The following is a 72,089-nucleotide window of genomic DNA, read 5'->3' on the forward strand; positions in this document are numbered from 1 at the left end:
TTGGTTAGAAATACCAGGCTACCAAGCTCCTGTGCATTTTTGCATCCAGAGAACAAACAGATTAAATCATACAGGCCCTACGTGTCAGAATGCTGTAGTTTTAGGCACAAGTTTGTTAAGCAATAACCTCCGTGCAGAGAAAAACAACAATCCCCAAACACTGTGAAACATAATATTAAGTCCCTGACTGAAAACCCCTCCCCAAAGCCTTCTGACAAACAGAATTTTTATGGGAGGTGATTATATGCGAGTGTCTCTAGGTAATGCCACGATAGAACAAGCCAAGGCGGTTGGTCTGGTAGTCCTGGCATGACCGTCCTATTACCCACAAACCAGAGCTGTAGCAGTGCAGGGATGTTACCCCCAAATGCAATTTGACTGGCCAGATGCAGTCAGATTGCCAAAATGTGTATCTGACTGGCCATATGCATGTTTCCCTTCTGGTATCTGTTTTAACAACAACAGAATCATCACTGACAACTTGCTATGGATTATGGGAAACTACCCAGAACCTGAACTAAGGGAGTTGGCCTGGTTCCAGCCTTAAAGGGGAAAAGGGTAAGGTAGTCAAATGTAGTAATTATGATCTTATAGTCCTGCCTTTAAGTAAGTTTCTCTTGCATGATGACATTCCATGTTGGCCAACTCCAGAGATGATTGTAGTTTTGTTGTTAGGCCAAGGACAAATACTCTATCGTATACTATAGTCAGAAAATGTCTCTTATTGTGACAGTGGCCACTCAATGAAAGGGAGCACAGTCTTTGTAGCTTTTCAGCAATTGGCTCAAAAAAATAATCCAACATCGAACACCCTGCTATACATTGGATTGTCATTTGTACACCGCATTTTAAATGTCTTCCTATAGAAAAAACAAAAAAGGGTTGGTTGCTAGACTCCGTAAGCCAAAGCATAAGCTTCCATATTAGATCTCATTAGAACAACACACACACACAATGAAGTGGTTCACTGGAGACAGAGCCAAAATGGCTGCAGCTGCTTACCATCCATACTGCCAATCATTACATCCAAAGTACATAGGACAAAGGGAAGCTCTCGGTGGAAAATTTAAATGAAAAAAACATATCCATACTAATGCTGTGCATTATCTACACAGAAAATTCTTTTATTTATTTATTTTTTGGCAGAAATCAGATGAATCACGTCTTTAACCAAGACTGCATTATTTTCACCATGTAACAGCTGGCAGCAATTAAACTGCCTTGATAATAATGGGATCTATTGTAAATGTAAAGGTATCATGGCAGGTTAATGAATAGAAGCTGCATGCAATTACAAGAGGCGTGACATCAAAGCGCCAGATGTCACATAGCCCATTCGTGAATGATAAGGACTGAATCACGAAGGAAGCACAAAGACATTCATTTCAGAAATTGTTTCATTTTATTTTTTATTTTTTGTTTTTCAAGCATTTTTTGTTATTTTCAGCATTAAGAATGTATCCCACATTATCTACAACAAGGCCAGTTTCATGCTGAAGCAACATCACCATCTATGCTCTAAGTAGGTAGCTTAAGTATGTAGGTGGACAGTTTGAAATAATATATAAAAGTGTAATGTGTTGTGGAATGAGAAGCTATGGCTAGAAATTCTCTATAACATAACATTGGCAGTACTTATCATCTGCTTTAGTTTCATCATGCACTCCCCATAGGTTGTGTTATATTAAATTTGTATTTTTTAAATGGGTTGTATGCTCACATGTGCTGGTGGTTGCTATAAGTAATGTTATGCAAAGCAAAATTGTATCAAATCAACTGGAAAACAATGCGATGACTTGTTAAATGAGACTATCTGACATGGCACCACTGTGACTTCATTTGCATATTAGTTGTCGGCATTTCAGTTGAATTACATTTACATCACTTTTCTTTGATGCACTAACTGAATCATAAGTTTGCAGAGTACAGTAGTCCAGTAAATACTATATCTAGTTGCGTAATATGGCTTCTTGATCTTTTTCAATTTCAATTTACAATACTGGTATGACAAAAACAAACAAATTATTGAAACTGACACAGACATGTGCTTATGCATGCATGCATGCATGCATACACACACACACACACACACAGTACATTATATATAATATACACCGTATATTATATCAGATAATAATGGGTATTTAGTTTAGTTGTGCCCTGCATGCATTACATTTAATCATTCAAAACCATAATTAGTTGGATACTGGTATTTCAGCTGCAGAATTATTTTACCCAATTTTTCTCAGTTCAGTTTAATTCAGTTCTATTGGCTTTACTGGCTTGTCAAAGATGCAATTGCATTGCAAAAGGCCTAAAGCACATGCTAACAAATAAACACATAAAATAAAATAAGCAGTAACAAACTGAACTACTGTTATTTGTGCCAAAAAAGAAGGTAATAAATAAGGAAAGGACATCCCACACCTTCTAGCGTCCTTAGGATTTAGCAACACGTTGTGCTGGCCTGTCGTCTCATCTGTAAATGTGACCTAAGGCTGATGCTTTTGAAACAGAAGATAAACGGTATCAGTGTGGAAGGCATTATCTGTGGGCTGGAGCTTTTCTCTTTTGAAACAATACACAGTGGCCTCTTTTGTTTGTATGGTCAAATCTGTTTCATCACTGATGCTACCCAAATGCTAACCATCTTACATCTTTTTTGCTCTATCCATGACAGACTGTTATCTCTAAATATCAGCCTATTTACATTTTGGTTGTGCCAATTCTGACAAAAAGTCATTATTGGCAACTTAGAAATATAATTTTCAGCCTATCATTTATGCTACAGGAGGCTTAAATTCACAGAAGGATTTGTTCTAATTCAAATTGCACACTGATTTCAAGTGATTTATCCGGAGAGATCAGCAGTGAATATTCTGTTCAGCAGTAGCACAAATGCAAAGCATAGTACAATATATAAGCCATCACAGCAATAAATAAAGTATGTTTATTCACATAAGCACAAATGATGTGCCACTGTGCTAATTTCTACTTGGGCAACCTACTGGCTCCAGGACAAGAGTAAAAAGCTATGACATACATCAGATTAATAACATGCATTTAAACTATAATTTAAAAAAAACATGAACAAAAAAATAACTTTAATCAATTAGATGTGTCATTAATGAGAACAGGATAAGGCTGAAGTTCACCGACATAGGCGTCTTTTTTCTATAGACCTTTTTGCTAACACCGTCATTTTAAATTCCTGATTTTGTACCACTACAGGGTTATTCCCCTCCACAATTTCCTTGGGAGACGCATGAAAACTCTGTTCGCAATTTGTGAGGCAACTATGCAAGGGACTTTGAACAGTCACAGATTAACAGAGGCTATTGTGTGAGACAATGTTCAAAGCTGCAGAGGAGTTAGTCATGCTGAGTTGCATAAAAACGTGGCAGCAGCGACTGCAGAATTGAGACACGTAAACACATTTACTTCATCAAGCGAGGGGGCAGCTTGGGCAGCCGATAGCAGGTAATTATCAAAGTTGGAATTACAAATTGCGCACTGAAAAGCTGTGATTAGGATCTGGGCTGTCGGGAGTCAACTGCAGCCCATTTCGTATACGTGAAAGCAACCACCTACATTTCGCCTTTCATTTCCACGCCTAAAATTAAAGGACATTAACTCGCGCTGGATTTGGTCACTTGTGTTGATTTCTGCTGCTTTCCCCCCTATTGTAAATCCTATTTTTATTTTCTTATCATGCCCTACTAAACACTTAGGTGGAATAAATCAGAATGGGATTTTGAGTCATTTTCAAATCAGAACATTCATAATTGTGTCGGTACCTAATCGAACAAAATCATTTCGACTGAACATGATATGACACAGCAAAAACTACACCCTTTCAAAATCCTGAGGGGCAGTAATCGTCCTGTGTGACTTTCTTGCATGCATGCACTCATTACCACCGTAGAACCACCTTCTGACCGTGACATTTCATGTAGTATTTTGCATTTCACCGATGCTTTGGAATAGGATATAGCACCTTCAAGTCTGTGGCTATTTCTAGCCTTTCAGTTAAGTAAATGGTTAAGTTTCTATCCGCAGAGCAGTCAATTCAACTAGCCCCCTGCAGTGACGTCAGCAGTGTGTGAGGCACTGTCCAGGGCCTTTTAGGGCTGAAGTGAGGAGCAACACGGACACCCAACAGCTCTGGAAAAATACCACAGACGAATAAACATCACAAAATGGGAAACGTTCAAGTGCGTATCGACATCCCTTTATTTTCTTTCTTCTTTTCGCGTACTAATTGTGTGATAAAAAGAAAGGATTGATGTTGCATCCAATTCTAAGAGCTAACTGCAAACACTGTAGCCAGTGTCCAAGGAAAGTACTAACCCACTCAGAAAATAATCACGAAGTAGAAAAGATCGCGAACTTTTATTTATCTTGTTGCTCTTATTTAGCAATTTGTGGACGAGTATGGTAAATTCATGGGATATCGTGCTAAATATCTAAAAATGCAGGCTAATTAAATTTAACACGCATCTGGCGCATATATTTTGCTACTCCATCTCCCCGTCCATTTAAACTGATGATTTGCAAAGAGGATGCGATTCAATCTAGTACTGTCTTGATATACAATTTGTGAGTATTGCGTGACGTTTTATTGGTGTATTGCTTTAAGTTCCAGCACAGTTACATGTAAATTCAGCGTCTGGGGGAGGTGGGAAGAAACAGTCGCTCCTCTATGGAATTCGTCAGAACCCCGTTAGCTGAATGGCCAATGTAAACAACGTGTATCCGACACCCCATCGGCCTGTGTAGCCATCCATCTTACGTTATCATTCAGCAACAGACTTTCTCCCCCACCCCGAATCATTACACTCCTTTTTCAGCACCCGGGTTTTTAAAATTGTGTTGCCGCGTGCATATGTTATAGTATAGTATATGATATTTTGGAATAAAAAAATAACGATGAGCTCCTTCACTTTTTCCACAGCCAACAATTGTGCCTTACCCAGACTTTGATGTGGTGGCGGACATTAAAGCAATCCGCAAAGCGTGTAAAGGGTGGGGTAAGTTGGATGTTCCGCGCACAGTATATACTGTGTATACACTGCCATGCTCAAACAAGAAGAATAAAATAAAATAAAAATAAAAACTATTCTAACGTTTAAAATGTCACTTACTTAGTCTTCGTTCCCTTCGCTCCTTTAAATTGTCAACAGTCACAATTTCACCACGGTCAGTTTACTACACAAAGATCCTATGCAATCCTATATATATATATATATATATATATATATATATATGTATATGTATGTATATAATTTACATTTCACAATTGGGAGCAGGTAAATGTAGCCACGGTTAGTTGTTGTTTTAGTAATTTTGTTTTGGCAAACATGAAGATCTCAATATAATTTGTGCAGCAAACATGCAGAGCAGGAAGATTACTCTTCAAGAGAAAAAGGACATAGCTATTTTAATTTCAGCAAGCACAAAGCTATTTCAGCACTAAGCTATTTCAACCTGTACAGACAAATACCAAATAAAGGCTAATGTTAACTGAAGATGGCAAGGCATGTTTGAATCTGACCACATCAAGACATCAAGCGTTGGTTTAATGACAGGATGTCAGACAGCTGTGTAAATGTGACCTATTTTCTCTAATCAAGGGTGTAATTTATAGGTGGCTTAGGAGGTTACCCTCCCCCAATATTATAAAGAGGCTAAATGCCCAAATAATATAGCATGATGATAAAACATTTGTTTTCATATAATATAATATTATAATGTTTTGCAGTTTTGCTTTGCATAACATTACATAATATATAATATAATAAAGATGGGGATTTAATGTTGTGATTGAGATATACTGATCAGTGGTCTGAAGTATTTTCCCCTTAGAATTTGCCAGAAATTATCATTTCGCCAATGTTCTTTTAAAGAGGTTCTTCAGACACCCCTAGAAGGTTGCAGTTCTTGGGGTGTATGCAATTCAACCTGCCCAATATTCAAACTAAATGTATGCCCTTGTCTCTAATGCAGCCAATTATGGATGGTCATATTTCAGCTTTCTTCTGTGGTTCTATAACTAAAGGTATAATAACTGTTTTTGTCTTGAAATATTATCTTATAATTTAGAAAAATGAACATGTCAGTATCATAAATGACCTTCCTCTCTTCTCAGATGGTGTGGTTTCCCTGGTCATGTGGTTTACTCAGCTCATTAAGTAGGCTATATTCTTTTGTCTGTTTGTCCAGGGACCGATGAACAAGCCATTATCGACATTTTAGCAAATCGCTCAGCAGCCCAACGCTTGGAAATAAAACAAGCCTATTTCGAAAAGTACGATGATGTGAGTATGGTGCGTGTGTTTTTTGGTTCTGCGGTTTCATTGGTTGTACTAGCTTTTACAGTCAATACTTGCTTTTTTAAATCATATTATCACTCAGGACAGCACGATGGTGCAGTGGGTAGCTGAAACCTGACTGGAGCCATTCTATATGGAGTTTGTATGTTCTCCCCATGTCCATGTGGGTTTCCTCCGGGTACTCTAGTTTCTTCCCACAAACCACAGACATGCATGTTAGGTTAGGTTGGTGTGTGTGTGCCCTGACTTGTGCAGTGACATGTGACCTGTGTATTCCTGCCTCTCACCCAATGCATGCTGGGATAGGATCCAACATTGCCCGTGACCATGAACAAGAATAAGCAGGTAAGATAATGGATGGTTAGATATTGTCACTTATAATACCTGTAAAGCACTTTATGCACCAGTGAGACACTACAGCTGCTGGAGCCCCTTTTCGTATTATTATTATCCATCCATTATCCAACCCGGTTACCTAACAGTTCTACCCACTGCACCGATTATTATTATTATTATTATTATTATTATTAGGTAAATTCCATAAGTTGGGTCAGTTCTACCTGGTGACATCAGTGACTCTGTACTGCTTTGCCAAAACATCAGAATGTCCACTATTTTTGGGTGGATTTTTGTCTGCACTCAGTCAGAATGTAGGAAAAACACTGGTCAGTCCCTGAACTCTGTGTGTCGTTCTCCTTTTTGTTCAAGTTACAGTCCCTGCTAGTGTTCTAACAAAGAACACTCTCAATGACTAAACTCATGAATATTTATGACCGTGGTGGGCCTGGAACACATTTGATTCATTGTGATCTGGTGGCTATTATCATGACTGTCCGCATGCTGACAGTGATTAGAATCAGATGATGAACAGCTGATGATTTTCCTGCTCATGAATACTCATTTGGCATCTACCCTCTGAACTTCATAGCTTTGAGAACACAGTGAAGGAACTGTCCAGAGTGACTTGGGAGAAAAATGTCTTGCTGAGTTGCCGTTGAAAGAAAGGTAGTTTTTTACAGCAGTGTTTATCTGTGTCCCACTGAAGGAGCTGGAGGAGGTTCTGAAGAAAGAGCTGTCAGGGAACTTTGAGAAAGCCATCATCGCCATGCTGGATGCTCCACATGTCTACGCTGTGAAGGAACTGAGAAAGGCCATGAAGGGGGCCGGCACTGACGAGGATGTGCTGGTGGAGATACTGTGCACAGCCAGCAACGCGGTTGGTCCTTCTGTCATTTATAGATGGAAAGGAACAGAAAAGGCATAAGTTAGAATGACCAACATGAAGCAGTTACTGTTGTAATCGACTGACAGAACATTTTGCTCTAGAATAAAAGAAGCACAATGACAGATGAAAATTATTCTAAAGCATAAGTACAGTACTGTAGGAATCCACAAAGATACATGTTTATTTGCTGCAGAGTATTTTGGAGGGAGAAATAGTAAACGTTCTTCTACAGATTGTATTTTAGGCATACATATCAAGCCCTGCAGGTTCAATTGTCAATTCTTTTTCTCATAACATTTTGACAGGAGATTCTGACTTATAAAGATACCTACTTCGAAGGTAAGTATCATTGAGCAAGTATTATTAACACTTGTTTATGCATTATTTTCAAGTCACTCCAGTTGTATCAATCCTTTTCCTCATAGCAAACCATTATTGTTATTTACATATAAACCTGTTAGATATAGGGAGAATACTACAATGGAAGCTTAAAATACCCAGGGTTTCTATGCGTTCGCTGGCTTCACAAAAAAGTGGCGGGTTCTGCAAATATGAGCCAATAGCAGTATAGCATGGATCGTACTCGAGCAACGCGTTTCTCACCTGAGGCTGCACCTCTCCCCACCCCTCCCTAGCCTATAGTTTAGCTCAATGTACCTAGTTAGGCTAATTACGTTAGTTTTTATTTGGCAGGATTGTTTTTGTCTGATTAGGCAAATGTGATTCCAGTGCTAGTTTGTACTTGGTAGGATTGTTGTTTGCTGAACAGGTTACTCTACAGGGTTGGAGTCCTGATCTATGTGGTCACTTCTGGCACTACGATCTTTACTTCACTCTAGTGTGTTTCTTTTGCACCTCTGCACCTTGAACTAATGCACTTGTTGTACGTCGCTCTGGATAAGAGCGTCTGCTAAATGCCTGTAATGTAATGTAATGTAATGTAATGAGGAAAAAAGACTGATATGGGCAGATATAATGGATGATACGAAGAACATAAAACAATAATAATGTCAAAAAGTAACACTGTTGCCACCAGCAAAGCCAGGGGCAAAATTACTAATAGTGTAAATTTGTAAGTTAATATACCATATTTACCTGACCACTGATAACAAATAAATCTACACTCTCACTAATTGTCGTACGGTTTATTTCTAATGCGACAACGACTCCTTCCAGAGCTCCTAAACCTTACACTTGATACAGGATATTTAAAATATTGCCTGAAGCAATCACAAAAAAATGTTTTCTTCTTCATGAACTCAAGAATTATGCTGATATACCCCAATTAAAAGTCAGTCAGCATTGTGATAGGGAAAATCTAGGGATAAAGCTTAAGTTAGCTTGCTAACCCCGTAATTTCGCTCCGTAATTCACTCCTATGATCTTGTATTTTCTTTGAATTATTATGTTTGGAAAATATCTGCTGCCTCTTGATTAGGCTTATCTGCTTCCATCTTGGAGTGTTACGTCACTTTGGAGAACTCAAGGGGAAATGCCCTTAGCCTGTCCCTGCCCAAGACCCTGTTCCTGTTGAACATCCTTTATTCTTTTCTTGGCGGACTAATTTATCTTTAAAGTGACAACTGTATTTCAGTTATTATCCGTGGAGCGACTGCATTTTGGTGCCTAATCTTGAAATAGGGGGGTGACCATGACAAGGAAACAATATGACTGTAAAGATTTAATGTGGTTGTACAGTGTGCAGTCTTCTCTTAATGTTGCTATTGAAGACAGCTGTACCAATAATTTTGTGCTTTTGTGTATGATTATGCATGATTATGTATGATTATGACTGGGACCATCTTTTGTACAGTATTTAGCGACTTTCTGCAGCCCTCTCTGTTTCGCTTTCATTTACACGCACAGTGCATGAGCGAGATCTGGAGGCGGACATCGAGGGGGACACCAGCGGCGATGTGAAGAACCTGCTGATGTCCCTCCTGCAGGTAAAAACATTTTCCGCTTTTGCAAGTAGCATCACCATCTCACACCTGTTCCCAAACGGCCATTTACTGACGGGTCCAACCACATATGTCTTAAAGTGCCTTCTCTTATACATTAAATTCAACAGGAAACCACAATAATCTCTCTGCTCTGTGGGCCAAAATTAAGTTCCCTATGAAAAGCAGACCCACCCAGTTTTGTTTTCTGGGCTTTTGTGTTATTGTGGATGACAGAAGGGGAGGCTTATTGGCAGGAGAGGCCACAGTGTTAGCCTCGATCGATTGGCAAAAGAGCAGATCACTTTACAGGAACTCTTTTCTCTGCCAGGGTGTGAGAGATGAGACCTACGATGTAGATGAAGCCCAGGCAGAACAAGATGCCGCCGCTTTATTTGAGGTACAGTACCGCCATGTTCTTGGCTTTTCAATGTTTCCCTTTTCCCTGAAATTCTTAATTTTCTAAGTTCTCTTGTATATCCAAAGAATACAAAAGGTTACTTTGTCCTTCGTCAATGCTGAGCAGAAGCAGTTGTGCTGAAATGTTTCATTAGCTATCGAGATGTACTGTCTAGTCTGTAGTGCATCTGTGCACTACAGAAAAAAAACAACAAATTTGAATTCCCTTTACTATGTATTCTCATGCCCCTTTTAAGGTGATTAGTTATGGGAAGTTCATCAATGATGCGCTCTTTCCAGACAAATCATTTATGCAAAAGCTCAGAATAAATTTCCCTGCCTAGTTGGATTGAGTTGATTCGTTTTGTTCCACATCAGCCACCCAACAGCTTCCGCTGGCCAGTATAACTCACTGCCAATGTGCCAGTGCAGCAGTATCTTGCCAACCACAGGTTAATCTTCCAACGTGATTATGCAACTTTTGATGTGCCTTAATCTGACCGTGTGTTGGTTTTTCCACCATCTGCTCCCATGTAGAGTACTGGTGGGGCTGCAGCTCTCAGTCAGACTTTCAGGAGAAAGCAGACATGGAAGATTGTCATATGACACTAACAATAACGCTAGTTAAAGTTGCCAAGTATTATATGTTTTCAGGGCTCATTTCATTTCTGTTGATTAACAGAAATGTGAAATTTGTGAAAGCATATTTATGAGGTTATGAGGTCTGTTTTGCTGGTGCATGCTGGACAAATTTTTACTTTTGTTTCATGTTTTTTAACTTCTATGGGTTAAACAAAAGTGACAGACAAATCACTACATGAAGTGAATCAAGTGGATGCATTCAGTAAATTAACAGCTGTAAAGCTCTTAATGGCAGCTGAAGTGTCTTGTAAGGCCAGCTAACTTGTTTTGTAATTATGTTGACTACTTTCCCTGTGACTCATTTTCAAATTACGATTTTCAACGATGCTTTGGATTGATGTTTTGAGGGGCAGTATATGTTGAGTCATAATTACACGGTAAACCACTATCCATTTTAAAATGGCCATGAGTGTACTTTAACTTGCGTCACAAACACGTATTGCAGACAATATTAGAGCACCTGTCTATTATCTGGATATGACTGTATTTTCATCTTGACCCATTCCTCCTCCTTTGTAGGCTGGGGAGGGCCGCTTTGGGACAGATGAATCCACCTTCACCTACATCCTGTCACGCAGAAACTATCTGCAGCTGCAGGCCACCTTCAAGATCTATGAGTCGGTACGTTCCCACGTCTCCGTCCCTGCCCCCTCAATGGAACAGGGCTCTGCCCCATGAACGCTTGTTCACGGCTGTCAGTGATGCTGTCCCTTATATGCCGCAGCATTGGAACAGCACCGTAATTATTCTAATGCTTTGGATTGTCATTGATTTTTTCAGTATTGGAGCAGGGAAGGGCTCTGTTTACTACATACATTCTTTGGGCAGTCAGCGGTGTGCGTAGTTATGCACAGCTTTATGTCCACTTCTGACACAGATTAAAACGTTCAGCTTTCATTTCTGGATTGTGTACTGTAAGTAACAATTTGTGTATCTCAGGTAAGCGTAAAACATGCGGCCTCGATTGCACGTGTCAGGCAGTAAATTTTTCAGCAGTCCTTCATCACGGGCTCCAATGCGTGGCCTTACGGCTGACTTGTGTCGGCTCATCATGAGTTCCTGCAGACAGCAACGGGTTTGCGCTGTGGTCACAGATTGTGGTGTAACTGTGTGGGCACGACGGTATCATTCACCTCTCCTGTTTGTTTTGCAGCTCTCTGGAACTGAGATCTTGGATGCCATCGACAGTGAGACTTCTGGAACACTGAAAGACTGCTACAAAACTCTTGGTTGGTATAAATCTGTGCTGTAGTTGTGGTGAATTACTGCTCCAAGCACCTGCAATATTCCTGAGTGTGTATACTGTTCAAACAATATAAACCCAATGAATCCAACACGTCCTTCTAATTATTAATGTTGTGACAGTGATTTATATGGCCTTCATTGCTTCTGAACTGGTACTGGGGAAGGGTATTGACTTAGGGAAAAAAGCACAAACAATGAATGCCCATTTAAAGCATCTATCCTTCATTTTTCAGTTTTGGTGGCAATATCTGTGGTGACTGGTGGTTACAATAGTTCATTTTCACACTTCAAATACCAGAGTTTCATTTGATATGAAGCTATCACATCGACTAGATAATTTTCTTATAAAATAATCCGGCGGTAGCATATATTGGAGAAAGAAGACTGCCTAGAGACAACCAGCAATGTCTTTTGACATGGTAATATTGAGCAACATATTGAACCTAATTCTGAAAACACCTTTAGGATTTTAGGCTCTTGTTGTTGTGTATTCGACACTGAAGTTTCTGTGCGTATCATCACATTTGAAAAGGTACACAGTACATTTCAACAGTTTAAACATTTAAAAGTTCTGCTTATATCGTTGTTTTATGTCAATATGTACCACCCAGTTTTCATTCATCTACATTGCATTTGCCAAGTCTCTTTATGAAGACCAAGCAGGTCATTGTGTTTTTGTTTTTTTTTGCTTTTAATTGCATTTACATTGCGTAAATTGCTTGGGTACATGTGAGGGAGTATTTTTGTTTTTTCTTTTGCTAATTTTAATTTCTGCCCATCAAAATGGCCACGTCCTAGCAGTGGCCTGGCATGGATAGTGGACTGCCCTGCTGTGGAATGACTGGGATGTTCGGTCGGGTTTCAGAGGTGGGGCTCACAGTGTCTCTCCCTCATTTCCGCAGTGAGGTGTGCCAAGAGCCCGCAGCTCTTTTTTGCCCGACGGCTGAACGCTGCCATGAAGGGAGCGGGCACAGATGAGGACACCCTCATCCGCATCATCGTGTGTCGCTCTGAGGTACGGTAAACACGGCTGACAAAAATACATCTTTTACCTTGCACTTACAGTTGAGGCCAATACATACTTTTTCACAACTCTGCACATTTCATGTTGCCACACATTTCTTTTGGCAAGTCAGTTAGGGCATCTACTTCGTTCACATCAGTGGTAATTTTAAAACAATCGATTAGAGACCGATTTATTTTAGCTTTAATTCACGGGCAAAAATTCTGGCAAAGTATTGTGGGAAGCTTGTGGAAGGCTACCCCTAGTGTTTGATTTAAGTTAAGCAATTAAAAGGCAATGCCACCAAATACTAGCAAAGTGTATGTAAACTTTTGACCCTTTTTGAAATCTGATATAGTACATAAAAGCTTAAGTTTACCAGTCTCTTAGCTATTATTTTGAAATGACCTCTTATGGAAATAAAGTAGATGTCCCAATTGTAACTCCTCTTAGCTTAACATTTTTTGACTCAGTCAAACCATGGCTTGAATTAATTCAGTTAAGAATGGAATGCTCAATGCAGAGATTCTACCATGTCTGCGTTATACCACATAAAACAGAGGCTTGAGTCTCAAAAAAAATATCTTTACTTAAAATAGTTTTACAGTTGAGATCATTGTGAAGGAAGCCTGTCCTTAATAAATGACATCAATGAATTGCCCATAATTGGCTTGACAAACATTACTAGGAAAGTCTAAGACAGCAACACACAAATGCAGCCCATTTTACAAGGTGTGAAGAAAAGCCAGAAAGTTCCAACTGGGTGTGCTGGTTTCCTCTGTCAGATTGATCTGGAGACCATCAAGGACATGTACCTGGAGAAGTATGACGAGTCCCTGAAGGACGCCCTGAGGTCTGAGTGCGGTGGTGACTTCAAGCGGCTGCTGTTGGAGATCCTTCACTGAGGGATGACTCACTGAGGGGGAAAAACACCCAGAGCGGATCGAGTTACTAACTCCACTCACAACCATTCCTACTGTATTCAGACACATAACTAGCCATGATCGCAGTGTGTTAAGCACAGCTGTCTGTCGTTCAATCTCACCCTTTTGTTACCAAAGTAGTTGCATTAGAAAATAGCGTCAGGAAAGGCATAAGCTGGAATGTTCCTAGCATTTCTATGTCAGCTTTTGAAATGACTTTTTTGGACTTGGTGTTTTATGTCTAACGATACTGTCTTTTACCCAGTATTTTTTCAAACAAAGTCTAAAAGATTTTAAGCAATTATTTCAACCTTTATATTTATTGTTAAGTAATGTACTGATAATTCGCTTATAATTCCAGTTGTGCTTGAAATTCCCCATTATTATTTCTTGTGAGCTACTGCCATTTCTTCCATTTCTCTGTGGTAGACATCAATGAGCCATTCTGTGTCCAGTTGGACACCTGTACTATGAAACCTCAAGTACAGGGGCATCAAACTCAGTTCCTTGAGGGTTTTTTTCAAGAAGCTACTCATTGTCTGTACAAATTCCCAGTACATAACTGATCAGTTTATTTATAGCCTCAAAAATTAAGTTAAAGTTGTGTAGTAACTGGGATTAATAATCAAGAGAAAATGAGAGAAGTGAAGGAAAATCCTGCTTAATCATTGCTCTCAGGGAACTGAATTTGATGTGGTTTTGTGATTATGAATCGCGGGGTAGTGTTGTACTGAGGAACATTGTGAAGAACTTTGTTTGTGTTTCTGTCAATCTGATTGTTATGTTGTGCCAGTATCTACCAGCCCAGTGCACGGTCCACAGTGTTACCGCACCATTAACTGCGTGACAAAAAACTTGGGTTGTTTATGCAATTCTGTCTGTCTGCTGTAATGATACCACTGATGTGCTGAACAATATGGGCATTTGTTTCGGAATGGATTCTTTTGACAATGAATACTGTATTAGTTGTGAGCTTACCCAGTCTGGAGAATGCCTCAGTTTCCCCCAACAATCAAAAACAACAACAACAACAAAAAAAAAGTCAGAAACAAAAAATGGACAACCAGCTGCCTTGCATCCCAATGTCACACATGGAAAAAAAAATATGGTTTGGTAAAAAGCTGAATACCTTTTCAGTTTTATTTTCAATTGAAGACTAATACATCCTAATATATAACACATAACTAATGTATATTGTAAGCATATTCACTTGTATTTAGTGAAGTATTAACTTTGGTATGTGTGAATATTATCTAAACATGGATGTATGAGGAGGCAGTACAGATCTAGTGTCCAGGAGACAAACTTTGTCCCAGAAGTTTTGAAGCTATAGGGAGTAATGGAGTGCGTTATACTGCTGTCTGATCTTTGAGGGGTCTAAGTGATTTGATGGTGTCATCCTGGCAGCTGCATTTCTAATGTCTTTCTTAAATCGATTCATAATCAGTATTTTAATTGTCTGCTTCTTAACTGAAGGTTTTGTGAGATTTGTGAACATTTTTCGAAATGCATACTAATATGAATTCCATCCAGGGGATTAAATGTTATTAAAAAATTAGAAGTAATAATGAGGCAGTTATAGGAATACTTGAGTGAAATGCACACTGCATATGTAATAATAATAAGAAGACAATAAAAATATAAGTCAAAAATGTGTGTGAGCCATTTTTCTCCAGATTGCTCAACTGCCTGTGCTACTCATACATGTACATGTCACTATAAATGGCCTGAGGGTAAAGAAAGCATTTAAGTTAAACAACTGAATATAATGTATGCGAAGGTTACACATGTACACAAAACCATGCACTCTGTGGGGTTCATTTAAATCAAGCCTTATGTAAGCCCATGCTTACATAATAAAATCATACACTGGGTCAGATTAATTCTATAAACCCTTATTTGTAGCTGGGCTGTGCACTCGAAAAAGGATGTGTTAATATTCAACACAAAAGATAATTCATCTTTTGTGTTACTACTTTTGTGTTACTTTCAGCACATTTTGTGTCAGTTACTACTTTTGTGTTGCGAGTACACAATTTATGTGTTACAAAGAGAGAATTAAAAAAAAATACAATGTTGAAAGCAACACAAAATGTGTTGTCCTTATCTAGACATGGAGGTTTTTAAAAAATGACTCATTATGCGTTGTTTCTGACACACCTGTTTTGAGAGTGTTTTTTGTAGGTTAAACATGTATTTCCGTCCATTTTCAGGAATGCATTTTAGAAAGTCCGGCGAACTTGTGCAAGCTATTTGTATACGGACCAACAGGAGTCTTAGAAGAATGCAAGCCAAAATGAAGTAAAATGGTTAATGCTGCTTTGCACTCAAAGTCCCGTGGTGCACTTGATACACAACGCAGCGCCGAAGCAGAGCAGGAGGCTGTAGGTTTCGGAGCGCATTCCTTTTCCTGACTGGTTAGCGGTACTGCCTCGTCGCCTATCACCTCCTAAACCCCGGCCCCAATCACAAAGACGGCTGCTTTCGAGGTGTGCAGTTTCTCAAGAATAGGGGCGAGATGAAAAATAAAAGCGTTCTACAAATGTTTATATAAGAAATAACCCCTTTCCCTGGACAATATTTCCTAATTTGACAAGACGCGCTTGTAGGATAATTGTCGGCTGAGTGGGAAGAACAGAGGTACGTATTTCTGATGTTACATTTGTGTTTTACTGATCCGCGGCTTGGTTTGGTAACATTTGAAATTCCATTTGACGAAAAAAAAAAAAAAATGCGATTATGTCGCGCAATCTCCATAATGCGTCAATTTGACTGAAAATAGAAACGTATAGATACTGGTATTCAAAATTTCTTTGGGGGTCTAAATGAATACCTGAACTAGTATGAATGTAGTAAGCTATCCATATGTGAAGAGGTAGACGTTAAAATACAATGAAAGTATGCCTGTACATTATGAGAAAGCATACGTTTGACTGATAAATATATTGTTGCCAAATGACTTATCATTGATTTCATCATCTCCGTGGAGACCGGAGAGAGAGTGATGACCAAAAGTGCCTGAAGTGTGTCATAAAATCATCTGTGGCATGCAGGGCGCGGCGGATGTTGCGTTGTTTCATAATTAGCATTGTGATGTTTGCTCTCTAAAGTAAAAAAAAAGAAAAGAAAAAAATGAGTGTTTTCAAACTTTTTGGGATGAATCTCTTGTATTTATAGAATTCAGTATGGTATTCAGTTCTGCTACTGTTTTCACCTGCTACCATGGCCGACTTCCCTATGGTTGTCTGTCAACTAGGTAATGGAAATTTGGGGAATTTTCATTGAAATCATTGTGCTTAAAAAACATTATTTTCAATGTTACAGCTTATGTTATTGTCATTAGACAGATTCTATTCAACACAGCTGGCTAGCAGTCATGTATCGGCATCAGATGTTCTGCAGTCAGACTCAAGCAACTGGTGGCACCACCTTCTTGTTTTGCAGGTGAACAAAGGCCCCAGGAAGAGATGTCATCATCTCTCTGGTTGGAGGAACCCACACGATTCTGCCCCATTATTGAGATTGACTCCAGCTCTGATATGAGGAAGAAGGCGAGCGTGAGCTCGCAGTGCTGGCTGAAGCAGGAGAATGACCCGGAAGCAGTTAAGTGGGAAACCATGACCTCTGGGACAGCCAGCGATGTGGAGCAGGACAACACTCTGAGCAGCGCAGTGTCCAGTAAGCGCATAACAGCTTTTAGAAGAGTTCAAGGGCTGCAGGGGGATCTCTTCTTCCTCACAGGCTGTCAGAATTTCACTTAAAGTCATTGTTTGGACAGAGGACAGGAGCTCAAGTCACCTTGTATCCAAGGCGTACTTAGTGATTGTAAGATCATATTAAAACGCTGGCCCACATGGCCAGCCTCTTTGCTTGCACCTGAAGGAGTTAAGTAGTACACCATCTCCCTTCTATGGGTTTGATTTTCTGAGAAATAAATATAGTGGTATTTGATTTTTATATGGGACAATATGGAGGTTAACAAAGCTCTGAAGTCATCACAACCAAATTAATTTCATTTTCCATGATATTATAATGGTTGAAAAATAATACTTTCAATATTATCTATGCTCTCTTTTCAAAGTTGTCTTTTCCTGTGTATTTCATGACTAATGTTAAAAATCTTTGAAAGTCATGGCAAACCACATGGGGTGTAGGTTCCACTTATTTATGATTGGAAGCTGTCCTCGTTCCATAGGCGGTGCAGTATGCATTTTCCCAGATTCAGCTGCACCCCAGTGTGGGAGCAGTTTCTGTCACACGCTGTCTGCCTCCAACTGTATCACAGACCAGGCTGTCATCAGCACCACACATCTTAAATAAGATACCTGATGTGGCCAATAGGGGCTAAGTGGAAGGAGGCTTGTTTATTCATTGTTGCGAATCAGGGGAATCGGAATGGCCTTTGAACTGTCACCCCACCGTAAATTAATAGCTCTCCAATCGAAGGCTTGCACTTTTTGTTTTAATGTGCTATTATGAGGTAAAAGGCAATAATATAACCAACACCCGACCTGTACAGGGTGTATTCCTGCCTCTTGTCCAGTGCATTCAGAGATAGACTCCAGCACCCCCACAACCTTAAGCGGGTTTGAGAATGTATGAATGGATTGATATAACAAACACATAGCATAACAGAAATATGATGGGATAGAATGACCCTACAATGCACAAGGTTTGCTAAAAGTATGAACATGCACAACACAGGTTTGCTAACAACATGAAAAAGTACAGCGCACCATAAATGCATTATAGCTGCACGCACGTCAGATCAGACAACAAATGTTAATTAAATCTAGGTGTCTATCGGAAGTGCTTGGTGTTGTTTCAGCGGTAGATATAGCACTCACAGAAATAACATGACAAATAATCAGCGGGGCTGAACAGCATGTCCGAATGTGTATCCCCTGCCCCGCCCTCCCCCCCCCAGCACTGTCCCCAGCCGAAGGGCTGCCCCCCAGGGTGATGCTGACCATCACCAAGCTGCAGTGCCTGCTGGAGAGCAAGCAGGAGCGCATCAGCTTCCTGGAACGACAGGTGGAGGACCTGCAGCAGGACCGCAAGTTCCTGCGCTCCCAGATCGAGAACCTCACCAGCCTCCGCTCGGCCGCCCCCACTGCCTCCACAGCCGAAGGTCTGCCGCTGGCCACCCCCGCCGCAAACGCTCTCTTCCCTCCCGCCACATTCTGTTTCTGTGCTCTGGTGAGGCTTTCCATGTTTAGTAACCGTGGCATTTAAAGAAAATGAGGTAATGAGGTAAATAACAGCCTGGACGTGAATAATGATTTTTATGTGAACATTTCTTCGTAAATGTGTTCAGGAATAGAACTACGTAAGTTGTCCAACCTACAGGAAGAACCATAAATGCATCCCAGTAGTGATTCAAACTGATTCAGTGATTCAGACGGCCCTCAGTGTTGATTTAGTGTGGGGATTCCGACTGCCCTCATTGTTGACTCATTATGGGATTCAATCAGTTTTGTTTCATTGTGGGGATTCAGACTTCTCTCTCCTCTATCACGTGCAGATTCGAAACCAGGGAAGCTGCTGTATTCAGACTCCAAGCCCAGAAAGAGGTCAAAGGTGGAATCGTCCTGCTCCTCCTTCAGCAGCGACAGTGGTTCGGAGGAGTCCGTCTGCACTCTGACCTCAGTGACCTCCAGCGATATAAAGCGAAAGAGACATCACAGGGAGCGGAGGAGAGGAAAGAAAGCAAAAGACTACAGCCGGAAGAGAGGTGATTCCCGTCCCATGTGTGTCATTTCATAAACAAGAGATAATTCAGTGAAGATTTTAGTTCACTTCTCACCTTATAGTTTGATAGCCAGTTCCAAACCAGCATTACGTTGATACATTGTTTTGTTTTTTCCCATTAGTCTGGATTGCTTTCACACAGGTCCACACTAAGCAAACCAGGATTTCTATATGTTTGCAAATGTAATTTGTTCTTTGGTCAGGAATTGATCAGGTGCACAGATAAAACAAATCCATTCCTACCCCTACCACCTTATTGGTTGTTGCATTTATAGCTGTTATCCCCCTTTGATGTTCTTACTAAAGGTGAAGTTATGTGGGGGATGAATGTGAAAGACTGTCAAGATTCTGTCTGGCAAACATGTATGCAATTACACATACCAAAGCAGACACACTACCATTAGACACAGATATGAGTGGAGAAGGCTGTATGTGGTGCAACAATTATGACCTGTTGCTTACAGTCTGACAAATAAACAGATGAAAAATGTCTATGTAGGTAGTACTACACTATTCCGTACAGATGAAGTAATAAAATAACATTTTTCTAAAGTAGAATCTTCAGGCTGAACAAATGAAAATACAATAGCCTAACGACTTGTTTACATGTTTGCTATTACAAAGGAGACGAGAAAAGTAAATATTCTCCTGGGCTATCAATTGATATTTCTGCAAAGAGAAATTTGTGTTAGATCATCAAACTGATGTTTTCAACCAAACACCGTATAGCATGTTTGGATCACTTCCTGCAATTGGATCAAACTGTGTTCTCACTTCAATCAAACCGCTCCAGGGTTCACCTGGAAGCGGCCCCAAGACCCCCTCCCACAGGAGGTCTGAGATCGGTTGTTTGGTAGGCACCTGAGTTTGATTGCACGTGTTCTCACCTGCCCAAACGTACCAAACTAAAAGGCTAAACACTCAAGAGTTCAATTAAATGACATCACGCATGGCTTCTGCATATTGGCTAATTTTTGGTTGAATACATAATGATAAAGCAAATTTTGTGTGTGTGTATGTTATGAGCTACATGAGTTTAGATTCTATGGTTGGGATTTGGTGAGGACTAGGTTATGGTTAGTTCTGCCGTAATATGTAAAACCATTGAAATGAAAGAGGGAGTATTTTCATTTTCACATCACTGTACATGCACACACCCACACGCTTACACACAGGCACATAGGCACGTAGACAGTGTTCAAATCCACACCAAGTTTGTATACTGTATTTAGGCCCTACCTCCTCATGCTGCCTTTCTGTCCTCCAGCCACTGGGGTGCAGTACGTCATCCACCGTTACAAACAGGTACTCTCCGCCTTCAACAAGAAGAAGAGCATGAGCGGGGCCTTCCGACACTATGGCATCGACCGCAACACCATCGCCAACACAGCCCCCATCGCTGAACTCTACCTGGCCGCCAAGGAGACCCTTCACCTGGTGGGCCTGTTCCACCCCCGGGAGGAGACATTGGTCAAGTATGCGCAGAAGTGCGCCGTGCTCATCGAGAGTGACGAGAGCCTGTCCAGGAAGATCGAGCGGATGAAGGCCACCGGGGAGCTCCTGCCAATCACGGCCAAGAAGTCTAAAAGCCACTCCCTGCTTGGTGGCCTGCAGGGGGACTCCTGCAGCAATATGGATAATGTAGGGTGACAAAATCTCACCTTGTGTTCCTGATTACCATCGCTCTGGAGACTTTCCTTTATTCTAGCTGAGAATGTTCAGCTGTTTCATATGTACATACAAAAATACACCTATGTATGAAACACTGTGAACTCCCAATGTAGCCTTGCCATTTATATACCATCAGTTAAAATTATTTAACAGAAAAAAGGTGAGTTTACCACCTGCAGTATTCATTATGTTGTGTGATTTTGTGATTTTCATAATCAGATTTTTACACTACGCAATCTTCTGCAATCTGTGTCTCGTGGCTCTTCCTTTGTCTTTTTCAGTTAGCCTGATCTGAGCCACTAGTGTCCTGTGAGACACAAGCACTTCTCATTCCCTTGTGCCAGAAGTTATTTTGCTCCTTTGAGGGGTTCAAGCTGTTCATTTTTGAACAGAAATGTTCAGGATATAGTCTGTGCAGGGCAACACAGTGACTGTCCCTGTACCCTATCTCAGCGGATATCCCCATCAGAGACAGCACACTGGGAAATGATGTCAGCTCCCTGTGATATTGCAGTGGAGGCCAGAAATGATTAAGCTATTTTTGGATAACCTTTAACAAAACAATGAACACTACTAAGAAAATAAGTGTATTTTTACCCAGTTTTAACAAGGTAAAGCATCTATGTTAGATCTTCTCTTAACTTCCAGAGAGTGGAAACATTACACAATTACATTTGTAGTGTTTCTTTTACAGATAAGTGAATAAATATGATCATAATCATTTTTCTTTTTTACTTGCAGTTTTTAAAACAAAAATATGTCCTGAATTGGCATCATTAAACTTTTATTTGTCCAAATATGCTTGTCATTATTCAGGTACTTTTTGTTCCATGGTATAAAAGGATATTAATGCATTTGGAGGTCACAGTGTGTATGAGTATGAATGTGTATATTAGGGATGTGTTTTTTTACTTAGATTTGCTGATTGGTCAGTGGGGCCAGTTCTTATTTGTTAACTGTCAAAAAATGACTTATGATTATTAACCTTGGGCCCCATGCCAAGTCAGTTAATGGTGTTTGAATAAGCTGTCTGCATCAAATCAGACATTTCATCTAGACTAATGTGGACTAATGGGCTGTTAGCTGTGCTCATAAAGCATTCAAAATAATAATAACCATGCATTATGTTAAACCATCATTTTTATTTCTTATTCAAAGAAGATGATCGGGTATATTTAAAAAAAATAATAATTTAATGTCCAGTTCCCACCGTAACTTGGAATGTCAAATTAGTTAGTTGCAACTCTTAAACATGGTGCCAGCCTGCTTCTTCACACACCACAGCACTCAGCTATGCTCATGCAGAGTTGAGTCAACGGAAGTTATGCCATGTGTGGCTTTGGCAAGCAGTCCCCGGGCGCCCAATCAACCAGCAGGGGTCGCTAGAGAGCGATGAAACACAGGCCCTTAACTTATTGAACCCTCCCTTCCCTGGGTGATATAATGGCCAATTGGTCATTGTACCTACTGGCCACAATCAGCACTAGCACAGTCCAGGTTCAGTCCAAGACCGTGGGCCTCATCCGGGTTCCATAACAGCGCCTTAACCGGATGCGCCGCCCAGCAGCCGCAATTGAGGTGTATGAGGCAATATTTAAATTGTCAGAACATCGGTAAAAAGTCCCTTCATTGACTCTGGTCTTGTCACATGTTTTGGCCTGTAAGGAGTTTCAGTGCAGTTTGCTGATGCTCGGGCGGCCATGTAAAGTTGCTTTCGGCGGTGCCGCCATTGCTGGGCTACTCACTCTTGTAGGTGTTTCTTGTAGGTGCTTATTTTTGATGTGATTGAGATGATGATCTGGTGCTAATGCTACAATGTAGTAATGGTACTGTAGCTCTACATAACATTTCCTTTAAACAAAGGGATACACGATAATATCTGAGTGGTATCGGTATTAACTGAAAAAACGGCCAAACTAACATATTGGTGTCAGCCCAATGCTAAGATTATCGACATGATGGTCTATATGATGATGCAGCATGCAAGTGTATTTTGATATGTGGCTGATACTGTAAATTAAGTGAAAATGTCATGCTCACTAAGTAGCCCAATCATGGTCATCTGAATCAGTTTAAATTGATCATTTTTACCAGCTAAACACACAGGAAAAACTAGTCTCAGTAGCTTGCTACCCATACACTGCTTAGTAAAGTAAGTGACACCTTTTGCTCTCTGGGTGCAAGATTTTGTCAAACCATTCGGTTTTCACTTTTGAGTAGCTTACAGTGATATATGCATTGCATCACCACTTATGTTTTTGTCACATTGAATTCTTACAGATTAATGTCACCATTTTTTCTTATTATTTTGCATATTTTAGTTAAATGATACATACATACAAACATAATATCCATAGTTTATATTCACTGTTAAAAATTCTTTTTATTCCATCATTGGATTACCTTTGCAATAAGTGTGCAATGTTCTCTGTAGAATTTTGCAACTAGTCAAAACTCTTTAATCCAGATGGCACTGGGTTAGTTCTTGAACTAGCAGAGAAAGTTGCATCCTTCTGATTTATTTATTTATTTATTTATTTATTTATTTATGTGTGTATGTATGTATTGGTTGCAGACTGGTCCTTAAAGCATTGATTTGCCAAAAAGAAGGATGATTTCCAGCCTGGCTGGGGGTGGTAAAAAGAAAATAAATATTTAAAGTTTCACTACAGTGTTGTTATTCACCATAGGTAACATGACACTAGGGAAGGTTGTAAAACGTTGCAGTAAGCTTTTGTACAGGGATAGTACACGTTTTTTAGACCTACATAAAGGGTGAATACATGAGCTTTCCCTTTGGACCAAGGTGTGGAGGAACTAAAGTGGGTGGGCAATGGTTTGATTCCTAGTTTGTGGCTCAGTCTGTTGCTGAATCGACAAGCACCAATCTGAATGGGAACATATCAGAATTGTTTATTATGCATGGAAACATTACTGTATAGGGCATTATGTTACAATTCGGAAACTCAGTAATAAATACTGTCCGAAACCAATTTAGTTGCCGTGGAATATCCACTAGAGGGTGCTGCATTCATAACATGTGGATGCTGTTCGCATTTTTCTAAAGCAAATATGGGTTTTTATTTTTGTATTTACAAAATGGTGGACAAGTTTGAGATTTTCTAGAAACTGAGCTTATATTATATTTTTAGGTTGTGTCTTTTAAATAAATGTGTGTTATGTGTCAGTGTCATTTCATTTTGATTGCAGAACATGTTTAACCTTGGCTTAAAAGAGATACATGTGCTTTGTTTGTGGTTAGATCTCACGTGTATCTGCCAGTGCGGATATCATTTAAATGCTTTGAATTTGACTGCTTTATTTTACAGTGTGTCTGTTTGTAAAGATGTGCGTGAAGGTCTTAATTTTTGAAAGTTAAATTCTGGTTTATTTTTAATTCTCTGTTTAATATTTGGATATATTCATTTCAATTGCTCTGCAGGTTGGACAGTATATTTTAAAATGTGACAACTTTATATCCTACTTCCATGTAAATATCTTTAATCAGGTCATAGAGGTGTTAAGTATGATGTTGTGCAGTTTAAATATCTATAGGATTAATGTGATTTTTATGGACTCATGATGGCAGTAATGTAGTTCTGCTGTCCATATATGTACTACCAATGTAATTGCCTTTTACAGCAGAAGGGACTGTTTTTCTCTAAGATACCTATTTTTTCTCTTTTTATAATTTTAATGCACTGCTGTTAAATTGCTCTGCCTAATACTGTTTGCTACAACATCCTGAGTACATGCAGAAAAGTATTTATGTGGATATTCTTTTTGTTTTCATTAAACACATATCTGACACGAGTGGTTGATATAACCCTCAACCATTTTGTTGTCGAATTTTCTTGTTGTGATATTGAATTTGAAATGTGGCAAATCCCTGCCGAGAACATGGGTTATTTCTTACATTAATTGTGTTTAGAGGAAGTAATGAATTTGTCTGATGGTGGATGTCTTTTGACTGCGCTGTTAAATGTTTCAGAATGGGAAATCATGTTTCTGCTTCATGTGTACTTCATTTTATTTGTATGAAAACTGCCTTGTATGTTTTGCTAAAACAATTACATATTTTATGTTTTCCCTTTTGTGTGTTTTAAATAAATAGACTGACAGAATTTGTGGAAATATTCCTTGTTAATATCTATGTCTCTTTTCATGATTCTGTATTACTGGAAATAGTTATCTATACGATAAAGCACAGTAATTACGTATGTATTCACATTATGCATAATGCACATATATATATATATATACAGAATATAATTTATATATATAGTTTAGTCTATTTGCACACACACACACACATATATATATATATATTATATAATGCATGTGTGTGTGCAGTACATGCATTCATACACATTTATACACACATATCCATCTGTTTTCATTGGTTGTGCTGGTTTCATAATCCTAACAAATTCTGTTGGTTTAGATATACCCTGTATACTTTTTTGGAAAGGTATATCTCACCGGCAACACGACAGGCCTGCAATCCTGTCAGTGTTCAAATATTCTTTTTTATATGATTGGCAAGTTTGGTAGGGAATTAATCAAGGGAATAGCTTCTCTTTCGTTTGCTGGCACTCATTTCAGGAGACTTAAGTTTTTAAGTTAATCGTTGGTTAAAGAAGGATATGTGTGTCTGTGGCTCAGCATAAAAATAAAGACAATACTAATCCACAGAATGCCAGTCAAACAGTGCATTGCAACAATATAAACAAATAGCAGGACATCAGGATAAAGTTATGTGGCTTTTTGTACATCTACGATAGCCACAGGAATGAATCTTGTGGCAAAATATGCTTTCTTCCATGTCTAACAGTGATTCCTCTTACCAGATTTTTCAAAACAGTGTTGGAGTGGTTGGAGCTTGATTGAATGAACTGATGCATCGCCCGAGATGCTGAAGGCCTGTCGAGGGTCTGTTATGGATGGATCAATGTTCTCTCATCTGAGAACAATGGCTGAGATATCCTGCTGGGAGGATTCATGTGAGAGATCTCTAGTGTCATTTACAGTAGGTCGGAAAGGGAGAGTTAAAGACACTCCAGAGTTTTGTAAGGTTAGGCAAAGTTCTCTTGTCACTTCAAATCGCCAATTGTCCCTTGAGACAATGCCAAAGGCACAAGGTGAGTACATTCCCCTTCTCAATGCCCCCTGGGAGAAAAGTCTCAGTTTCATTTAGCCTGAATGAAATACTGCAAATATTTTTAGACTGCCTTTCTCCGACCCTGACCAGAATTAGCAGCTTTCTGTCGATTGTTAGAATAATGACTGTGTCTGTTACTGCTGTGTATCAAGTAAAGACCAGAGGTCCCATGTCTACTGGAATAGCCTGCTATTTCATGTCACTGTGTTCAAATAGAGCGACGCACAGCTAGCGCTTGAGCTTGTGGAATAGCTGCCGTGTAGTTCTTTTGTGCACGAGCTGTCACTTCCCCTCCTCCCTCCCTCTTGCTCTCAGGTCTGTATTAGATGTGATGGCTGGTGATGCACCCGGAGGAGGGCGAGGTGCTGGATTCGGGGAAATGTCACGATTCTGCCAGGTCGAGTGAGCGTGAGGACCCAGAAAGAGCCCTTTGGGGACAGGTGCATGCTGGGAAATGGGGGTGGGAGGGTCGCGGGGGCGGAGATGGGGGTGGGTTTATTCTGGAAGGCATCTCAATGACGGCGTCCCTCACATCCTCAGGCAGGAGGCAAAATAAATAAAATAAAAAGCCTCACAGTTTTCTCTCCTATTTAGTCAAGTTTGTGATATGATACTGCTAGTTGACTGTTAACCTAAATTTTCCTGCCGGCCTTGGCCATTCTGAAGCTACTTGAATAATCACACACATCAACATGTCATAAGTGGTTCTTTTTCATTTTACCCTCTTCCAGAATTCTAAATATATTGCTATGTATATTATAACCCTGACCCAACTCCCCCCTAAAAAAATAAAAAGCCTTCCCTTCTGGACCTCTTTTCAAACACAGCTGTGTCATTGGTGATAATGACCATGGGCTGAGGGAGGGGTGGATAGGGATAGGGGCAGGGGCGGGTGCAGGGTGGGGGTGGCTGTGCGCCTGAAGCATTTCCCCCCTCCTTCAGCTCTGACTCACTGCGGGCCGACTGCAGCTGGGCCGTGTTGTGCAAGAGGGCGACGGCTCTCGAATGAGGCCCCTTGTGCGGCAGGTGCTGCAGCCGCCGCAGCTCAAAACCCCCTGGCGCTGGCTCTCCGTGTCCCCCTTTTCCCGGAGCGTTCCGGCTCTGCCTGGCTGAGAAAGCGATTCTCTGGGCTGAATAGGAGACACCTGCAGCCGCCAGCCGGAAGCGACAGAGATAACAGCGCTAACCGCTATCATGGCCTGCCATGCAGAATCAAAAGGACAAGTCACATTAGAAACAAAAAGAAGGGCGACAATCATACATACATTATCATAACTGATAAGGTTATAATGATGAATGATAATAATAATAATAATAATAATAATAATAATAATAATTTATCTAAATATGAACAAAATTTAAAATGTCACATTGTGTGAGGCTAGTTTTGGTTTGAGATTTACAAGAACAAATCTGTCAAGGGAATTTATTCTAGAATTTTATGCAGAGCTCACACATTTGGCTTTATCAATCTCCATAGCCACATACCATTTGTTGTTGAGATGTGCAGTATGTGCATTCAGCTGCACTGTGTAAGCAGCTCATCGCGGCAAGTGCTTATGCCAAAAAGGCACTATAGTTTGGGTGTTCAAAGAAGTGTACATTCTGCGGTGTCACGTAACATGCTTTTACAAATTTTATCACTTATGTGTTTAAGTTATACTAAATACTGTACATTTAAGCATTTCCCCAGAGTAGTCATAAATCCCTGCGTAATGAGGTGTATGAATATTTCACGATAGGTATCTCTGGTTCCGTTTTCTGGTTGACATTAAAGATGTTATTAATCGATACAGCCGCACTGGTGGTATTCATGCCCATGTGGAAGATGATTAATTAGCTGCGGTCAACTATGAGCTCAAAAGAGAGACCTTATTATTGTATTGATTCCCAGGTCTTTGAGACCCAGCCTCATCCTAATTAAACCTGTTAAAGATAAGTACTGGGAACAACCCAGACTGTAGAGTGCTATGGTTCTGAAGGGGATGACTGCGATACGCTGTCTGCTGTTTGCAGCTAATGAAAACTGAAATTTCCAAACGAGAAAGGAACAGGGCTAATTTATGCCATCTCCCCCCATCACCCCTCCCCTTTTAATTATTATTTGAAATTGTAAGTTGGGTAGCTAGATTTTCTTAGCGAGATCATAGAAATGGCAATAATCGAAATTTCTTACTCGATGAAAATCAATTACGCGGCACTGTAGTACCGGGCGCTGTCGTAATACAATTCAAATTGGCTTGAGAAACGAGTGAAATGCATTCCCACCTGACGTGTTTCAGCCAGTTCTCTCAAAGGCTCCCTGGTCTCAGAGGGAACTGTTTCCTTTTAATTTCTTAATCTAGAAGATGACGGTGAGTTGTTCTGGATTTGCTTTTCTTAATGGAAGCTGTGTTGTTCTCTTCCCCCCTGAATGCAGATCTGCTGCCTCAAGTGCACACATTCAGGCACTGAAATTCAGGCGCCTGTGCCCTTGGCCTCGGTAATAAATCTCCATGAAATTAATTGACATGTTATTTCAACTCTATTATAACCAATAGATTTGAAATTATTCATTTTTACGTGTCTGTGCCAAACCCGTTTTTTCAAGACTTATGCAGTCTTTTGAACAGATTTCCGACAGATTTATTTATTTAGCTAATGTTATGTTTTCTAATGACATAAATTGTCCTTCCTTACTAATCTTACCTGAATGCCACTTCGAAATACCTCTTCATTTTGCAATAAGCAGCGCGTATGTAATATCAAACTTGTATGGTCGATTGGAAACACTGCCAAAATCATGGAGTCAGTTTCAGCAAAAACATAGCACAGCAGACTAGACATTTCGTTGTTTTGTTTTCGGATATCAAGACCCATTTGAACTTCTGTGAAACAATACAAAGAGAATATTTATACAGACAACCTCAGTCTTTCAATGAGCACGCATGCGAGCCACAGTGTCCTTTTAAAAGGATATATCTTAATTATTTTTTCAGTTTGATGGCTTCACAACACGCATACATGCGCGCACGCACACACGGCAGGTTACTCATTTGCTTTTGGTCATGACAGGTGTTATGTAGGACTGACAACCTGACAGCAGGGGGAGCCCTTGTACCCTTTCCAAGAAAGAGGGCACAGTGGTTCTCAGCGTGCAAAACCAATGTCTCTGCCTTCCATTTCCGATTATACCTTGTTGACTTTAGTACAGAAACATATACGTATGGAGCAGGATACAGTGACAACTGCTCAGGTAAAATATTTAGGTCTGACCGCACACACCCTCACATACACCTACTTGCCTACACACAAAATAGATGTAGCTCACCTGTAAGCTTTCATTCTCTCCATAATTTTGTGAAGTGGACGATTTCAACCTCAACTACATGAATTTGGTGAGCAAATGAAATTTGTTTAAAATTAGATTTAACTTTAATAGATGCTAATCTGAGGCTGACAAAATTTCTGCTATGCAGTGTTCAATCAACAAGTCTGAAAGTATTGACATTGCCCAGACGTTCTCCATCTGGCTGCTGCTGATAAGAACATCCCAGGGAATTCTGGGTAATAGTTTCACTGGCTTAAAATCGGAGGCAGAATGTCTTCTCTGAGATGCCTGCCAGCAAGCGCTGTTATTTGCGGGGAACAATTGGGAGGTGGAGGGTGGGGGGTGGCTGGGGGTAGACAGCGCTTTTAACAGCATAGCAGGGAGATGGGGGGTGGGGGGAGTGGGTGCGGTTGTCCCCTTCCCTAAACTGTTTTCTGAGGAAGAGTGATGATTCACACTGTGCTCTCAGTCTGTCTCAGGGAAAAGAAAAAGGAAAAAATGGCTCTCACTAAAAGAGCAGTTAAACGGATTGAAAATATAAATTACTGCAGGCGCACTCACTCCTCACACAATGCCATTTATTTCCATTACCTGAAAGATTGGATAGGTATATTTCACATATAGGAGATATCAAAGGTTAATACACAATCCATTAATTGTACATTCAGTATACAAAATTATTATATGTGCATATTCATATAATATTGTATAAATAAATGCTCATGCCATTTTCTAAAAACATTGATACTGCATGCATGCTGACAGTTTCTATGGAGAATTTCCACAGATGCCATGTGATATCAGGTGCTGTGGGTGCAGTGATGGGATTGACAGGTGTGGAGGTGGGGGCAGACACAGGTGACAGACACAATCATGGGCAGCACTGTACATCTGCATTCGGGAAAGACCTAGAGTGTGCTCCCTTGCTAGCTGCTGCTCATAGGTGAACATAAGGTAAATTCAATGCATAAAGATGATACACACACACACACACACACACACACACACACACACACACATTTGTCAGCACTTGTATGCTATAATATACATTATATATGAATTCAAAGCCCAAAAGAAAAAAGGGATGTACATGGAGTAAGCTAAAAGGTTTTTAAACAGCTCATCTTCTCCTTTAGTGTGTGTAGTTCCTGGAGTTGATTTCAGACTAAAGGACATTTGTTTAACAAATACAATATAGTGAAATATTAAATGTACCTTTATTAAATGTACTATCTTCCTCATCTGTGTTGTATTCTTCAAACTAAAATCTGGTTCTTTTACTTTGGGATTAATTTTTTTATAAGACAGTATGAACTTTGTGAGACCAGTGTTAATGAATACATTGCCTGCTGAGTTACTGCAAACCCGTGCATTAAATGAATGAAAAGATTAGTGAAAAAAGATGCATGGTAATTATGCATGGCAATACTGTTCATTAAGCTCAGTGAAAACAAATGACACTGATGACAGAACTGTGTATGTGCAGCTCTGTGCGTGTTTTCCTACCAATCCCTGCTTCCCATAATCTTGAGAAGATGGCGGTCTCAAATGAATCCGTCCTGCTATAAGTGTCATATCCTGGAATTGTATGTGTGTGTGTGTGTGTGTGTGTGTGTCCGTGTGCGAGAGAGAGAGAAAGTGATAGAGAGAGTGTGTGTGAATGTGTGCGTGTTTGTGAGAGAGAGAAAAAGTGATAGAGAGAGTGTGTGTCAATGTGTGTGTATGTGATTTGGAGAGAGAGAGAGAGAGAGATGGGATGAGGGGGGCAGCTATGCCCGGAGGTAGATATGAAGCGTAGGACAAAGAGGAATGGCCTGTGTGCAGTGCACCCTGGGAAAGAAAGATGTGGGGAAAGTGCCCTGTTTATCCAGCCAGCCCTGTTGGCTGGTTTGCACGGTGATGGAGGGACGGAGGGATGGACCCACGTCACGGAAAGAAAAGACAAATCGTCAGCCCCTCTCAGTCACTCACGACACAGGAAGACGTTTGAACCCCGCCCCCAATATGCGCGCCTGTCAGACTGCACAATGAGATCACGTTTTTTTTTTTTTTTTTTGCGCTCGCTTTCAATTTGAATTGCCATTTTGGCTTCTGCGCCGCCCTCCTTTCACCGGCGGAGCGGTGCACTCATGCGTTTGGGGCGGCCGGGACCCGAGGCTTTTCCAGGAGCGGGGTTTATGGCGCGAGCGCAGAGCAGTCTGACCGCGCTCATTTCCTGAGGAGTTAATGATAGAGAAAATGACATAGAAAAATGCTGCTGGCCATTAGCGGCCAATCAGACTGTCATATTATCAGAAAATGTGGATGAATGCGCCGCGGTCTGGCCGTATCCAAGGGAGACGAGGCACTGTGTCCCGCGATAACGGCGGCCATTTGCAAAAAAACACAATGCACCCTCTCAGAGTGGGACATGTTTGGGCAGAATGATGTGATGTTCTTGGAAGGGGGGATTGTTTGGCGGGTTGGGGGCGGGGGGGGAGGGGGGGGGGGCTGTGTAAATATCTGCCACTCTGCTCGGAAGGCTTCCCATAAAAGGCTTGCACAAAAAAAGGTTTAAAAAGGATTTAAGTCCCGACCAGAGGGCTGGTGGGTGAGGACTGTTACGGCTTTTTCTCCAGAAAATGAGGATTGAGTTAAAATCCCCTTGCCCGCCCCATACCCACTCCCGGTTTGACCTCCATCACATTAACAGATGTTAATTACACAGCCCTGCATTCTCTGATGAACACTGACAGCGTCATCTCCAGTGCAGGGCAGGCAGAATTTTTGGAGCATGTCGTTGCAAATAGAGCGCTTCTCTTTGAAGCACGGGGGAGATGAATCCTGCTTCCGCTTCTCTCATACGACACGTCAGAGTGATGTGAGATACACCAGCAGCTCAGAATGTACCATTTCAAACTCCACGGCTGGGGTTTGAGCCCTTACCATCCTGAGCTTGTCAAGGTCATCTGGTTTTTTGAGGGTCAGTTTTACAGATATTTTTGTGAAATTACAACAGTTTAGCCAGATCCCTTTAACGGGGATGGATTAAATGCTTTCTCTAAGAATGATTGTCCTCCAAGGTTCTCTGTGTGACTGCTTTATAGCACCGTAATAGGTTGATTTGTCGTTTCTCTGATCTATGTGTGGTACCTTGTTTATGGTCCTTATTCTGCTAGCCTGGAGCGCTAGTTGTCTGGAGGAAAACTAAACTTAAAAAAGAGCTTGCTTTTCTCTGGGGCCAGGGCAGAGTGCACAGCTGAGGTGATAGAGACAAACAAGCAGGGCATGTCAACGCAAATGAATGCGGGGATCTGAGGGCTTGGCTGGAATGACTGGCCCTTTGGCCAGCAGGGGCCTGAATGAGATGAACATGCAGCCAGCAGGACCAGAATGAGCTGCCCAATCAAACAAGAGGGTCTGAGTAACTTAACCAATCAGCCTACATGCTTTAAATGGGCTGTTCAGTCAGTTAAGAGGGCTTAAAGAAGCTGTCCAATCACTAGAATGGCCTGAACCTTCGAGATGAGTGTTTATATTCAGGTAAATTGAATCAACTCAAATTGAATCACTTTGCAACAATAACTATGCTTTTTTAAAACATGAATTCATGTGCCCATAAAATATCACTTCCTAATTTCTGGAAAAATGTCCTCTGGGATATGTGCAACGTGCAATAATTTATTATTTTCTTAAATTCTAGAAATTCTAAAAATGTGAGCTTGGCTACATTGGTTGTGCTAAACTGTCTCACAACAGTAGCAGCAAAACTTTCCTCTTGAAAATGAGTCATAGTAATTTCATTGTTAAGGGCCACTGAGCATTACATCAAATGCCACACTGTGTTATGCCACACAGTTCTATGTGGGCCTGTGCGTTTGCATACATGTTTATGCATGTGTTTGCATGTTGGCCAGTATGTTGTCATATATGTTCATGAATGTTTGCTTGTGGGCCTGTGTGTTTTCATATATGTTTATGTGTGTGTTTTCATGTTGGCCAGTATGTTGTCATATGTTTATGTGTTTGTTTGCTTGTGGGCCTGTGTGTTTTCATATATGTTCATGTGTGTTTTCATGTTGGCCAGTATGTTGTCATATGTTTATGTGTGCGTTTGCATGTGGGACGGTGTGTTTTCATACATGTCTGTGTGTGCGTTTGCACGTGGGCCTGTGTGTATGTCTGTGATGTGTTCCCTTATCAGTAGGGGAAATCTGTCTTTTATCTAATTGTGCTTTATAAGTCAAGCTTATTGGTTTTGTACACACAAATGGAATTCCAAGCAGCATTTAGTCTTGCTTGCATTATAGAAAGCAAAAAAATTAATTGAATACTACAGTGATAGATTAAAGTTTTGGTAGCAAGTATTATTTATTTAAAATGGGTACAATAAGTGTCAGTGCATGAGCAATCATGGAAATCATTTTGAGTTTTTCAACTACAAAGAAAAGACATGTTACATGTTCAAAAGAAATAATAAAACAGGATAGCTTGTGAAATGTCAAAATTCAAAATATGGAGATGAGAAAAAGCATACATCAAAGCCAGCTATAAATATAAAACCAATCACGCTGAAAAATGACTTCAAACAAAACACCGAATGCAATTAATCTCAATGCGATCTCATGCAAATGCATTCACTAAATTAAGCAAAATGACTCAGAGTCTCTGTTTTTTAATTATCGGGACCTTTTGGTTGGTTAATGATAATAATAGTGATTAGGATGAAGACAACAAACTTTGCTTCATGCTGTAAATGTTTTTGTTCCGATAAAAATGAGTAGTTCTGTGACGAGATTCCTTTATTACAAAAACCATCCTCTAAAAGGGCTGTGTGCTTCAGTTTGCTTGCCGTACTCAGCACTATATACTCTCAGCCCATTCCTTGTAAAAGGGAGTTCGGCTTCACAGGTCTCAAGCAAATTGTTTTTCCATCTGAACCAATTTACGTTGTTCAAACACGGGGGTGAGTATTTGGATTGCAAAAGCAAGAGGGCAGAGGCAAGGTTACTTTCCTTTTTGTCCCAACAGCATTAGCCAGAAATGTTGTGGCCGCAGCACGTGAGTTACATCCTCCTGGTTCTTCTGTTTGATTTTTCCCTAAGCCCTACCAACATCTATTCATTGGCTAATGAGTCCAACAAACCAAAAAAACTGTTAACTAAATCCCACTGGCTGCACAAAATGATTGATTAATTTCAGTGGCCTATGTACTTGTGGTGATTTTGTATGAGTAGCACTTAGTTACAAGCATAGTCCTTGCTTGTCCTCCTCAATCTAAGTTAAGGACAAAGCAGCATTGCAGTTAAATTGAACGTCACCCTAGCCCTGTAGTAATGCCACCCTTACCCTGTAAGTCTCCCTAGAATAATAGATCTCTAAGTAGCAGATAGCACATAGTCAAAGAGCAGAGGCCTTGGCTGTGCTACCCGAGCTCAGCTGACTAAAAAAACCTGATATGAAAAGACTCCCAGAACATTCGGCCTGAATGCCATCTAGCTCTGAGCAGTTAATCTTTTTTTCTAGAAATAGTAACTGTTTCTTCTTACTGCTCAAGCGGCTCCTATCTCCTTTTGCAGCTGGGGGTGTCACGCTCTAGTGCGAAAGCAGCCTGTGACGTCTGTACCGTCAGGAAGAGATTCAGCTCACGATTCTAACCACAATATGCTCATCAGCTCAATGACGCAGCTTAGATTGCTCCCACCCTAGTCTCTGTCCTCAAAAGTCGGGGAGGCCAGTAGGTGGTTTAAATGTGGGGTTCCTTATGTTTTTCCATGCTGAGGGTGATGGACACACTGTTTTTCCACACCGAAGGTGATGGAAACATTGGTTCTCCATGCTGAGGGTGATGGACACACAGTTTTTCTCCCCTGAGGGTGACGAAGACACTATTTTTTCACACTGAGGGTGATGTGGACACTATTTTTTCACACTGAGGGTGATAAGGACACTATTTTTCACACTGAGGGTGATGAGGACACTGTTTTTTCACACTGAGGGTGATAAGGACACTATTTTTTCACACTGAGGGTGATAGAAACATTGTTTTTTCATGCTGAGGGTGATGGGGACAGGATTGTTCCATGCTGAGGGTGATGGGGACATTGGTTTTTCATGCTGAAGGTGATGGGGACAGAATTTTTCCATCCTGGTCATGACGGGCAAACTGCTTTTCTGCTATAAAGGTGATGAGGACACTGTTTTTCCACACTGAGGGTGATGGAAACATTGGTTTTCCTCACTGAGGGTGATGAGAACACTATTTCCACACTTGGGGTGAGAATAACACTGCCTTCACAGAGGAGTGTGTTTGTGGCTGTCTTTGGTGTTGCTGTGGTTGCTATTTACTGTTGTGGTTGTGTTTGATGTTGTAATTGTCATTTTTGTTCTTCTCACGAGACAGAAAATATACAAAAAAAGCTACTGCGACAAATAGCCTCTACAGCAACAAGAACAACCATTATCCCCATTATCCCTATAGGCTGACATTGTCCTGAAATAGAAGTGGAAATTACAAGTATGCCTTATTAATCCATTTGATTAATTGCATTAATTAGACTGGGCATTGTGGTGTGAGACATTAGTAAAAAAATATAAAAAAAACATTCATTCATTCATTCATTCATTATCTGTTTGGGTGTTGCTGCATTGGCAGGGTTGTTGCAGCTTTAATCATTGTCATTGCTGTGGTCACCAGTTGGTTTTCAAGGTGAACAGGAAAGGTTATCACAATCACCCTTGTGCTCACCCTCAAATAGCATATTGATTTTGAGCACGGCTGCAGCCTCCCCAAAGCACACAGTGCATGTCAGTCAAACTCTGCTCAGTCAATCAATCTCTGTTCGGTCATTTGTTTGTCAGAATGCCTCCATCAAACAGTGCTTAACCGAGCCAGAAAGTGTTCAGAGTGGATAATACATAATGAGTGACCTAGGCAGAGATGGAGCCCCCGCTACCAGACCCGATGTCACTCATTATTGCCATTGATTTGCTCCGGTCCTGATAAGTATTGTATTGATATGTTGTGTTTTGCGAACCCAGCGGTTCATGTCTCATCCATACACAGGGATAAAACACACCATTAGGGTTAGTAAGGGCAACAAGGGTTGATTAGGGTTCATATTTTGATTGATACCTATGGTCATTAAAAAATGTGCAATAAATGCATATTTTTTCAGCGAACGCTTTTCTTTGAAAATTTTTTTTAATGACCGCAAACATATTATTTTGCATTTGTATTATTGTATTCAAGGTATTTACCTTGTTTTCATCTATTTGAAATGGGTTTTCTGAAGTTTTCAAAGGTACCTATGGCTTCAATTAGAGTTATGGGATCAAACTAGGGTTAGGGTTAGGAAAACGGTAAGTTTGAGGGTTGAGGTGAGTTTACGGCTGTGTTCAGCAGCCTTAAGAAATGTTAGAACATGGGTTTGTTAATGATTTTGAATGAGCCAAATATTTCTGTATTTATTGCCACTTCTGGTTGCTTAAAAGAGTGCATGCCACAGAAGGATTGGACATAAACTTGGGCTGATCTCTGTGTAGTGACTACTGATTTTTTATAACCCGAAATATAAGCAAAAGAGAGGCTTTGTCCCCTTCAGAATCACACTGTGATCTTGACGGACTCACTTAAAAGTGACAGGTATTGTACACGTAGCTACTTTTCATTTTTTTGTTTCACCCCCAATTCCATTGACACCACTGACCTTCACGTAGATTACAATAAAGTGAACAGCCATTATTAAAAGGGAAACAAAGAATGTCCAATGTGTGGGCATTAGAAACCTGAGAAAAATGATTGCGGAGTTCACTCAGCTATGCGCACTTGAACCTGAATGAGATAATCATTTTAATTGTTGTTTAAAAATCAGCAATACAGTTCTGAATCACGCCACTGAGTCTCACACAAGTCTGCAGAAAGCCACACCGACCTCTGGTAAGAATACAGATTTTACAAAGGAAAGCTGCTTTATTATTATTATTATTATTATTATTATTATTATTATTATTATTATTGTTGTTGTTGTTTTTGTTGTTGTTGTTGTTTTTGGGCATGATCTGATTCGTATTGATTTGAGAACAATGACTGAAGTAAGCCACATTTGTGCTTTCTTTGACTGTTGTTCTAGTTGCTTAATCTATGGCCATTTATACGGGCCTACATTGGTTCATCTGCTCTAAATTCCAATAGATACGGCATGTATACTCTATTTTCTTATACATCGCCTTTCTTTTCATTTGATTAAAACATTATCTACATCCATAATGATTTGATCATGTAAAACAAAACAAAGTTGAGAGCTTTAATAATGAAAAAACAAAACAAAAAAACCCAAAAAAAACAGGATTACTTTTCAGCCACTTGACTCGTAAAATGCCTGGGGATTAACCAAAAATACAAGCTGCACTCTGATTGAGAGCCAGACCTCACCTGAATATTTAATTAATGCTAAGATTCATGGGAAAATTTATTGTTTCACTTTTTGCAGTTGAATGTTACCGGACACCATGACTGCTGTACAAGTCACCTTTAGTGCTGCAGGTGTTATGAGAATATAACTTTTAACTGATCGGATGCCTGAAAATCTCAGATCTTTAATTTTCTCATAGTTTACTGTTAGTTCATCTGTCCCACTTTCTGTCACAGAAAGATGGCATTTCTTTCCCCTTTTATCTGCAGTGATAATGGATCTAAGATTGCCTCAGGTGGAAGTATTTTAAGGCTTTTAGTCAGGCAGGGACAGCTGAGGATGACCGAGGTTTTGTGTCAGAGAGAAAATTGAGACCATTATATGTAAGAACTGAATATGACTGCTGTGATCCTCCATTATTGCAAACCAAATGAAAGATGGATAAGCAATTTACCTGAAGCAAGACTGAAGCAAACTACAAACGTTGACAAAAAACACATATAAAATCAAAATTTCAACTAGACAGGAATTTAATAATATCAACTTTCTTTTTAAAGCAGCTTTCAAGCAATATGGAGCAAAGTGCTTTACAGACGATTAAAAGAGTGGTAAAAATAAATTGGCATCACTATCAGTGTCATCACTTTAGAGGTCCTTAACAGTATGTGCCACCCTGGGGGATACCAACAGCTGTGTCACAGCAGGTCACGCTTTCTCCCCTGGCCTCATTGGTCGAGCCCCAGGCCCCCAGGGTGCATCTCCGTCCTGCTTCTGATTGCGGCTGCTGAGGGAGCCATCATTATGTGGAACAAGGCCATAAGGGCTTCCCATGAGAATGCGTTTCTGTATACATAACTGAACCCCAACAGTTCATTAAATTCACCCTTTACTGGAAAATCTGTTGCCATTTCCACTCCTTAATCCACAAATGAGAAAGCCTCGTTTTCTCTGCCTCCAAGAAATTAAACCAATCGGTTAAGACTTGGTGGGAATTTTCCTTTCTGGGGATTCAAATGCCCTTCCTCATCCTTGGAGTGACTGAAGGAAACCATTTCTATGCCAGTGGAAAAAATACAATAGAGTTCTTTTTTCCATGAAACTACAGTCAGCTACAATCAGTAGTGAGAGGCAATGAATGTTTTCCTGAGCTTCTCAAAGCAGCCTTGGATTTTCAGATAAATTGTCCATGGCCATAAATTCTATTCTGGGCATGTTTTACTGTGTACATGACTGAACCATACTAGGTAAAATTGTACAGTAAAAAAAAAATCAGTCACCAGTGCAGTGCAGCAGACTGAAGTTGTGTGTGTGTGCGTGTGTGGGAGGGGGGGTGAATTCAAACAACAAAAACAAAAAAAAAACACCATGATAATGGAAGCTTTCATTAGAAGCACTGCATCATCTGTGAGCTCTTAGAGACAGCTGACAGGTTTTGATTTATGTCCCTGTGTGAAATTTCAACTGAATTTCTCAGCAGAAATCAATGACACGCTGTTAATGTTTTCATACTCCATCAAATGATGTGAATATTCAATAACAGAATCTTCAAAATACATGTGTGGATAATATTTCTTTCAATCATTTCCTAATGTAAATTGCTAAGTATATATATATATATATATATATATATGTATATAGTAGGCTTGGTAATGTTTGGGAGAAAGACATGTTTTCTTCTTGATTTGGCTCTGTATTCTTTTCATATTATAATTTTATATTTGAAATCAAAGACTTCAGATGTGGTTAAAGTGCACAATCTAAATGTTTATTAAAGGGTATTTTTGTATACATTTTGTCACCCATAGAGATCAGCAGGTGCTGAATACCTCCTGCTTGTTTTGGGGGCTAGTTGCCTCAAGTTTTCTCTGTTGCATATGAAACACATGTTCCATTGAATTCAGATTTGGTGAGTGACTAGACGAGTCAAGAATATTCCAGTTTTTGACATCTGCAGACAGTGGCACACCCTCACCCGCCTCCTGAAGAGTGTTTCTGTAGGACCGTTGTTTTGGGATTTTTCTTCATTATGGTGAGAATTTTTCAAATCTTTTTTCTTTCTTATTTCTCAGGCTCATAATGGCTTCCTTGATATTCATTGGCACAACTCTGGTCCTCATGTTTGCAAATTCCAATAACAGACTCCACAAGCAAGCAAAAGCCTAGAATCAAGACTAGATACTGAAAGCTCTCTTATACCTGCATTAAGGAAGCAATTGAACAAACCTGACAAATCAGAAACAGCAAAGTCATTTGTCCCAAACATTATGGTGCCCTGAAACAAGTGAGCCAGATAATAATAATAAAACTGTTGTCATTTATATGTGGTGAAAACAAAATGTATTCAAAATACCCTTAAATAAATGCTGATAATGTGCACTTGAACCACATGTGAATTGTTTATTGCCTGGCTGTTATTCCATTGATCAGAATCCAATTAAACATACACATCATATGCAGAAGAGAAAACTTAAGGCACCTACCCCCAAAATAAGCAGGAGCTGAAGATGGCTGCAGTACAGGCCTGGCAGAGCATCACCAGAGAAGGTACTCAGCACCTCCTGATCTCCGTGGGTTACAGACTTCAAGAAGCCATTGCATGCAAAGGATTTGCAAGAAAGTACTAAACATGACTACTTTCATTTACATAACATTAATATGCCCCAGACATTATTGTGCCCTGAAAATGGGGAATTTTGTATAAAACTGTTGTAATTTCTACATAACGAAACCAAAATGTATTTGAAAATTCCCTTAAATAAAAGTTGAGAACAGGCACTTTAATCACATATGAGTTGTTTGATTACAAATATAAAATTGTGGAGTATGGAACCAAATCAAGAAAGAAAGAAAAAACATGCTGTATATATATATATATATATATATATATATATATATACAGTAGAAGATTTATGACCTGTCTGGATTAACTGTAAGTGATTAGTCACATTATAGTGTGTGGGTGTGTGTTTAACCTGTGCTGCCTGAGTTAATGTGCCCTCACACACATCCTTGTTGTCTTGATGCGAGTAGATAGATGGAAAATAGTGGCCCTTAATAACACACAGTACAAAATCAGTGTTGCCTGTCAGCATATTAATCTTATTTATTGCTTACTTACTCACACAATTGGAGCAACCATCTAATTGAAAATGGGCTTATGTCAATTATCACTGTTAAGGGTATGGTTGTACATCAACCAGGAAGAGATGTGTTAAGCACCCCCCTCCTCCCCCACCAGTCATTGTACATTTTCACAGACTTCAAAATCCTTAGAAAGGGATGAAAGGCACTATATTTATTCATTCATTTTGACAAGGGGGTAAGGAAATTCAAATGCACTGTAACTGCCCGCTGCCATACCACCATGGCCTCTGTCCTTGCCAAATGGCTGATGCTAAGCCGGTGTGGGCTTGTTTAGTAGTTAGAGGGGAAAACTAAGTTGCTGTTTGAAGTGATATTTGTGGGCCGGTCAGGCCAGCAGGGAGTGAATTTCTAATAAACCCCAATGTCTGAGCACAGTGATGGGGACATTGTGTTGTAGAAAACGTGCTCTTTTGGAGACGTTAAACCAAGGTCCTGACAAGGTCCAAGGTCCTGACTGTGTTCATTTAAGATCCCATGACACTTATTGCAAAGCGTTGAGGTTTCCCTGATGTCCTTACTACATTCCCAAACCGACTGTCTCAACCTGTCATCTAATCCTCCCCCAGTTTAATTGACTGAAAGTGTTCCCTCCCTGTTCACCTCAGCTGGTGTGTGGTGAATATTATGGTAGAAAATGGCTGCCCTGCATCTCCCAGGTGGGTGCTACACTTTGGTGGAGGTTGAAAAGTATGAAATAAATACAAAAAACTACAACAACAACAACGATAATAATAACAACGACAATTATGATTGCGATTGTTATGGTTATGATGGTGATGATGATGCTTACTATTGTTTTATTATTAAACTGTTCGGTTTTACAAATTCTAACAATAGTATGTGCACGTTTTCCTTAGGGAGACTGTGTCAGTTGTACTTTTGCAATGAATGACTCTTTTCAGTAGAGAAGGAATAGGAGAATAGTGCTCCACAGCTGGGACCCAGTATCTTTGTTTCACTGGCAGGGCTTCCACGCACAGCACCTGGACCCATGCCTGACCAATCAGAGGACAATTAGGACCCGGATGTCACTCTGCCGCTGGTTCCATGCAAACAGGAATAACAGGTGCCATTTGAGAATCACTGGAGCAGGAAATTGCCTGGTTTGCTGTGGTAACAGAAGCTTGGAGATCCAGCTGAAGGAGTTCCACTTAAGATACAGCTTTGATTAAGTAGGCCCCTTCAGGAGAGGTGGGTGGCGGCAGGGGGCAAGTGACACATCACATCGATTCGTTCCGAGTGTGGCTCTCCAAAGACAGAGACATTAATAACTGCAAGTATGCCGTGTAAATGGATCGCGGTCCGCTTTTAATTTATCTGTTTGTCTGTTCTTGAGGCCGCCCTATTCTCACTGATGGCTGAAATATCTGTGCCTCCACCTCCAGTTTCTGTTTGGTATTATGAGTGTTTAGGAACATGGCGAGGCTTTTTTGAAAATTTGCATATGATAAGAGAAAGAAAGGACTGAAATGTTGCAGGCTGGTGATGCCTATAGACCCAAGGTTCTATTGGCTTCTTAGAGACCTTTTCCAGCCCCTGCTGGAAAAACAAACTGCATGACAGAAAGCTAATGAGCACCACAGAGTCGTGATAATAAATGAGGGGGGCAGAGAATTTTGACATTAATATTTAAGCTTTCGCAGAGACCTTTAAGTACAATACTGTCCAGCCATGTGCAACAGAGCAGGAATCAGCCATACCAGGTCACTTGACGTGTCAGGGAAAGGAGAGACGTGGTATTACAGGCGTGTTGTGTTCACTGACACAAGATAAGAAAGTCGAAAACAGAGAAAACTGGCAATGCTCAATATAATAACTGGCTGATATAACTGTAGACAGGCGTAGCTTACAGTGAAACAAGGCCATTTGGGTCAAACAAACTCGGGTGCCGCATTTATAAATATAAGAAAAGAAAAAAACATGGGGATAATGGAAAGCAGAAATGGTACAGAAAGAAAGGAAATACTTTGCAGTGCATTATTAAATAAAACTGACTGCACTTAATTAATTATGGAGATGACCAAACAACTGTCATGGGTCAGTGATACTCGAGAGCTCTTTGGCTCATGTATGCGACCATTACTGACATGGCTGCAATAAAAGTCTTGGGTCCTTACCCGTTGCATTGTGGCATGGATGCCATGTGAGCCTGGGAACCATCTTTAATCGGAGCATAAAAGCTGCCACAGTAAAAATCAATGCTTCCCTTTGGGCAGAAGTGGTTTATGGCACAACCTAGACAACTACAGTGTGTAGAATCACAAAAATAAATGTTATGAGTTTAATTATAGCGTTATTATAAGTTTGAACTATATTATGATTGTAGTTTTATTTTACATCTATTTTTATTATTATTTTTTAGATTTTATTGACCAAGGGACATGACAAACATTTTGGAGAACAGAAACAAACATAACTTGACAGAAAGGTCAGCATAACAACAGCTAACACAAGGGCCATAAGTAGTTCGTCACAAGAAAAGCTTTCAGACAAATGCATAAACTCTCCATGACCCCAACCAGCCCCCAACACCCTATCCCATCCCATCCATATTTACCATAACACATCAGAAAATATGATTAGTCAAGAATTTAAAGGCATGATATAGCCAAATGTAGTACTAAAATGTGCCAATGTATATATATGTGTGCATTAAAAATACTACAGACAATTTTCTGAAAGGTTACACTCAATGTGTCTCTTTCACAGAAATTCTTCTTACTTTTTTGTTAACAAAAGTTCCTCCAAAATACCAGCGTGAGATTCATGAAACATTTACAGACCTTCGACTTTGAGCGTTCAGAGGATGAATGCCAATTGTTTGTAAACTGAATGCGCTTACCTGATAATGTTGATTTGCATAAGGAAACACACTAGCAATCCCATAAAAGGCATGCCACCTGCAGGGTTGTGTGCAAACATCAGCCGTTCATTGCTTTCCACGAAGGTATCCACGCCTCATATGCGCGGCCCCTAAAAATGCACTCTCCCCAAGGTGCGGTTACCCAAGTAAACCGAAGGTAACAAATAAGCCACTGTGTTGGATTTGGTTGTGCATTTGTGGGTCTTTATGCATCATTACCAATCATCATAAATCACTTTTATCAATAAACTAAATGAATTACATGCATTCCCAACAAGGCTATTATCATAAAATAAAACTAGGATGAAAAGTGATTGAGGGAAAAAATAAAACATGAGGGAGAACATGCAAACTCCACACATTAAGGCCCTGGCTGGGATTCAAACCAAGGACCTTCTTGCTGTGAGGCAACACTGCTAATAAAGCATTCTAAATAGAAACATATTCTGCATATGCATTTACATGTGTTTCCAAACACACAGAGAAACTGATCTTACCAAAAAACAAATTCAGATTTTTAAAAAAAATGCCAAAATGGAATGGTAATATATCTAAGCACAGTTAACGATTAGATCTGATCATTTGTATATTTCTGGAATGAGGCCCAGTATGAGAACTTTAAATAAAGCCCCTGAATAGGAGAGATTTGATCAACTGACTTTACAATCTAAAGACTAATGCTAAAGACAGTTGATTGAATAGACGTCTAAGCATTGACTGCAATAAATTGTATTTAACAACAAAACAGTCCAGTTAAAAATGGGCAAGGTACAAATATAAGAACATGTTTGAGCTTGAATATCTGGTTAACCATATGGTTTATTATATAGAAATGTGAAAAATATCATGTTTTCACACAACCATACGGTCACAGACAAAATGTTTTAGCATCATTTTACAACATGATTATTCTACACTTTGAATGATGCTAGTGAATAGGCTATGTTTATGCATTTTCATGTGAATCAGTCCACCAGGTAATGAGAACAAGGCAATCAATTCTTGTAATTAATTAGCTCATGACAGCCATTTTTTTCTGAAGCAGCAACCTTTCCATCATTCAGATAGAACACACTATTGGGATTATATATACATGTTTGCAATGGCTCTATAAAAATGAGAAATTTACATAAAATTTGGAGAAATCATATAATACAGTTTAGAGTATCAGTATATTAAATTCTGCACAGAAAGAAGAACAAAACACGAAAGTGAAGCCTCCTGTTTTACATAATTATGAAGGTGTTCCAAATTGATTATTTTTACAGAGTTTCTGACATTCAATTTACATAACGCTAAAGACAAAGATTACAGTATGTTTCGCAAGTAGTGTGAGCTTTTGCATAGAATTTATCAGAATATTATTTCAAGGTATTGAGTATTTAGTATAGGTCCCAGCCTGCCCATTAAATATGTGTTGCCAATTTATTATTATTATTATTATTATTATTATTATTATTATTATTATTATTAATAATAATAATAATAATAATAATAATAATAATAATACATTTGGTTCCATCAATTTAAACACTGCTTCACAGACTTCATACGTTTTTAGTTTTATGAATATTGATCAAAATATATAGAAATTTCCACATTGTCAGATCAGAAGACCTATAATATGTGTTATTATATTTCTTTGTACTGTATGCTTCATTTTTGATATATCACAAGTTTAGTCATGGCTGAAGGCCATCATAAAAAATATTTTTTCAGCAATGTAGAAGGACAATACCACAAGTTCAAGACTGACAATGGTAATTACATTTCCATGTGTGGGATCAATGTTATGTGATTCACCTCTCCATTAATCAACCTTAAAATGCTGTTACTGACACAAACCCACCCAATGACAGCTCATAACATAGAGCTTTGGCAGACTCAGATAGACTCAAATTGACAAACTTTTGCATCCAAGACCCTTGACCACTAGGCCACAGCCCAGTTTAGTCTGTTGGGATGTGCAAGAGGTTATAAGGTGCGATGTGTCACAGCAGTCGAAGCTATTAGTCCCTCCAGGAAATCTCGATCTTGCGATCGCAATAATTAATGCAAATTCAACCAAACTCCGCAATATTTGCGGGGGCTTGAAATTTAGCAAAATTCCTGTGATTTCTCCGCATTAAATGTCCAAATCCAGAGCCGTAAAGAGCCGTATATATACGTTAACACAAAAAATACGTAGCAAAATGCGTCTGTAGGGGCTGCGGTCGTAAAGAAATGCATGACGAAATGGTTAGGGAAAGTAATCTTATCTGTCACAGGAGTCTTCAATATTGTTGAATGTTGATCCATTTTGTGAATAAATTTGTTCTCTGATGAAACAATATCTTTGTTGGCAGACAGTTCCTTACAGTTGTAAAAGATTGCACTTTGTTTTTGTGCATATGGTATGTGTTGAATTAATATTATTTAAAAAGCATTTAAAGCACTTATTTTTTACAGAAGATATAGCCTATGTATTCTAATATTGCAGTCACAGACTGTCTGTTTTGTAAAGCTACGTCACTTTTAGGTAGTATTTTTTTTAAATCGCAATTGTGTCCCCTCAACTTGCAATTTTTGCCAATTCCCGCAATTTTACCGCAAAAAAATCACATAAAACTTTGCAAATTGCATTGCAATTTTTGAGAAAAGCCGCTGCAAAATCAAGCATTTCGATCACAACAATCACAAAAAAACTCCTGGAGGGACTAAGCCATGTTGACAGGCTCAGAAAGAAGATTATTACTTTATAGGCCCTTCCATCAGTAATTTTAAAAACAGTTCTAGAGGCATTATCTTGAGAGGCCAGATATCATGCATCTTTAGTTTGATGAAGACTCAAAGTATTAAAAGTTTCACATTGTCAATTCATCGGACTAATTGTAGAGGGCTATTTTGGTCCAGTGTACACCTAGTTTTTAATATATCATTAGATTTTTTGTATATTTGCTAATGAACGTGAAAATAATTAAATAAAAACATGTTTTTGGAGGACAATGCTGTGGGAACACAGTCAGGTTTTGCTATAAACAGAGCAGGTCAATTTCAGAATCAGTGGTAGCTACCAGCATACGAAAGATTTGTGTCCCTTCAACTGACATGTCCTGAAAATTGAAGCTCTCTAGGCCAAAGTGTTAAGATTTTATACCCATGTCAATCAATTTTTCAATTTTGAGTTTTGGTGATTATAGTGCCACCTTTTGACCAATCACAGTCTTTTGAATTTATTTGGTGTTGAGTCATGCCTGTTTGTTATATGATTAGTTTCAGCGTGCCAGCTTTAATGAGCTAATAGGAATTCATTGAAAAAACAAGACCAGGTTAAAACCTAGTATATGCCTGGACCTAACACACGTGATCCGGCCAACCAATGGTGTAACTTCATAACTCCGCTGCCCAAATGGTGTAACTTCATCACTCAGTCACAGACATTCGCGTTTGTAGGGCTGGCCCCGCTGTTGCGGTCCAGCCAAAAACACTTGTGGTGCCCCCTATTGATCAGTTTAAATGAAACGTATTTAAATTAAACCACATTTCACTCAGTTAACATTTCTACCACATTTCATGACTATGAAACTAACTGCCAAGGAATTCTGGCAGGTTAATGTAGTTTGCCACTTTTTTTTTGTTTGTTTGCAAATTTGTTAATAGCAGGCAAGCAGTTGCAGTATGTAAGTTTGTTGTTGAACACTTTTCTTCATATTTGATAAAATTTCCTACACATCCTGACAGATATCAATAAATTAAAAGGTCTAAGAAAAAAAATCGCTCTTACTGCCAAAGGCTCTGAAATCAGCTACTCCAAATTTCACTGCGCCTGAATCTCAAAAACCAATCAGGACAGCTCACAGCTCACAGCCTGCTGGTCAATCATGTTGCATGTTCACAGCTCTTCCAGAGCATGCAGGGTGGGCGGGGCTACACAGACAAGATCAGAGCAGAGGTAATGTTACTGCTAGACCTACAAATGACACAAAACTTCAGTACTACCTTGTCATCTCACATTTAAAACCATCAAAACTATATTTTTTTACTCTGAATTTGATATTAAGACATACAGGTTACAAGACAAGTGCCTTACCATTATACAGATACAGATAATAAAAGCAAAGACATTTTTGAGTTAAGTCCGATGAAACACAATACAATAACTGCTAAAGCAGCTGGTGTGATATGACAACCTGGCTAGCCTCAAAATGATGCAAAACTCCAGTGCTACCCTGTCATCTTATGTTTAAAAGCTTTGAAAGTATATTTTACACTGAATTTGACATTGAGACAAACAGATAATGAAAGCCAAGACCAGAAGTAGTCGTGATGTGTGACTGGTGACAGCAGTAGCTATAGGTCTCAGTAGTCAAACAAAACTGGTGCTAGCTTGTCATCTTACGTTTAAAACCTAATTTGACATGAAGACATGCAAGTCATGAAAGCCAGAACATTTTTCTATGTAAAATCAGATGAAACCCATTAGCTTGTAGCCATGAAAGCAGCTAAGGTGATTGTGTGACTGTTGACAATAAGCTGGCTAAAGTTAGCTTACAAACGATATGAAACTGTCATCTTTTAAAGTTTGGCATTAAGACATACAGATTATGACAGCTAAGATATTGTTCTGCTAAACTAAGATGACATAAACATTAATTTATATGAAATTTGCCATAGCAACTTCTGACTGATTATGACAGAACTGGTCATACAGTATATGTTCTTTCTCTCCAGTACTCAAATGTCAGGCAGTGTGTGTGCATGTGTTTGGAGGGAGGAGCTTTGTAGCGAGAGCTGAGGTGAGGAGGTGGAACATAAATAAAAATGTAAAAAACTAGCTCTCCCTTGCTCGTTTCTCTTAATTTACATTATTTAATAGCATATATTTGCATATCCGCCTCCTAAAGCTGTGTACCAACTTAAATGCAAATATAACCAACATATAGGGAAAAAAACTGTTCTGCATATGGAACAAAATGGTGGTAAATCAAGATGGCAGACATGGGTAGTCCACAAGCTAAAGCTGTAGATATATAATGCCCGAATGTGTGTATGAAGTTCACCATTAGTTCGACTTACAGTATGAAAGTTGGGCCAAAACATATGCGTTATAGCACATAATTTGGCCAATACATGTGCAGTACTTTCCCTGAGTAGTGAGCTTGCTATAGCAGCCCACCTGCTGAATGTGGCTACTCAAGAACTCAAGAAGGGTTTCTGAGCTGCAGATACTTTTAATAAAGAAAAAGAAAGAAAAGAATTCCAGAAAAAACAAAACTGTTCCAGCACTTTGTGCTTGGAACTTTAATAATATTATAATAATAATAATAATAATAATATGAAGAATAATATGAAGAGGAAGAAGTAGAAGAATGATAAAATCATTAGGATTCTAGCACCTGTATTGTTTGGACCCCTAATTATACACCGGCAAGGTAAAAGGGAGAGAAAAGAAGAACAGGGAGAATATCTTGTGAATAAAGAAAGAAACAAAAAAGACTAAAAATACCTATGGCTCTGCAAAAAATAATTTCTAAAGTATGTGATGTAATCATATGTGACACATTGCCGATGAGGTATAATCAATGTGAGAGGCAGCTGGAGGGAAAGGTGTCTCTTTATGATAGGGGGACTGCCACCGGATCCTCGCATCTCACGGCCAATGGACACAATGGTCTGAGCACCATCTGCTGTGACAGAGAGCCTATTAAGGGTTCAATCAAAAGCGCTCCATCACTGCCGATGCCATTGAGTGACTCACAAGGAAATGAAGCCCCACTCCTCCTGCGCCTTGTAAAGGCTCCCCCCTCCACCTCCTATCCCAAATAAAGTGCCCCTTCCACACAGTCCTTGCAAGCGAGGCATGATTCTGTCCCGACATGACTCTTCCTGTCTGTGAGTAATCCGACACCCCCCTCCTCCCTCTCTTCGTTTGTATGGGGTGCAGGAGCCCTGCCTGAGAGCAACCTGTAGGTATGTCCACTCAGGTGCCCGTTTCTAATGTACCATCTCAGGGAGTATTTTGAGCTTTTTTGACACCTTTTTCCTGGTGTCCCCAGAGTCCCTTGCGCTCAGCACGGCACCTCTATGACCATTAAACTAATTGCCATCTTAAATATTTTAACATATTCTGCAATATTACGTTACTTTTGCTGATTAATAATGTATCACTGCAGGACCTGAACCCACTGTCTTAGCAGAAGTCCCACAGAGAGCTCACTGTGTTGGTACTGAGCACGACAGGGAGATATAAAGGAATGATACCTAACCATGCAGATTAACTTCCAGAACAGTAAGTAATGGAAGCGGCGAAAGAATTAACTTAAGTCAATGTGGCTGCTTGACACTGTTTGCCAAATCAGTGTGACTAAATATTGGACCTATTATCCTGAATTGAATTGTTTGTATTGCTTTGAGAGCATAAAAAATGACATGTAAACTATGCAAAACAAAAGGATTAATAATGACTTACCTGGATGAAAGAGAGTGAAGTACTGTAGGTATCACTCTATGATAAATAATATCTTTAAAGTACAGAAAATGTATACATATATACATAGAAAAATATCAATAAATGTACATTTATATCAACTGTAGTGTCTTTAATGTATTTTTGTGAATACTACATTCCTTTGTCATAAAAGGGTATATTCAGACAGCCAAATGAAGGTTTGCAGATATAGAATGTCACATTGTACACAATCGATGATCGATGTGACATCTCACAGGATATCAGGGGTTTGATTTCCTGTTGTTTTTCTAAGTATTGTGAAGTGACAAGTTGATGAATACGTTGCCTTTATGGCACAGCTGTGCCAGTACTGCTTGTACATGTCTTATTTGCAAGTGGCCAGTCGGGGAGTGGTTACTGGTGAATTCAGTGAATGAACCTTTCGAGTGAATGTGGCCTTGCTAGGATATCTTTCTGTCGGTCTGCCTCATTCACAGGTCAGTATCTCTTTGTGTTTATAATTATTCATGCAAGCGGAGCTATCAACAAATGAATGCCGGCTTTTGTGCGAGTGTGCGTGTGTGTGTAAGATTGCTAGTTCATAAGACCTAGCTAGCTACACAAGCTAGATGAATATAATTTAAGTGTGTTTGCTATACATTTACCCTGTGTGTGACATCCTTATGCAGAGTACTACAATGTTGCCCTCTCACGCGCATGTATAAAATCGATCTTGTGTGAAAAGTACTAAAACTTACAAGGGAAAGCAGGTTGTTTTCTTCAGTTTGTCTTTTTTCAGATGAAATTATCTGGGAAATAACATTTTTTTTTTTTTTTTAAACTATATATATATATGTTTTGTAAATTTGTGGGATACATTTATATTCTGTGCCATTAAGAGATCATAGCAAGCTATAAGTTCCTATTTACAAACATTTAATTAAGTATAGTCAATGTAAATATAGTTATTTAGAAATAAATCATTCTAAGCAACAATCATCATGTTTTTACAGTGTGTTTAAGGACCCGGCCAAAGTGAATAATCCTCTTTTTAATTTCCACAAGCCCCAAACCAAATGTTTCCATGCCCTACTTTTAGTATGCAAAGCAATATAAGATTGTAACCATGGCCCGCATATGAAAATTAGCCTTGGCAACTCAAATAGTAACATTTACGTTAAACATTGTAGACGGGTTGTGACAAATAAATTAATAGAATAATGAGTTAATGTGTAAAAGCTGCCTGTAATAATAAAATAGTACTGTCCCTCATGTAACACAGTTTAGATTTTATTTGGGGCAGAAGACAATAAATGTTTTTTCCCTCTCTGATGGTGCAGTATACCCAGGGGTAGGGGAAAGGGGAACAGGAGTGATTAAACAGAGCCTTTGATCTAATTTTCAGTTGTACAAATGAGAAGATTCCCCTTTATTCCTTTGCGTTTGGATTCCTGTTTCTTCCAAGTTAGATACTCTGCTTGTGTGCAGGAAGGACATGTGTATGTGTACCTTTGTGTTACAATGAGTGTTTATGTGGGTGCAGATGTATGCATTAATGTGTATACTGTATGTGTGTATGAATGAATGTGTGTGTGTTTGTGTGTATTTATGTGCGTGTGCATGAATGTGTATGTGTGTATGAATGAATGTGTACATGCATGCATGTGTGTACTTGTGTGTGCATGTTTGTGCGTGTATTGTGTGCATATGTGAGTGTGCCTGCATGCCTGTAAGTGAGGGTAAGTGACAGCATTTGTAGGCGTGTATGTTTGTGCTGTATCACGTGAAGCCGCGTTGTGATGGAACTGCTGGCTGCTGTGATTAGGCTATGCGTAAATCTCACCCACAATGCACAGCGGACTGGTGGTGGCCCCCCGTCCTCCTGCCCTCTCCCCACAAGCTATGCTTCACTGCGCAGTCCAGCTAATCCCTCTATTCATGTCTGTTAACCCTGCCTAATTGTTTACACAAGCACCTTTCCTCCTGGTGGGTACACATGGTCCTAATGCACACCCTTGCACATCGGAGCTCGCCTACCCAGACCTCCAACCTGAATTAGGAACAGTCCAGTTCCTAGCACAACCCAAGCCCCGTCCCTGTGCATGGGTTGTAACAGAATGACCAGTCATGGAAACGGGCGACAGCTGAACCCTAGATTTCCCCATTTGTCAGGCTACTCATGGTACGTCCTTGCATCATAGAAGCTTAATTTGTTATTGAACAGTCTGTGAGTCACTTGGCCGTGGTACCTAGTGGTGCACACACTCAATTATCCCCTTTAAGGACCCACCGTTTAGGCATTTCCCTGGTGCCTGTGGGTAATCTGAACTAATGTGTTTTAGTTGGCAGCTTGGACACTTCTCACAAATAACGAGTAGTTGGTTGTGCCTTATTAGCTTACCGGCATTACTGCAAAAACAGTGTATCAGCAATGCAGGCAGTAACTGAAGTATGCATGGTAATTCAGCTCTGTGTGCTGTAGCACCGAGTGAATCTCACTTCTTCAGCTGAATAATTGCTAGACATGAAAGGTCACTGTTGGTACCAAAAAGTGTTAACGGGCCTTGGAGTTTACATTTGCATTAGGCTTTGAGAGAAAGTCTGCCTATGGTAGCATATTTTTAGCGGACTTAACCAGCTTTGGTTGTGTGAATGGCGGCTAAATGAGGAAGGGCTCATGTCGCAACCCCGGCTAATTCCAGTAATCTCGACATATCTTCGACTGCGTAGAGCAGGTTCACAAAGCCATGCTGGGGATTTCTGACCAGATTAGTGCTGCAGCTCCTCCTCCCTTGTGTACTCTCACATTTGGAGGCCCATTCCTCCTTTCAGGGCACAGCACTAGGTGCACAAGGCGCTATGGATAACTGTTCTCCAGAACGGCCGGTGATCCTCTGAAAAATAAATATGTAAGTCAACTTTTCGCTGTTGGTTTTTTTCTCATAAGGATCTGCACCAGGTGGAACCCATAATTTTTGTCAGTAATGATTGGGCCTTCTTGTTTTATGCATGAAAGCTCAGGTGAAGTGGCTAGATAACTTTGAACACTTGGGCACGACTGCCCCCACGTTCATGGAGCAGTTCAACAGAATCATTTGTACAATTTGAACAAATAGTACTTGGCTGTTGTTTAAATTCAATACTTTTGTACTTTGTTGCTCAAAATTAAGATCCTTTAACAGGGCAAATTGCTCTTGCATCATCCAACTGCCAAAGTTATAAACTACAACTTTTTGTTTTAAGATAATTTAATATATTTTTGCAACTAGAAAAGGAACACAGGTGCGGGGGAGGGGGGCGTTTCTGGGCCTCTTAAATTGGAAACCATTTATCTGGGCCAGGCCGCAGGCTTTCATGAGTCTGTGTGTAGCAACAGCAGGGCTGATGGGGGTGAGGTGCTGGTGCTAAATGTGCTGCTGGCTGATATCTGTTATTGAAATCTGGACACCATTGAGGAACAGGGCTCCGTGCCGTGGTTTCCGTGGCTGCAGGAAATGGGAACGTCTGTCATGGCACTGGTCTTTGCCTGGGTCATTTAAGCGAGCCAGATTGAGGACATTTTCTCAGCAGGCAGGGGAAGGTGAGGCCAAGGCCTACACACGAAGCATCTGCAGCCACGGGAAGATTTATAGCTTTCTGCCACAGTGGGGTGAGCTGAGAAAGGCATCCGGGCGTGGCCCACCTTATGAAGCTTTATTACTATGCATTAGGTTTTATTTGGTTTTATTTGTACACCCTGAAAAATTCTCCAAACAGCTGTAACCAGTACACAATAGTTGACGAGGCCTAAATGGTTCAGCGCAAGGGTTATCAGCAAATCTAAATATTTTGAACATTGAATTTGTCAATTGTTATGGTGTATGACATGTTACCAAAATTTACAGGAGAAAAGGTACACACTCTCCTCACCTCCCCCCTTGGTCCCCAGGCCTGGCCCTCTTTTCAACATCAGTGTTCCATTTCAGCTTACACATGTAGAGGTAGGAATCCATTTTGCAGCTTGCATTGGATTAAATTTAAGGTCTGTTAAGGGTGGCTGCTGAGTGTGATTCCGGTTTTCCAACTTTGTGTCCCTGTGGATTTTTAATGCACATCAGGCTTTCCACCATTTCCCATACGATTAATAACTTACTTCCCACTCTAATCCCAGCTGCTCATTAACACATATTTTTAAAAAATGATGAGATCCCCCTCCTGCATCCCTTAATTAGACTTTCCTGTTTACAGCTTTGGTGTTCCTGTGAGGCACATGTTTTTATGTTCAAAGCCTTTGATCCTATAATTGTCCAATGAAAGGTGCTCACACAGTTGCCACCCATGTTGTTGGGCAGCAGCTTGAGTTTTCCTGAGTGTTCCTATGTCATTAGAGATCGTGAGGTTTTTTCTGGAAGTTTTTCAGCTGTTTTGTTTGGTGGAGAACAGCATGCATAATACAATTTAGCCTGCGTTCCAAAGCTACCACTTAAGCCCACTAGTTCTTGCTGAGGGGTTCTCATTTTGAGCATGAGCCACAATGTCACAAAACAATCATCTCAGAACCTGGGGGATTGAAGGACTGAGGGGAGGTAGACTGTGGCACCCTGGAATGCAATCATCATCAATTGTGTACCAGCTCTCTTACCTTTACCAGAGCATGGTGAAACTACAGCTTGTGTTTTTTACAATTGTACAAATTCTGTCTGGGAAGCCCAGGAATTGAGGTTTCTGAGATTTTAATCTAGACCCGAATTACAAGTCTCTAACAGAAATTCAGTGTGCTGAATAATAGCAATTTTACCACCCAATAAAGATGCAATGCATATAGTATTAACCTTGCACTACAATACATTGAATTTAGTCCCTTGTGCAACCAATAGTTATATTGTATTATTTTCGATGCATGTGTTCCTCAATGCTACAGAACTGCATTGGAACATTGTACTGTAAGCAAATGCAGACCATTTTAATTCAAGCTGACATGCGTTTAAAAACATTTTCAGCCTCACCCATGATGAAGCCATTATGTATCTAGGATAAGAAGAATACATGACCATCTACTTTCTCCCTCTGCTAGCAATGAAATCATTTTCAGATACTAAGAAGTTCAGGAGGCAGTCACACCAATTTACAAGAGTTAAGCAAAGTATGAATTAAATACTGTGGAGGTTGGTGGACTTTCTTTAATATATCTAGAAATAAATGGGGATTTGGTGTTGCCTTGTTATATCAACTAATAATAATAATGTTTCTTTATCCTTATGGAGAAGGTAATACTTACATTTTACTTGTTCTGTGGTTTATGTAAGGGTCCCACAGGCCAGCAAGTCAATAAGCTGCAAGACAAACCTTAGCCCTTAGAGTGTGACATTTCCCAATCCGAGAGTATGAGGGCTTACTAAGTAACTTTGGAAAGCAGCCTCACCACAAATAAGGAGGGGCTGTTTGAGGTGGGAGGTCACATGGTTGCTAGGCAGTGCCAGACTTAATCACTGTCAGATGCCTGCCTTTCTTCCAATCAACCAAACCTAGGCCAAAGCATCAATACCATCAATTAGTTTCTTGCTTGCTTCTACGCCTCATTTCCCACCTAATTTTTTGGTTCACCCAAGCGGTGTGGCAGGAATTTTGCCCCTGTGTCTTAGCTCCCTCCCCCGTTGTGTTTTGTTTTACAAATACCTACTGAAATTGACCCGATTTCCTTTTTCAGTAAATCTCAGAATTTTCATAGGTAAACCGGGTCCCATGCCATCTCTCAGGGCAGGCTCCCCGCTCACATGCTACATTGGCTGTACCCTTGCTCTGAACTTTTCCTAGTCATGGCTCCTTTATCTGTGTAGCTGGTTATGGCTCCTTTATCTGTGTAGCTGGTCATGGCTCCTTTATCTGTGTAGCTGGTCATGGCTCCTTTATCTGTGTAGCTGGTCATGGCTCCTTTATCTGTGTAGCTGGTCATGGCTCCTTTATCTGTGTAGCTGGTCATGGCTCCTTTATCTCTTTAGCTGGTCATGGCTCCTTTATCTGTGTAGCTGGTCATGGCTCCTTTATCTGTGTCGCTGGTCATGGCTCCTTTATCTGTGTAGCTGGTCATGGCTCCTTTATCTCTGTAGCTGGTCATGGCTCCTTTATCTCTGTAGCTGGTCATGGCTCCTTTATCTCTGTAGCTGGTCATGGCTCCTTTATCTGTGTCGCTGGTCATGGCTCCTTTATCTGTGTAGCTGGTCATGGCTCCTTTATCTGTGTAGCTGGTCATGGCTCCTTTATCTCTTCAGCTGGTCATGGCTCCTTTATCTGTGTAGCTGGTCATGGCTCCTTTATCTGTGTCGCTGGTCATGGCTCCTTTATCTGTGTAGCTGGTCATGGCTCCTTTATCTGTGTAGCTGGTCATGGCTCCATTATCTGTGTAGCTGGTCATGGCTCCTTTATCTGTGGTCTGGCCTTATCGTGTCGCTGGTCATGGCTCCTTTATCTGTGTAGCTGGTCATGGGCATCCTTTATCTCTGTAGCCTGGTCATGGCTCCTTTATCTCTGTAGCTGATGTCCTTTATGGCTGTTGCCTTTATCTCTGTAGCTGGTCATGGCTCCTTTATCTGTGTCGCTGGTCATGGCTCCTTTATCTGTGTGGCTGGTCATGGGTCCTTTATCTGTGTCGCTGGTCATGGATCCTTTATCTGTGTAGCTGGTCATGGCTCCTTTATCTGTATAGCTGGTCACGCCTCCATTATCTGTGTAGCTGGTCATGGCTCCTTTATCTGTGTAGCTGGTTAGTTGACCTCTCCAGGTCCAGGTTCCCTGTCCTGCCAAGTCCTGAGAACGGCCTCTCAGTCTTCTCAACCAATCAAAATTTGAGGAGAGCAACATTGTAAGAGTTAAGACTTTGTGAAGTGGATATTTTCAGAAAGTCAGAAATAGTTCCAAAAGCATTCATATTAATCCCAGAAATAATGAGAAGGATTAAATATTCCCTAAAAGTTTCTCAGTACATGTTCCTGCTGTCCATACCAAAATCGACACCTATAATTTATGTGGTGTTTTCAATTTCCAGGAGATCTCTCATGAAGATGTTTCCACAATCAGGGAAATCTATTGTCTTTGACAATTTTCCGGACCCCTCTGACACATGGGACATAGTGGAGACCATTGGGAAGGGGACATATGGAAAGGTCTACAAAGTGCTCAACAAGGTGAATGGAAGCAAGGCGGCCGTCAAGATTCTGGATCCAGTCCATGTGAGTAGACGGCTGCTTTTCTGAATTTTGTTATGCATATAGAAACTCGATACTAATAAGGTTAATGAAAAGCCAAATAAATAAATAAAATCTGATATATATATATATATATATATGTTAATACCTCAAACACCATGTATGCAGAAATAGTGGAAAGAGGTGACCAGAGATATCATCCATAGAGCTGTACAATCCAGCAGACTGGACAGACTGACATGAATCATGAAGAATAATTACAGGACCGTGGCTCTGAGTGAGGAAGCTAATATCTGGCCCGTACTCACATCATGGAGCACCTTGTCTCCCTAATCATGATAAAAAGCCACTTGGAAAGAGGTTGAACTTTCTATAACAAGTACAAGACTCACCAGCCTCTTCTTCTCACAACATCATGAAACATTCTGAAGAAAAATTATTATTATTTTATTTTTTTTTTTCGTATTTCAGCAACCTATTTTGGCCAATTTATTTCTTCATAATTAGATTAGTTTCTTATGGCATGGTGCAGCCAGCTTCCTTGAAATCTCTTGCTATCTCGATTGTTTTATTAACATAGTAGCAGCAATACTACTACTACTACTACTAATAATAATAATAATAATAAAAATGCATACATACATACATACATGAACATAAACTTTTCATTATGATGCGTCATAATGAAAAGTTTATGTTCATGTGATAGCATGTTGTCAAACACAAATTATCAAGTGACAGTATGGAGACACAAATGAAGATAAACATAATGTCATTATTGGCAGAATTTGTACTTATCAGTTTCAATTTCAGCCCTGTGATGAGCTCATCTGTTTTGTCCACTTTCCTTCACAAGGAACATTGAGTGACATGAAGCTGATTGTTTAAGTTTTTTTGAGAAAAATATTTATATATTTTTGTTTTTGAAATGCACATTTAATTATCTTGTACAACATGAATAATGGCAATTTTCCTTCAATCAATTCGCATTTTATTTCTTAATACAATGGTCCCTAATTATGACTAAGAAAGCCAATTATTCTTTCACTTTGAAGGAACCCTTTATAATTAGCTACCATTGATATAGTCAACACGTTAAGTAGGTGGAGGTGGCAATCTGTTTCCATGATGTGGATAGACCAGTGGTCTCCAAACCTGGTCCTGGAGAGCTACAGGGTCTGCTGGTTTTCATAGTGACTCTGCACTTCATGAATCAATTACAGCAGTTGATTACACAGTTAACTCAACTCACCTGGTGTCTTGGGTCTCAATCGGGTGCTGATTTTAAGGTGAAAACAAAAGCAGCAGGCCATGTAGCTCTCCAGGAGCAGGGTTGGAGATCACTGGGATAGACAGACATCTTGACACCTTTGACTAAAGTGTTGCTAAATGGACCTTAGCACTTCACCCGAGATTGACCTTAAAGGGCCCATTGTAGGTATAATTATCTAAATTATCTGGAAAATATTTCATTATACAAAAAATTCTGGAGGTTCAAGAAAAACCTATTGAGCATGAAGGATGGAAGCTGAGCAAACCCATTTAATGAATAAGTATGGTGGCATAGTTCAGGAAGACTAAGAGGGGAAAAAGGTGATTAAGAGCCTTTTTAAATTTGTTTTAAATGAAAGGAGAGAGTGCAGTTAACTGCATTAGACCCTTTGTGTGCCTGGGAAGCCCTTGGGTCTCACGTATCTGTTCACAAACTGAAATGTCCATTGTTTTTAGCTATTGGAAGGAATGGAAAATGGGGTCTGTCTGGCTGAAAACATCCAGTCCTCTCTTTCCTAAAAGTTTTCCTGCCTTTCCTTTGATGGAGTTCTATTCTGTTAGACTGTTAATGCCTGACTTCTCATCATCAGCCCATGGGCAGCAGCATGAAAAGTAATCCTAGGTCTGCCTACAAACACCTTTTCGTGTACGGCTGTCCTGTTAAGGCCTTGATGATCTACATTTGGGTACCCAGGTTTAAGGTCATTGTTCAGCTTCATTATTGTTTCATCAACACAGTTCAGACAATCAAAGAACATATCTATGTCACAAGGCTTCCCAGGAGGTTCCCCAAGATTGATAAAAGTGCTGTGGCAGATTCTTATTTTGTTCCGTTTACATAAAAATAGCGTTTAATGCAGTTGTGCTTTCTAGTCATGCAGACTGAATTTCATAACCAAGTTCATGTAAACCAAAGTACTTGTCATTGTTCATGAGAAACACTGCCTTCTTATTGCAGGACATCGATGAGGAAATCGAGGCTGAATACAGCATACTCAGGGCTCTTTCGGACCACCCCAATGTAGTCAAGTTTTTTGGGATGTTCTACAAGAAGGATGTAAAACTTGGGGATCAATTATGGCTAGTTTTGGAGGTAAGTACAGTTGGGTACAACAGTACCCACTGATATTCTTTGTCAGTGTCTAAGAAACCTATCTACCTTGTTCATATCAACAGGTAGTTTGGAGGGAAAAGTACACCTATTGTAGAGAATCTGTCTAGCACTGCCATTATGACTTTACAGAAGTCAAGAGGAAAGTATTTTTAAGATGAAGTCACAGCTGTATGATGGGAAATTCTGGAGGTAAACTTTTATGTGATAAACTGGTTGAACCTTCAATAGCTATTTTCATTCTGACAATTCAGTCTTAAAGTGCTGACTTGCACTGCTGGTAATTTGATCCATGCGGCTACATTGCTTGATTTCAGACAATCTAGACACAAAAAAATTAGCTATTGTGATACTTAGGTGAGTGACAGACCTTGGTCAAATACATATTTGTTTTGGATTCAAATACTTTTCTGTACTCTATTGATCTTGCCTGGTGTAATTGAGCTTGCCAATATGACCAGAGGCAGGGTTTGCACTTTTTGAGAGTATTTCATTGGTTCCAATGCACCAGACAAGATAAGCAAAGCGCAGAAAAGTATTTGAATCCAAAACAAATACGTATTTGACCTAGGTCTGCTCAGTGAGTGACAGAAGCTAGCATCAGCGCAGGAAAACAATATCAACAGTAACATGAGCATAACACCTGATCTAGCAACATGGATTTGGCAAGGTGCTGTCATGGCTGCCAACTTTAAGCATAGCGCTACATCACACGAGCTGTTACTATACCACTAAACTACATTGTATTGATACAGGACACCATGTACTATGCAGTATTGATATACTTTGGCAATACATTCCAAACACTGGATATCCCAATGGCAAAAAGAAAAGCATGTGAATGTTCAAATCCTTCACATGTTCAAACGCCTCAAGTCTCATCTTCCACTAGCTCTGTGTGGAGCTGAGATGTCCTCACATGACTTTTACAATGCAAATAAGATCAAATAACATTGGGTGCAGAAGGGTCCTACATGCTGCATTAGATAGGTTCCATAAAATACACAGTGAACTCACTGGGCACTGTGCATCACAAAAAACCACAAAAAAAAAAAAAAAAAAAACATATTGAATGCATTCCCTCCTTTTTTTGTTATTTGTATAGAACTGCAAATCCTAAAGCACTATATAGCGTATGGTATCCACATATGGTATCTGTATGGTATGTATGTCAGTTTGTATGTGTACAGTTGTTGGATAAGGTACGCATTATGTAACAGTCTACGTCACATGAGGCTTAGACATATTTTTCAGTGCCTGTGGGGGGTGTTCTCACTTGATCTGCCTGTGCCCTGCTGAGAGAGGCAAGGCAGGGATTGCCTCTCTGGGGCCTCATTCTTAATTGCTTCAGTCATCTACTTCCCTCGCTGTTTGCCAGTCAAAAGGACCATCCTCTGCTTACCAGAAAGCCGGAATCTACGCACAATGCGATTTAGGCAAATAGGATATGCTCCTGGATCAACATCACTATTGTTGTTCGTGGAACAGCATTCCAATTAATCAATTATTGCCCTCTGATGTCATCAGTGTGTGCCAAACAACCTTCCCCATTTCAAAGTTCTCAAAAACTCCCTGCTTTACAGAGATAAGCTTTTCTGTAACTCCCCAATTCAGTTCATAATACTGAACAAAATGTATTTTGTTGATTCTAAACAAAATAAATTAAACTGGGCGCTTTTGTAAAAACATAGTAGAGATGTAAGATGGGTGCTCTAGGAACTGGGGGAACAAAGCAATAGTAAAGTAAAACTGATTGGCATTCTAGATACTCCAAAAAAAAAAAAAAAAAAAACACAAGGAAAATGGATTAAAAGCCTTTACTGTAATGTTACTACACCTATTTCGATAATTCAGTTTAAATGAGCACTCATAATTTATATCAGTAGCTAGCTACCTAGTTAGATTGCTATTGCTAACACATATGCTTCCTAGTAGTTAGGCTAGTGTCGTGTTAGCTTAACATTAATACTGACAGGTTTAAGTTAGTGAACCACACAACGACCTGTGATGGTCACATTTTCTCTAATGCAGTATCTTGTATTAAAAAGAGATTATTCGGTGTCAATTCATACGCCATTATCCTGGATAGAGTTGTTGATGTTGATCCAGGGACGCTGATCACCATGTTGATCCTTGATAGATTTTCTAAAGTTGTGCCAGGAGAGTCATTGTTATGTTGATCCATAATAGATTTGTTGATCCAGGACCACCATCACCACGCTGATCCTGGATAGATTTGTTAATGTCAATCCAGGATGATTATCACTTTCATTAGTCATTCATTACAGGCATTTAGCAGACGCTCTTATCAAGAGCGACTTACACAACTTTTACATAGAATTTCCATCGCATCAATTTATACAGCTGGATATGTATGAAGCAATGCAGGTCAAGTACCTTGCTCAAGGTTTGCTAATGTTGATCCAGGGGCATCATTGCCATATTGATCCTGGACTTGCTAATGTTGATCCAGAATGATCACGTTATTGATTTTTCCTGTTGTGATTAAAGTTACTTAATTTTACCAATTTGCTTCCATTTCGCATAAAAAGTGTATACACTCTTTTGACAGCTATGCCAATGATCCAGTGTAATAAAACGATTAGTTAAGCATTAATTTGTGAACCATAAAGTGTTACCGGCAAATTTGAACCACAAAATAGTTAGTCATTTTAGCTTAGTTAAGCACTGCACTACTAAGCATTAGTTTGTGAACTGTAAAGTGTTTCCAGTGAAGTTTAACTGCCAACTAGCTAGTTATCTCAGCTCGGTTAGGCACTGCACTACCTCAGCTACAAATACAACCCAGTAAGAATACATATACATATACATATACATATATGAATGGTGGAAATAAGTTGCCACTAAAATAGTTTCACAAAATCTATGATTTTGTTCAATTTTGCAAACAGAAATGTAGAGATGGTGCACATAATAACGTACCTCTCTGGATACTGGGGCAGCTTAGCAGCTCAGGTTTTTCAACTCAGCGTTGTTCAGCCTTGGGTTGTTCAGCAAACACTGATGACATCAGAGGGCAATGATTTGTTAATAGAAATGTTGTTCCAGGAACAACAAGAGCTGTTGAGCCAGGGGAATGTCCTACTTGGGTAAATGGCGTTTTTCTGGAAGCTACAAGGAATAGCAGTATGGCGTACTGGTTTAAGAATTTTGGGGTGCAGTCCAAAAAGTGCAGTTTCAGCTCCCATGTGGGGGTACTTTTGCTATACCCTTGACCTTTGTAAATATCCCACAGCATAATAATAAAATATAAATTATAATCTAGATAAATTGCCCCAAAAACTGTAATAGTGTCCACTTGGGGTCTATGAGAAATACTGCTATATGAAAATATATAATTAAATATGGAGCTGGATAATTTAAGGCAGTCACAGAAACCAAAGATAGATCTAAAAAAAAAGTCAGTACTTGACTTTGTCATTGAAACAATTAAGCGAGAATTTTGTCGTCGCTAATATTAAAACAAGTATTTGAAAACCCCCATTTAAAGCACACTTACAGTACCGTATTTGTGTTTGATGATGATGATGATGATTATTATTAGTTGTAGTAGTAGTGGTATTGTGATGACCACCTGTTTTTTTTTTTTTTGGAATTAAAAAACAAAACAAAAAAACAGGGGGGGGGGGGGGGTGTGTCACATACAGATAATATGAAAATGTTCACATTAATTAATTATTTGTGAAAATATTTATTTAATAGCATGGTCAGCGCCTACATCTATCACTTGTTCTGACAATGCAAACGTGTGCCGGTTTTCTATCAAAGCTACAGTGATATATTTCTCCTTTTCTCAAAGGTTGTATTATTTTTAGTGCTCTTCGGTGTTGCTCATTTCCTGGTGGAGGGTAAAGGAAAGTTGACAGGAGCACAGAGTGTTTTCTTTTTTCAGTAACAGTCAGGTGCTGAAGTGGCCCTCAGCTCCTGTCCTTCATGTTTCATCTAGGCCCAGAGGCTCTTTCAAATGCCAAGAGCTCCTAACAGTATAATAAGAGCCAACATGCTCTGAAAAGAAGTCTTTGTGGGGCTTGATTTGTATGTGTGCATGTGCGTGTGTGTGTGTGTGTGTGTGCATGTGCGTGATATTTATGTGACAAAATCTGCCCTTTCATTTTCCATCTGTGTTTTGAGGTCAGACGAGCGAACAAACAAACATGCTGTGAAGGTCAGTGAAGAGGTCAGCAGGATTGAGGGCAGATATTAGATTTTGTGTAATTATTATGGTGATAATGATGAGGGTGATTATTGGTCTGCCACCATGGACCTATGAAAAATGAAATTTGATCACTTCATATCTTCTCGTTTAAATGGAGGAAGGGTTCTCATTGGTTTGTTCTTCGGTGCAACCTCCTTCGTTTGTTGAGGCCTGTCTTTGGGATGCACCAGTGGCATCTCCTGCACAGAATAATTTTAGCATTGCACTCAGGAGTGAGGAAACGCTTTCACCCTCTGAGCTGTCCGCTATCATGTTCTCTCTGTGTCACTGCAGTTTACCCTGTCTTAACCTTGCTGGTTTGTTTCACACAAAACCAGTTTTTGAGCTCAGGATGAATGAGCAAAACACATATATTTTGATAACTTAATTCTGGTCTGACAACACATAGACGTGTGAGGGTGCCCTCTCTGACTTAATTCAGTTCTTTCCCTTTACCGTTCAGTCTAGTGGAGGGTGTATATTTGGTATGATTTCCTGTTTGTGTTTAGATACATCGTCAGGTACTGTAAACCCCAGAATTAAAGGCAGATTATGGCTGCTGTGTGGCTCATCCGGGTAAAGCACCGCTGTCGCTCTAGTACGTGGATGATCGAATCCCAACCATGCCAGTGCCAACAGCATGGGTAGGCCCAGAGGACCACGTGTAATTGGCGGTCGTGTGCCTCGGCGTTCGGGAGGGATCTGTTCTCTCGCAACCCTCACTGGGAGATTGGGAGTCTGTGAGTCCGCCTGTTAAGGTGCACATGAATTGTCTTCCTCTGACTTATCTCTGTGCGAGCCTTGCTTTGGAGCTGCTACGGTGTGATAAGAGGTGACTCTCAACATTGTGGGCTTTGGATGAGAGCACGTTTTTCTGCACTCTCCTAAATTAATAGCCAGGGGTCCAGTTATGAGTGCTGATATATGATTGTGCGTTCCAAATTGGGAGGAAAAAAGGGTGGAAAAAACTGAAAAAGATAGGTCACTGCTCAATAGTCATTTGTTTATGGCCTGATCTAATCCATAAAGGATTGATCCCCTCTCTTTCTTACTGCTGGGTCATATTTACCAGTGATTAATAATTGATCCATTACACATCTATACTATCATGCCACACCAGTGGAGTCGCTAATCCAAAGGCTGTCAGACCAAAGGCTAAAGGTCACAGAGTGTGCTTTGCTTCTGTAATTACATTATGCACACAAAATGATGCTATCACTGAGAAAACTAGATTTCAGTCTTATTTTCTTCTGCTCTAAAGGAAGAGATTGATCTTATGTTACGAAAGAAGTACAAGGGCTGACTATTCACATTGATGGATAAAGCAATGTTTTTTATTCCAACTGAGCTTTGTATTTTGATGTGAAAAGTATTACTACATGTAAAAATGGACTGGCAGAGTAAATCCAGCTAATCGCTAAGCTGAAATTACTGCCTGCCATTTCGGCAGGGCGTAATTGAGAAAAAGATGCAGAGTGTATGTGTGTGTGTGTGCGTGTGTGTGTGTGTGTGTATAGGTGTGTGTGTGTGTATGGGGGGGGGGGGATCGAAGGAGTGGGTGAGGGCAGTGCTGGTGGTAGGGGGGCGGGGTGTGTGTCCTACAATCGTCATGGTTACCGTTCTTTCCTCTGAAGTGTAATTGCCCATATTTTTGAGAGATCAGAGGAGCGGCTCGACCCCCCTCATTACTCCACAGCCTCCCACAAATTGCGCTCTCCATACTGTTACAATTGCTGCCTCTTTAGTTCCCTCAGCCCAGCCAGAATTAGGCTGTCCTTTATTTCTGTAGCCTGAAAAACACTGACAGACTGTTCTTCACTGCAGTGTATTGCCTCCAAGAAAGAACCATTGGCCCCTCAACCCTCGAGTATGTTCTACATTTGATCTTCAGTGAGGAACCACCAGGCCACACAGACAAATGTTCAGGACGGAATTCACTTTGAGAGAGTGCAGTCATCTCAGAACTGAACTGTATTAAAGTGATAATTCCCCCATTAATTTAGTGTTAATGGTGACATATTAACTGTGGCTTGGAAAACAGAAACATGACGGAAATGGAAATCATCTCTGATGTCCATTTTGTAAAACACTGCTCTACACCTCCGCCTCTGCACTGAACACTAAATGATCAGGGAGTCTGAACATTGAGAAGCAATGTTTTAACAGAGTAATATGGAACATATTATATCCTAAATACTGGCACAGCTAGGGGTCGCTGGTAGGCAAAATGCAAAATGGAATGTTGGCATCCCCATAGCCATGCTGATGCTTGTGATAGATGTTGTTATAAGCTCACAAAAATAAGAAGGCCATTTCAAATAGAAAACTGTAACAGACTATAAGGTGTATCCTTCCACGAGTTAAAGTTATTTAGCCACTAAGAGCAAGAGTTCCATTTCTGAACTTAATTAGCATTAATGAAGAATCTTAATTTTGCCCTTTGTTGTTGTTAATGGCTATTTTCTTCTCTGTGCACCAACAAGAGAAACATTGGACAGACCACTTTGAAGGTCAGTTATTGAGCCAAGGAGGCTTAATGAGCCTCTAAAAGTTTTTATTATGGTTGAATGGCTATGATGTTTCGATACCTAGGATGTTTATTTTACCCAAAGGTGTAATGAAACTCAAATGGTGCACGCACATTCTATACTTAATATACTTAACTCTGCTTTTTTCACAAATATTGGTGCTGTTAGGAAGAATACCAATCCGCATGTAGGTTGGGAACTTTTGATTTTAGCTATCCAGAAAGGGAAATGCAACGACCCTTATATTGTTGTTAATATTTACCTCCTGCAATAGTCCACTAGTATTGTTCTATACATACTGCTCTCCTTTCCACTGATTAACATTTTTGCTGTGGCAGTGTATCCATCCTGTAGAGCTTGTTGGCTGCCTAGTTACTGTTCAAATAAATATCCCAAACTGTACCTATTTTTGAGGGCTTTGATTTTTAGTAATACCATGGTAAACTCTGTGCTACATGTCAGAAACATATTATTCTGATATGGCTTTCATTTAAAATAACAAAAATAATTTCTATTCAAAAGAGCATTATGACCATTATTCATCTATTTTTACTCTAATTTTGATTCATTATTTTCATGCTTTTCACATTTTTCTTTTTCCATTAAGGCTTGTTGTGTTTCAGAATAATATTTATAATCAAATTATTTGTGTATGTGTGTTTTCTATTTAAATGTTTTTTACACATTTGGTTAATGGAGTAGACCTTAATTTGTTCTTAAAAGCACTGTGTTCACAGTCGTAGGACAACACAAATAAAGACATAACTCCAGAAAATGGATTTGCTTTTACATTAATTTGAGCAGAGCTTAACATTGTCTACTAATATATTATATAAGCTACTCTGTTGCCCAAGTGGGTGTATGAAAGTACCTAAGTCCAAGTGCTTTTATGAACAAGACAAGGTTAGTTGCTCAGCCTGGAGAAAGCATACATTAGGGTTAGCTGCTGTGGTCAGATATACAGTGGCCATCTGCAGAAAAACAGTAACCCCACTGCTCTGCTCCTGATGCACGGCTTCACCGGCATCTCCCCCACTCACCCCCAATACAAACAGTATTTACAGTATTTTGCTGCTCCTAACCTACTTGTCCCAGAAGTTGATTTTTTAAAAATCATTTGAATGTGTATAAAATATTTTATTTAAAAAGAGAATTAGTATATATTTTTGTTGAAATTAACAAACTATATCCTACAACTAAAAGCTGCATTTGAACTATTCTAAATCCTGAACATAAAAGTACATAAACATGAAAAATTCATAGATTTGTATTGCCCTGTGAAGTGAATTTTGAAATGTTCACTTGTATTGTGTATTTCTGGCATACATTACATTTGATGAGGAGTCCTATTTAGCTGAAGTTTTTTGTCAGGCAAATGGTTTAATCTGGGAGCTTACACAATTTTCACACGTACCATACGCGGTTACATAAAGAACTAAAAGGCATTCCACTATGGAGACAAGCCAAAGAAGCCTTTTTTCTGAGAGTGAGTTTATAATCCAAGAGTTTGCTTACTTCAAAATGAACACATGACAAATCCTCTGTTCACTCAAAAGATGACCATGCCTAATTTCCTCTTGCTATGTGCAGTACTATCACAGGCATATGCCTTCACTACAGTACTTTTAAGCATAGGCGGGTTTTAGAGCACATGTAGGTGATGTCACTCCGAAATGTAATGACCCCAGAATGGCTTTTAATTACATTTAAAGATGACCAGTGAAAATGTTCTTACATTATTTAGAGCAATGGAGTATAAGCTACCTTAATATTTTGCACGACTGGAGTATTTTATTGGATGCCTATTGGATGGCATAGCTGGTTTGTGGGGGACAGAAAGAACTGCCCTTTTGAATAATAGACCTTTGATTACTACTGTCTTGGCCAGGGTGTATTTTATCGTGAAAAATTACCACTATTCCAAACAGTAAATGCGTTCCAGTGGCAAGCCATTAATTACAGAGATCGTGCTGGTTGTTTTGCTCCTATCTCACTAAACATTATTACCAATTTAGATATCTTGGTCGGTTGTTAGCTAGACAGCTAAGACTGAAGGATTGTTTTTTATTGCTTACTGTGTAGCTGCCTTGCCATCAGTGAGTTTAAGAAAAGGAACCATTATGCAAAATCAGATATGGTAGTGAGTTAGCTGTATAGAGAGACCAGTATTATATCAATCTAATAAAACTGTCATTGTTAAAACATGACAGAATTCCTCTGTAATATCATAGATATTGGACATTTCCATGTGTCTGTTATGAATGTCTTATGTAAAATAATTAGCCACTAGATGTAGTGCTCTCAGTGGCTGCAGTGTGGTTCTACTGATAGAGGTGCATGATGAGGTGTTTTTTTAAGTGTTTGGCCTGACTGACATCAGACAGCACCACTGGCACTTCTTCCATGCCTCCCACTGCCTTCAATACCCCAAGCTATGTTTATCAGGATATTTACTTTTATTTTTACAATGAATACAAACTGGGACTTTGTTTTGTAATGGCGCCTCCAGCACTTTCACTAATTGCCACTGACCTACAGCTCATGCCCACTGTCTTGTGATGTAACTGTAGATGAAAAGATGCATTGCCCTGAGAAATTGTTGTCTTACAACACATACAGAGCCACATTTTGTCCATGGGATACATTATGAAAAACGCAGAAAAACACTCAGTTGGATATTAGGTTATTTGTATTGAACTATTAAGACCCAAAAATTATCATTCAAAATGAAAACCGTTGGAAATTGCTTCAGCCCATATCTGTGATGACTCAGAGGAAAGCAGGGCAGTGAGCAGTCACTTTAATGCTTGTTGTCGAATGTAACTATTGTCAATTTCATTGCTTTGTCAAAACATTTCTAAAATCTCACCCAGCAAAACGTAGTGCAGCACGTAAGCCTAAAAAGACTGGCAATAGAGAAATACCCTAGGGACAATCACAAGAGCATTAGCCTATTTTATACAGAAGGCTACATATTTTTGGTCTGCATGCACATTACTCCAAGTCAACTGAACAATGATATTATTATTATTATTATTATTATTATTATTATTATTATTATACAGTAATAATAATAAAGTCTATTATTATAGTAAACCTGAAACTATTTCTTATATTTGTCCAGTGCTTCTGTTAATTTCCAAACAGTATCTTTGTGCATGAGTTTATGTTCAGTGCTTATTGTATCACGCAGTCTGCCAGTTGGTTTTACTGTGTCCATTCATGCCTGGATCCTTTTAAATAATCACAACCTGTTTCAAGCCTTTAGGCTCTGATAGCTTTATTGATTTCCCTGATACCTGAAATGAAGCCCTTCCTCGTGGTTCCAGGTCGTCTAGTTTGGCGTTATTAATTGGCAATGAGGTTTTAAAAGCCATTGTTTGTAAGGGCATTTCATTAAATGTCGGCAGAAACCAGACACCTCCTCATTATTGGAGTGTAAACGATAACGGCACCTGTACAAAAGAGCGACTCCAGGGAGCAGTCTTGTGGATTGTGGAGCCTGTCCAGCAAAAGCGGGTTTTGCAATCGCTTGTCCTGTCAAAGCACACGTTACTGATTAAGGTGATTCACCGTTCAAGACAGCAGACTTCTCTTTGGAACCACACGCACTGGCCTTTTCTTCCGTTTGTACAAGTCACTGAATTTTATCCCACTGCTGTATTGCCTGCGTACAGCCGCATATGTTTGTTGAATTTATGCTTTAATTAATAAGACTAAATTTATTTGGACAACATTTACTTGTTAACATATCAGATGAATGGTAGCTGAGCTCAGGAAAAAAAAAACATTATTTAAAGGTCAATCACGTGATTAAGCGGAGCACCTGCTTCACACGTTGCCTTTAAAGTTGCAGGACCACACTTTTCTGGAATTAAAAGTGCCGTTACTATAGACATCCTTCGTTTATTTGATCTTTTAGTCCTTTATGTTTTTACATCACACGAACGTCAAGGTAGTTTTATGGCTTTAAAAAAATTACGCATATTCCTCAAGGCTATTTTTTCTGGAATGCTTGAGAAAGTTGTGAAGCCTACCCTGTAAAGGTGCCCCAGTAGGCATCATAACTAGTTAATTTTCCTTTAAAAGCATATTTGTTTTATAGGAAACATTTGTTAGGTGTACTACAATCTCTCTAGTAGACCCATTTCCTCTTCAGTGTACATGCTAGTAGATCATTAAAACTGAACCTACAGAAAGACAGGGTAATTAAGTAACATCAAAATATTTCTCTTGCGCCTAAAAATATAGCCCTAGTGAACAGCCAGTCTTAAGTCCCATCTTATAGAACATGATTAACTTTATGTCTTGCCTGGTATTTACAACTAATAATATACGCGCACTAAAGTGATTGGAAGTTATAAGCAGGAGGTCAAAAATGGTAAAAACACACTCGCCTCTTTAAATCCAAAGGCTTGCATTTCTCCCCGCTGGATTTTTAAAGTACATATGTGCAAGCTGACGGGGATTCATAAAACCATAATAAGACCCGCATACTTACTGTTAACCCTAGTGCTAATGCAGGAGTCATGTAGTCTAGTTCGAGACACAACCGGATCTCCTGATCTACTAGCTGTCTGTCTAATACTTTATTGTTGTTTCACAGCCATACACCCTGAAACACAACATGTGACTGCTAAAGTTATTTGGGTAAGCACGTGTACATCAAAACGCTTAAGCTGTTCATATAAATATGAAGTATTTTTCTTTCGGTGTAATTTTATGACAGCTGATCTTGGGAGTGCTGCCGGCTGATGTCAAATCGAGCCAGCCCACGGCAGCTGAGTCTACATGGAATTCTGATATGTCGCTTCGCTTGGGAGGAGCCTGCACTGCCGGTAGATTGGCAATTACTGGGTCTTTAAAGCATTCACGAGCCCTTCTCTAAATGCAAAAATACCAAGTACCCAAAACGGTTCTGCGTCGTATTTTCCACCATCACCTTTTTAGACAGCACATTCTTTATATTGTAGGCCTTGCTTGTGACTAAAGTGTTTTTTCTATCGGCAACTTAATGGACGGGTGAAATACAAACGACAAAGTCGCCTAATCTTTTTAAAGGCATTGTTTTTTCTAGAACAGCTATTCTAAGTGGCTCCTGCAATTCAGAACTCCTGCCGGTTCTCATAATTAACTGTTCTAAATGGAAAGAGAATACACAAAGGAGAGGACACATTTGCAGCCTGCAGCCACAATTTTGTGAAAATTTGTTACATTACAGATCAGCAGATGCTCTTTTCCAGAGCGACTTACACAACCTTTACATGTGATGGGTACATTGAACATTAATATTTTGATGTTGCATTATTATAGAAAAAAATATACACAAATGTCCTCATCCTTATGAATGAG

The 72,089-nt window shown here is 39.7% G+C and overlaps 3 protein-coding genes and 1 long non-coding RNA gene across 11 annotated transcripts in view; 3 read left to right on the forward strand and 1 right to left on the reverse strand.

The window, feature by feature from the left end:
- The first annotated feature begins 3,365 nt into the window (after positions 1 to 3,365).
- On the forward strand, positions 3,366 to 15,361 carry anxa13 (annexin A13). Of its 4 annotated transcripts, none has more exons than XM_064332483.1 (13): positions 3,366 to 3,480; positions 4,060 to 4,214; positions 4,955 to 5,030; positions 6,223 to 6,326; positions 6,639 to 6,677; positions 7,378 to 7,548; positions 7,863 to 7,896; positions 9,424 to 9,503; positions 9,829 to 9,897; positions 11,058 to 11,159; positions 11,692 to 11,767; positions 12,686 to 12,798; positions 13,572 to 15,361. In XM_064332483.1, the coding sequence occupies exons 2-13, from the start codon at positions 4,200 to 4,202 to the stop codon at positions 13,689 to 13,691; spliced, it is 999 nt and encodes a 332-aa protein (XP_064188553.1). In that variant the 5' UTR covers positions 3,366 to 3,480; positions 4,060 to 4,199; the 3' UTR covers positions 13,692 to 15,361. The 4 variants fall into 4 exon arrangements, with proteins under 4 accessions (XP_064188553.1, XP_064188554.1, XP_064188555.1 ...); XM_064332484.1 differs by having other exon boundaries at positions 3,367 to 3,480; positions 6,223 to 6,317; XM_064332485.1 differs by lacking the exon at positions 6,639 to 6,677 and having other exon boundaries at positions 3,368 to 3,480.
- A 683-nt stretch (positions 15,362 to 16,044) lies between these two features.
- On the forward strand, positions 16,045 to 25,233 carry LOC135253339 (coiled-coil domain-containing protein 106-like). Of its 2 annotated transcripts, none has more exons than XM_064332489.1 (5): positions 16,045 to 16,198; positions 17,154 to 17,387; positions 18,637 to 18,840; positions 19,234 to 19,443; positions 20,728 to 25,233. In XM_064332489.1, exons 2-5 carry the CDS (start codon positions 17,177 to 17,179, stop codon positions 21,108 to 21,110), a joined length of 1,008 nt encoding a protein of 335 aa, XP_064188559.1. In that variant the 5' UTR covers positions 16,045 to 16,198; positions 17,154 to 17,176; the 3' UTR covers positions 21,111 to 25,233. The 2 variants fall into 2 exon arrangements, with proteins under 2 accessions (XP_064188559.1, XP_064188558.1); XM_064332488.1 differs by having other exon boundaries at positions 16,074 to 16,349.
- A 27,962-nt stretch (positions 25,234 to 53,195) lies between these two features.
- The window catches only part of myo3a (myosin IIIA), an 86,926-nt gene continuing 68,032 nt past the window's right edge, over positions 53,196 to 72,089 (forward strand). For all 4 annotated transcript variants that reach the window (XM_064332499.1, XM_064332501.1, XM_064332500.1 and 1 more), the window contains exons 1-3: positions 53,196 to 53,338; positions 57,451 to 57,634; positions 59,841 to 59,975. In XM_064332499.1, the coding sequence (XP_064188569.1) occupies positions 53,337 to 53,338; positions 57,451 to 57,634; positions 59,841 to 59,975 (321 nt within the window). In that variant the 5' untranslated portion in view covers positions 53,196 to 53,336. The remainder of the gene's footprint in view (positions 53,339 to 57,450; positions 57,635 to 59,840; positions 59,976 to 72,089) is intronic.
- LOC135253345 (uncharacterized) lies at positions 59,982 to 63,008 on the reverse strand. Its single transcript, XR_010329588.1, has 3 exons — positions 62,937 to 63,008; positions 62,391 to 62,489; positions 59,982 to 62,219 (listed from the first exon to the last, which is right to left on the reverse strand). It is a non-coding gene; the product is annotated as an uncharacterized LOC135253345 (long non-coding RNA).

Source organism: Anguilla rostrata, chromosome 4 (assembly GCF_018555375.3).
Source record: "Anguilla rostrata isolate EN2019 chromosome 4, ASM1855537v3, whole genome shotgun sequence".
In the NCBI taxonomy this organism is placed as follows: domain Eukaryota; kingdom Metazoa; phylum Chordata; class Actinopteri; order Anguilliformes; family Anguillidae; genus Anguilla; species Anguilla rostrata.

Coding starts and splice junctions, on each gene's coding strand:
- anxa13 (XM_064332483.1), top strand. Junction 7,549..7,862: donor TGTGCACAGCCAGCAACGCG/GTTGGTCCTTCT, acceptor ACATTTTGACAG/GAGATTCTGACTTATAAAGA. Junction 9,898..11,057: donor ATGCCGCCGCTTTATTTGAG/GTACAGTACCGC, acceptor CCTCCTTTGTAG/GCTGGGGAGGGCCGCTTTGG.
- LOC135253339 (XM_064332489.1), top strand. CDS start 17,177: ATGTCATCATCTCTCTGGTTGGAGGAACCCACACGATTCTGCCCCATT. Junction 17,388..18,636: donor TCTGAGCAGCGCAGTGTCCA/GTAAGCGCATAA, acceptor TCCCCCCCCCAG/CACTGTCCCCAGCCGAAGGG. Junction 18,841..19,233: donor CACTGCCTCCACAGCCGAAG/GTCTGCCGCTGG, acceptor TATCACGTGCAG/ATTCGAAACCAGGGAAGCTG.